The sequence below is a fragment of the Plutella xylostella genome, chromosome 27 (assembly GCF_932276165.1).
Source record: "Plutella xylostella chromosome 27, ilPluXylo3.1, whole genome shotgun sequence".
In the NCBI taxonomy this organism is placed as follows: domain Eukaryota; kingdom Metazoa; phylum Arthropoda; class Insecta; order Lepidoptera; family Plutellidae; genus Plutella; species Plutella xylostella.
Window position 1 is genome coordinate 5,206,315 of NC_064007.1, and position 72,089 is coordinate 5,278,403.

The 72,089-nt window shown below is 37.0% G+C and overlaps 1 protein-coding gene and 2 long non-coding RNA genes across 3 annotated transcripts; all 3 read left to right on the plus strand.

Annotated features, from left to right (window-relative positions):
- The first annotated feature begins 36,262 nt into the window (after positions 1-36,262).
- On the plus strand, positions 36,263-48,299 carry LOC105382651. The gene is made up of 3 exons (XR_007267862.1): positions 36,263-36,912; positions 37,222-37,749; positions 48,090-48,299. It is a non-coding gene; the product is annotated as an uncharacterized LOC105382651 (long non-coding RNA).
- Positions 37,749-46,384, plus strand: LOC125490719. The gene is made up of 2 exons (XM_048630891.1): positions 37,749-39,594; positions 46,148-46,384. The coding sequence occupies exons 1-2, from the start codon at positions 38,382-38,384 to the stop codon at positions 46,165-46,167; spliced, it is 1,233 nt and encodes a 410-aa protein (XP_048486848.1). The 5' UTR covers positions 37,749-38,381; the 3' UTR covers positions 46,168-46,384.
- Positions 40,591-41,846, plus strand: LOC125490720. Its single transcript, XR_007267861.1, has 3 exons — positions 40,591-40,925; positions 41,106-41,226; positions 41,682-41,846. It is a non-coding gene; the product is annotated as an uncharacterized LOC125490720 (long non-coding RNA).
- Positions 48,300-72,089: the final 23,790 nt, after the last annotated feature.

Consider the following 72,089-nt stretch of genomic DNA (forward strand, 5'->3'; position numbering starts at 1 on the left):
CAATTTCAAAAGTTGAAGAAAAAATGTTGGTCACATAGACCCCATGAGAATTAAATTTTTCACTCCAACCAAGCAAATTCGTCAGCCGTCTTTATTCTATGTTCCCCTTGTATCAAGTAACTACAGGCAGAACTCTTTCTTCTGGCGTGTACCTAATCTTTTAAATAATATATTGCGTGACCACAGTGACATGGACATTTTTATTAATAGCATAGCATCTACATATTTCCAATGAGCTGGTTTCTGACTACTTTGGTTCTCATAAACCTGGTTAGTTTAATTTAGCATGATTTCTTTGTTTTTTGTTTTATAATTTAACTCCCTCTATTTGTTATAAAGTTATGTGTATTTGCGATTAGATTAAGTCTAAGCTTTAGTTAACCCTCCCTATACTACCTAACTAATCTACCTAGAGGTGGAAACTTGTGCAACATAAGCTACCCTGTCATTGTTATCTACAAAATAAATTAGTTAAGTTTTCCTAATACAGTAAAATAAAAAAAAATAAAAAAAATGAGTCACATTTGCCACATCCTGTATCGTTATCCTAATCCTAACTAATATTATAAATTCGAAAGTAACTGTGTTTGTCTGTCTGTCTGTTACTCTTTCACACCAAAACTACTGAACGGATTTAAATGAAATTTGGTATACATATGGTCTAGACCCTGAGAAAGAACATAGGCTACTATTTATCCCGGAATTCCCACGGGAAAACTTTTTAAGGCGAAGCGAAGCTCGCGGGAACAGCTAGTATTTAATAAATCAATGGCTACTCTGGGTCAAGCTGAATACAACTCTGGGTCTTCTTATTTATAAAACTGGAAGCACTTGAAAGTCATAAAAAACTTTGAAACTTTCAGGAAAGCCGCTTGGAATATTCCAGGACATTTTCTTACAATTTTTTCAATAAAAAAGCAAAGTTTCAGTTTAATTCTGCTCTTACTGAAACTGTTGTTTTCATATTCTAGTGAAGGGCTTTTAAGGATTGTTGATTAGGGACCATGCCATGAATTCCATAGATTATACTTTATATGTATAAGTACCTAGCATAAGAATTTGTCAATCAAATGTTATAGGGCCCATGCTATATGCTATGCTCGCCGCGCCAGGGCCGACATTTGAAAACCTAACTTTCTGTCTAACTTGATAAAGACACACACACACACTCACGCCTTGTACTAATATACTCCCTTGCGGGGTAGGCAGAGGTGCATTGCTGCACCCACTTTTCGCCAGAGCGTTATGTTAGTCCCAATGTAATAGGGGGCGGGCCTATTGCCATTTTACGGGCACATCCAAGACCCGAGAACAAATATGTGTGTTTAAACAAATATCTGCCCCAGCCGGGAATCGAACCCGGGACCATCGGCTCAGTAGTCAGGGTCACTAACCACTACGCCATTCGGCCGTCTTACGAGTAATAAAGAGTCAAACTTTAAGTATTACGATGATGCTTGCAAGTCTCTTGTAGACTGACAGTTTTATGGGCAGGTACCTACTTAAGTATATTTCAATCCACTGTGGTCAAGTCTGGTCATATCTGACGAAGAACCGATAACCGTTGGGGTAGACGAGTTCTCGAGTGGACACCACAAACAGGCAAACGCAGCGTGGGTCGCCCTCCTGCCCGCTGGACTGACGATCTTAGGCGGGTAGCCGGTAGTGGTTGGATGAAGAAGGCCGAAGACTGATTGTTGTGGCGCTCCTTGGGAGAGCCCTATGTCCAGCAGTAGATGATTATTGGCTGATGATGATGTGGTCAAGTAGTTACAGGACAGAACTTATATTAAATATTTACATTAAAATAATTAATATGTCGATATTGTGTAACTGATACCTTATCTGTTATTGGCAAACACTTTGTGTTACAGTTCTAAAGTGTGTTATTCACTGTATGAATAGTTTATAATTAGTTTATGTACTTTGGGAATGTGCTTCAGTGATAAGAGAACAATGTTTATAATTCGCTTACATTTACTTCTCTGACAGATTATAGATTTTTCTCGATATATTTGAAGTACACTTTTATAATTATTATTTAATTACATTCACGTGCAATGAAAAAGTTCCACCTGCCATTGACGTTCCATATATGTCACCGGAACTTGTTCATTGCCCGTAAGTGTATTATTGCATATGTAGACGCATTTTCTACCAGTCAACCTACAGGGAAAACTTATATGAGTTTTAAATAAAGGGAATTACCTGCCAGAAATGTCACATCACTACAGTTTCGTATTTAGGGTCACGTTTCAGGACGACAACGTGAGATTAAAACAATAAAACACTGAAAATTATGTCGTTGAGGTTGAGTCTAGTATGGAAACCATTTGCAAAATATTTCATCATATGCTTCATGTTTTTTTTACTTATAGCGTTATTTATTATTTATGCAGGTACCTACATTCCATATCTAATGATAGCATTTTTATCAATGATATATTATATAATTATAAGGTATATTGCATAGATCATAGACAACAAAATCTATGATAGTAGGTACTTATTGAAATAATTGTTTTGTTTTTACAAAATTTAATACCTAAATATTATATTTATCGATGAAAGCAGGCACAGTAAAACATATCATAAAACACGTAAGACAGACGTAATATGATAAGTAGGTATCATAAATGGAATCACGTGTATGGTCTACTTACAATGCCTTATAAGATACTTAAAACGTATAAACTTAAAACGTATAAAGTTATGTTTGTGTATGTAAACATATGTATACCATATAATTATCTATGTAGGTATTTCTTAAGAAAATATTTATTTATATATTTATTTATATATTTATTTATTTGTGTATCTATCTTATCTTATTATTTATTCCAGAAATTAGGATAAACTTGATAAATTTCAGTTCATAATCTACAGTATGTAATTAGTATTAATTTAACTTTAATTGAGTACTTTTGTGTGCACCATTGTTTCGTAGTATATGAAGGAAAATTTGTAATTTGCCTTACTATTTAAGCATGTTAGTATATAAGCTGTTGTTGTTTACGCTGTAAATTTTCTTAATAAATAAAGTAAAATAAAAAATAAAATATAAGTATTTACTTATACCTACTACGGGGTTTACGAAGTAAGCAATTATTGTTGAACATGTGTTCAACCTTACTTTGCGAGATAGAAGGAACTTAAAAATACTATTCTATTCTAATCCTAATCCTGACTAATGTTATAAATGCGAAAGTAACAGTGTCTGTCTGTCTGCTACTCTTTCACGCCAAGACTACTGAACGGATTTGAATGAAATTTGGTATACTTACATATGGTTTAGACCCTGAGAATGTAGCCTATGTACTTTTTATCCCGGAATTCCCACGGGAAAACTTTTTATGGTCTATATGGTTCAAAGCTCGAGGGAACAGCTAGTTATATATATATATATTATTGATATCGAAACAACAAATTCTTATTAGAGTTATTATATGCTTAAAATTACCCCCGTACCTCTGGATTGGAAATTATGTGCCCATCTGCAGTAGCCATGGCCTTGTCACCGCCACACTCACGTGGCCACATTTATTCAGCCATCACTGACATGTCCAATAATCTATTTTCCAACAACATAACGTATATTCGAAATTAATACAATGTTTAAACTTACAGGATGTTGCTATAGTTATGTATTAAGCCTAAATTCGTAATTCATTCCAATTTTAAATGCCATAGACATTTTGGATACGTTAACCTAACCTAACTATTTACATCGTCTGATCCTATTGTTGTCTTAGACAAGGAAATTATAAAACTATATTTAATATTCATTACCTCGTTATACTATATGTTTAAATTTGTATTATTGTCAGTCATGATCGTAAATCTTAATCACTTCAACTAAGTATACTTAGGTATTTCGTTCTTTGTTTTTGTTATTATTGATGATTTGAAACTATGTTTTTCTCAAAATTCACTCTCGGTGTAATGTGTCTGATTGTTATTACATGACTGTATGTAACCATTATCCAGTTTACAAAGGTCTGCAGATACTAAGTATCCAAGGTCGTGGATCGCAGATATTGGAGGGTCTCCGTTGGCTGGTTCACAGTAAACGTGACATGTTACGTAGTTACGTAATGTTTGTGTCTCGCTAAACGTGATGAGCGGTATCGATTTTCACCGCATAACAAAATAGAAAATTTCAATGGAAAATAATGTCTTTAAAAGGCTAAAAAATAGATACACTAATATTACAAAGTGTATTGAAACATTTTGATGTCCTACTTGTTAGTACAAAACTAGTGTAAGCTTTTTATTTGTATCTTTTTTTAAAGATAATTTTTAATGATACATATTTGTGTTTGTATAATAATAAAAATAAACTTTCTTTCAACACGTGGGTATTTGATTATTAAGATTAAGTAAACATTATTGAATGAGGAAGACGTAGAAAGATCAGATTTGAAACTAAATTCGGTCACATGTTCCTTTGTTACAATAACTATGTTGTTTACATGACTGCTTACCACAAGGTCATATTTTCGGACCCATTTTATTTACAATAACTTTCACAGTAAAGAGTACTTACACTTGTCCAAAATTAATAATGCACATGCAGATCTTCACACCCGTATCATTAAATCGTAAGAGCCTTAAAAAAACACTGGCATTTTGCACCTTGTTCGAAAGAAATAGCAGTCAATATCATGTGTCACATAACCGAAAACAACCGATCTGTCAAAGATTTCTATGCGCATTATCAATTTTGGAGCACTGTACTACGTTTAATAAAGTACTTTAACATTATACAGGCGGGTATAAAAAAGGGTTGTAACCCAAAGTGGGAGACTACGTGGGTCATTCGAAACTATTTTTGTTTTCGTAATTGTAACCTCAAGAAATTGTTATCAGCTTTTCTTTTTTTCAATAGAAATGTTATCACGTGACTTTTTAACTATGGGGAGTACTTTTTTGTCGAATTTTGCGAAGGTCTTAAAACAAACAAACATTTCAGCTTAGTTTGTCCTTCTTTAACACCTTTTTGCTAGGTAGGTGTACATGAAAATAGCACTCTCTAATCAGAATGTTTACAATCTGTGCATGACACTAATGTAATAGGGCTGGAGCCACATTTTAATCAGTTATCATGCTCAGTTTATCGCCATAAATATCACTAGGTCATCATAACTTGTAATCTTTATACTCGTAATAGATAATTATATTATAACTTTGATCACGTAATGAATGTCAAAGTATGCGAGATCGACATCAGTGATAATAATGGCGTCTGAATGTATCATAATTTATAAGATAAGTAGCGTTTATAACTTTAAATTGTAGAAAAAAGTATGTAATAATGTATATGTATTTAGGTACTCAAGAGTTTTAAGCCTTATTATTTATTTAAAGGTAAATAATTACAATAATAATAATAATTTATTTATTGTCAAGACTATGAGTCTGCCACTACAATGGTATTGATTCTACTATAAAAAGAGGAAGATACTGCGTAGCCTCACCCTCCCAAACTGAATAGAATAGAATAGAATACCTTATACCTATATGGACTCTAACCTAGTAGTCTATATCAGACTGTAATATTATGAGTACTCAATTTTGTCATTTCATTTAGAAAAATGCAACGTTTGTTTTATGATCTGTGTATATACCTATCGCAAACTTGTTTTGATAACCATATACGGAATCCAACTGTATTGAATTTGATTGAAGTACATATTTCGTTTTGACTTTACGATAGGCCCCCTGAGAGATTGGCCATAGCAATCTAGATAGAGTTATAGGAATTATTAAACCAAACCATGACTGTTTCCTCATGATGTAATCTCCACCCTAACACACGTGTTTATTTACAAACATTCATTACATTATTTAAATCAGGTGTATTATTTGGATATGAAAGTATGTTGCTTCAAATAAACACTTAACATTGCATTATTTAAGCGCCAGCCATAAGAGTGGTGTAGAAATGACACTCATTAAGGAGATAGGACAATAACACTCAAATTACGTGAGCTATCTCACTCACAAGTGTGCTTGTGGGCTATTCAACACGAGACATTGTTGACAATGTCGTAACTGCACCATTGATTATGATTGATACATTGTTACTAAGTTTAAGCATGGGACGCCGTCCAGCCACAGACGATATAGTAATAGAGTTAGGTGGTGATTAGAAGTAAGTTTGCTAGCAGGATGTTGATAAACAGGGAGAAAAGTAAAGGAGAAAGAACGCCGCCTTGAGGGACGCCAGCCAGAACTGGACACCAAGAAGAACTCTCGGCATCAGTACGTACATACTGCTGACGCCCTTTAAGATAAGACTCGAACCCTGTATATGTATAGTCAGCAAATATATAACAATTATGTAGTCCACCTCAGTGCAAACAGTTACAGTAAGGGTGCTTTTCCACCAGAGATGTGCTATGCAGCTATGCTGCGAAGATGTGATATCTACGCTACGAAAATATGTGACCGTTTCCACCAATACTACGCTAGGTAGCTGTGCGAGGAAGATGCGCTACGAAGATGCGCCGCCGCAAAGTAGCTGTGCGAGAAAGATGCGCATCTCGAGCTATGCTATGTATCGATAGTAGGGAAACGACGGGGGCGGCGGCATACATAGCTACACCACTCGCGATGGTCCATAGCACATATCCATAGCACGCATCCATAGCACACATCCATAGCACGCATCATTCCATACAAAAAACATATCTTAGTTGAATCCGTTTCCACCAGTGCTAAGCTATGTGCACCAATAAATATGATTGGTGGATATCAAACGCATCCATAGCATCGTAGCATAGCACATCTCTGGTGGAAAAGCACCCTAAAACTATAAAGTCCTGAAAACGGAAGTGGATCTTCACTAATTGTTACAGACCGTATTTAATCGATGTATTTTATTTATTAAAGGACAAATTAAAAAGCCATTGCCAAAAGGTATTTCATTTTTTAAATTGTATACGTAAATGTAAGTAAAAAACTGATAATGATAAAAAGTCTTTGCAAAATCGCACTCTTTAATGTCAGGATTTTATAGTTGGACTGTAGATCCTATGTTAAACTCATGGATGGAAGTTATCAAATATTTTTTTATCTGCCCTGACTGGTCAACGCTTGAGTTTATAATTGAAAGGATTATAGGTTTATGCAAGGAGCATAACACGACTCTCGGGCGCACGTGACTGGTGTTGTATCTGTGTGTCTGTTTGTCTGCTCATGATACAACACGTCCCGCATGCCGACTTATATGACAAAGAAAAGAGGAGTGTCGTACGTTTTTCTTTTAGGTTTGTCGAAAGCGCATGAATGCCCTCATTTGGCGTAATAATGTCAATCGTTTATATTTCAATTATAACCTATTATACATATTATGGTACCACACCATACCTTACACATACACATTAAAAAATTTTTACAAAGAAGATTAAGGTGGAATTTCACCAAACGCTAAACGTATTTAGTGGCCTGTCAAACGTTTGTCAGTTAGTACAAAATGTATTTAAAATTTGACTTAAATACAATTTTAAATACGTTTAGCGTTTGGTAAAATTGACCCTAAGTAGAGTAGAAGTTTAAAAAGCCAAACTGGACAAAAAGCTATTTTCCTCAGCCAATCTTTGTAGGTTTTATACCTATCCCCAATCATATATAACAATACCTAAATGATTGGTTTAAAAAAACTTTGACGTAAAAAAACAGAAAATATTTAATTTCATTATTTTCTACTGCCACGCTAATCACCCTTCGAACGTCATAAGGACTTTTGCAATACAAAAACACTTCGGCATTGTATGACTGTTAATTTACGCAGTATAAAAGCTTAGTTAGATACATATCCAGATAAAAATTGTAAAAACACTCGATGATAATATAAGCCAATGACTAACATGTATGACTGACACACTTATTAGTGTTCCCAATTAGTACCTAGTTATTTTTGGATTTATCAGTAAGTATGTAATTATGTATCATTCTGTTGCGCAATATTTACTATGGTTTCACAAATTCACACTATAGTTATCAGTTATAAATAGTACACATGCTCACGACTGTAATCCCTGGAGAGGTAGTCAGAGGTGACTTGCAAGCCAGATACCCTCTATTTGGAGTACATAATATATTAATTGTACTCGCATGATGGCAAGCCGTATCGCCGTTTTGTAGTGAGTACAATGCACTTAGGGTACACATCTAGAATCTATAGATGTGTTCCTTTGAGCTGCAGAGCACAGCGGTCTTCTTGCACTAAAAATGTGTAAAAATGTGTGTATGTATATCATCATCATCATCATCATCATCAGCCTATAGCAGTCCACAGCTGGACGTAGGCCTCTCCTAAAGCACGCCACTGGATGCGATCTTTAGCTTTCCGTCACCCATCTAGCCGGAGGGCGTCCCACACTACGTTTGCCTAGTCGCGGCCTCCACTCTAGAACACGTATGTATATGATATGTGTTTATTTACATTAGGTATACAACATGCTTCCGAGTGCACACGTGTGGTGTGATAGGGACAGGTGCCAAGTATCGCGGTATTGCGCCACCTAATCATGGTATTTCATAACTCTTAATTACGCTTATAAATTAATTATATTTTAGGCAGGTAGGTAGGTAGTAATGCTGTACTTTATTTATTTAATCATTTGTTCCACAAATATAACATTATAAGTGTACAACAGTTGGACTTAATTCTAAAAGCATTTTCTACCAGCCAACCTAAAAAAGTTACTTTATCTATTTGTAAAAATCTATGAAATCAATGTTTTTATAGAATAAATACCCTAATCTCAGGAGTCACAATAGATCTTTTAGGTCGCAGTTGCGAATGGGCACTGGTTGCCCTCCCCTTTTCTATAACCCTAATCTCATCATAATTTAAAGTTAGGTACATACTTTTATTTATGCAGAAGTGGTATAGAAAGGGGTACTTAAACAAATCCACTCGTCATTCGAAACATTTTTTTGTATATATTGAAAATTCGTAAAATGAAAAAAGTCACGTGAATAAAAGTGCTTTATGATTCTATTAAGTAACAGGATTCGCCAAGTCACGCTAAGCCATGGCTTACAGTGATACCACGTGTTTGTCTAATCTTTTATCAAACAAATCTTGTTTACTGTTTGTATTTTTTGTTTAGTCATAGTGCCCTTTGGACACGTAATAATTTGGGTGTAGAGTATACGCGAATATACATTGACAATAATAAATTTACATATCAATATCATTCTATTTATAGATATAAGAAGTACAAATTTAGCAATTTTCGCTGTAAATTTGTACTTACGAGATAGGTTGCAAGCCGTATCGCCGATTCGGAATGCATACAATGAGAGGAAGATCAAGAAAGGCGTTTGTTTCGTTTCGTTACGTGGCTTGATTGCGTGAAAGAAAATATTAGAGAGTGTGGAGTGAATGAGGATATGACAGAGGATAGGGTAAAATGGCTTGACATGACGAAAAAAGCCGACCCTAAATAAGGATAAGGCAAGGAAGAAGAAGAAAACAGTCATTTATTTGTCAGACGTCGTTCAGAAGGACTCTCGGAGTCACCCCTTTCGGCTTACCCTATACCGTTCTTGTAACATCCTGTATACAGGTATGTTGATAGATTTCATTCATTTATACATAATAACAATTACGAGACTGTACAAGGATTAACAGATTGATAGTAGGAATAATCTATGACATAGGTGTTTTCCTCCATTTGATAAGTTATCTATAACAAAATAAGGAAATCCACATTTAGACCTACCTTCGGCCGATATCAACTTGGTATGACAAGGTTATAATTATGTACTTAGGTAGTAAATATTATTATAATATGATTCTCACTTGCGCAACCTTAGGTATAAGTTGAGTAACAATAACTTGACAGGAATTAGTGTATTATTCCATAGATTGTGCATATTATTATTATCATCTATTTTCGCTTTTTACAATGCACTAATAACTTTGATAATATCAGCAAAGAAAAAGAAATAAATTAAAACTTTAAAGAAACAGGACAAAAAGGTGGCTTTATTGTTAATAGCAATCTCTACCGGCCAACCCTAGGAGGGAAATGAGAGTATCAAAACTCTCTTATACCAACACCATCCCAGATGAACGCAATATTATGAACACAGTCCCATTTATCAAAACGTACACATAAAGTTTATTGCAGCTTACGTAACACGTACACAGATAGCGACCTTACATACTGTATAATACATAGCTGAGTACATAATGTACTGGTTCACGGGCGTTTCCTCTCTGACCTCCGCCGCTATGTAGCCTCGTGGTCATTGCCAATGCCAGCCTGCATCGTGGATTGAGCTATTTAAATATAATTATCGCTAAGGATTTTTATGGCACGTTTAAGCTAGTGTGAAAGATGATATGGCTATCGTATTTGGTCATCTTTTATTCTTTATTGTATTATTATTTTTTAAAAATATGTAATTGTATTCTAATATCGTTTCTATAGATATCTATACATTTTTGTGCTTGTCAAAATATCATTTATGGTGATTTTAAAAGAAAAAAAAAAAAAAACACGCACTCATGCCTTGTACTAATGTACTCCCTTGCGGGGTAGGCAGAGGTGCATTGCTGCACCCACTTTTCGCCAGAGTGTATGTTAGTCCCAATGTAATAGGGGGCGGGCCTATTGCCATTTTACGGGCACATCCAAGACCCGAGAACAAATATCTGTGTTTAAACAAATATCTGCCCCGGCCGGGAATCGAACCCGGGACCATCGGCTCAGTAGTCAGGGTCACTAACCACTACGCCATTCGGTCGCCATTTTAAAAGATTGTAAAAGATTGTCGATTTTAAAAGATTGTCGGTTTAAAAGGGAAACTCTACTGACAGTATTTTTTGGTGCGTTAGATTTCGTTTTTATTTCCCGGTTTTCCAAACGTGTGTTTCAAAAGTGGTATTGTATATTATTATTATTATTAAACATTTATTTTTAGATATAACATATTGGTGACCAATAAAGTTATATTATATTCTATATTGTAAGTCAGGGCATCATCACCTTTTGTTCTACGACTTTTGAAATTCAGTAAACAGACTTTTCCTGATTGGAAAAGCCACTATACAGGATGCGCCCGGCAGTGCGCGCGCGGTGCTGTGCGCGTGCGCACGGGACGCGCAACGTGACAGCTCGCGCACATCCCCGTGTGCACAGAGCATGTGCAGTGTGCAAGGAGCAGAGTATGGGAGGGTTACTCTATACTGACGAAAATGAACGAGAGCTGTCCTGCAATTGGAACGTTTAATACAGCAAGATAGAGTCGGGGCTCGGGCAGCTGAGCTCCGAATCTTAGTTTTTCGTCACTCCCTGTAGTAACCACGTATCCTTACCAAAATGACGGCCATTACGTATGCGTATACCAAAGTATAATGATATATACTAGCTGCTGTAGATGAATAGCGGCCAAGCGGCATAGCGAGCAGGTGAAAACAGCTGTGGCCTTATTGTCTACAGTAGATGCTGAGCTGGTGCCTTTTTGAAGATGTGGAGAGCAACTTGTTGTGTTATTGTGTGGTTCTATTGTATTATTTTCTCTATTTTTTGTTGTTATTGCCAGTGTCTCAAATATATGTTTCTTTATCTTTATCAATGGCGACATATTCCACTAGTGCCTCACCCCGCACGAAACGTTACCTATATTGTGCAAAACGGAATGAGAGAATAACATGGTTAAACATCGATAACAGTCGTTTATACGCATTCAATGATTTATTGCACCCGAAAAACAATTTGTAAACAATGAACAAACTTGCATAAAGTACTGCCAAGAACAATATTTTGTGAAGTCAGAGGGTGCTCACTCCGATTCTTCATTGAGTCCTAGTCTTATAAAGGAGTCTGTCTATTCAGGGTGTAAAAGTGATACTCCGAACCACATATTCAACTCATCAAACTGAACAACTTTTCCAAAAAAACGTATATAAATACTTATTGGTAAGTACCTCGTGATGAATCATAATTAAAATTTAAAGGAAAACATGATTAATTTATTTAAATTAAAAGTTTTGGTGTAATTCATAGTAAGTGCTCAACATCTTCCGCCAACTACGTCAAAATTCACAGAAACCATCGTAGTCTTGGTCTGAGACTATTAAGATAGAGTTCTCATGGATTTTCCAGAAATAGTTGGCAGAAGTTTGGAGATTTCTTTGAATTTTCGGTAGGAAAAATGCAGTATTTTCATGTGAAATAGAATATTTTAATGTAAAAACAATTTGTTGAACAAGTTTGTTACATTTTTTGTAAAAAAATAATTTTGTTTTCTTTTACAAACCACTTAACAAAACCCTTGATACGCGGCTAAACTGAAGTTTAAGCCACTAGGTTTAACCGTTATTTATCTTCACACTTCACATTAACCGTAAAAAATCAATATAAAGTCTTATGATCTGACGCCTCAACTTTTACTATCAATAAACAATAATATTATCTCGTCACATAATACTATATGTATTGTGTTCTTTGACATTGAACTTCACAAATGGGTCAGCGGCGGCCTTGCCAATTAAATATAAGTACTTATATAAAAGCAAGATCATCCAATAACTATAGACAAGACTTTTGCGGTCTTACCATAGAAATCGGAAACACGAAAATCAGAGGTTCTAGTACAGGTTTGATAGTTTGTTGAAAACTATAAAAGTTTACTTTTGTCGCATACAAAGTGGCAGTTTTAGCGGAAATTATCATGAAACTTTTGACAGATAATGCATGCAGATGACAGAAGAAAACCTTAACTTGTTCCGTTCCAGAGGCTCGGAATTAATAGACATGCCAATAAAAATCCAATAATCATCATATCAGAATCATTGTTCTCTGTAAGCAAACCTGTAGCGAAAAGCTAGTGAACACAATCGAGATCGTGTTGAAATGATTACGTTATTAATTTGGCACAACGCGCGTTATCACATACGCAGTCGACCCTCCTCGTGCATTGAAACGGAACTGTGGGGTCACTCTACACGGACGAAAAACGAACGAACGAGAACTGTCGTGCAATTGGCACGTTCAATACAACGAGATAAAGTCGTGGCTCGCGCAGCAGCGCTCGGAAACTTAGTTTTTCGTTATATGGAGTGACCCGCCTGTTGCATAGTACGTGTAATTCATTATTTGTTTACTTATTAAAAATAGATCTGAATCTATTTGTTGATGGAATATTTACAGCTTTGGACTTTATTCTTTTTGGTCTGGCTGAAAGAGTAACAGAGTCCCAAAACACAATTCTCCGGAGCTCAGTGCCATTTTCTCCATAGTCGGTTATCTAACCGACAGGGATCGACAGCGTCATCTCCATATAAAATTTATGACAGATTTGTCAAAAGTCAACCACTACTCTCTGGTTATGCTCTAACCGACTATGGAGAAATTGGATAACAAAACTGCAGCCATAAAACCACGAATCTATTTCGTTGTATTCAGCGTGCCGATTGCATGTTAATTTTCGGTCTTTCGTCGATTTAGAGACCTCCCAGCAAGAGCGCTCCGAAACTCAATTTTTCAGTGTGACCCTCCAGATGTTCTAATCCTAAGGTCTCCCTACACGCGTCTGTTCGGCAATGATCGGGTCACCTTCGGCCACTTCCGCTTCTGCGCACGCGCCGCCGCCGCCTTGCCGCGGGTCACCGCTTGATCCTATTGTGTCTGACGTGATGTGAATGATAGTGACGATCGAATGGTGTAGTGGTTAGTGACCCTGACTGCTATGCCGAAGGTCCTGGGTTCGATTCCCGGTTAGGGTTTTTTTTTAAAGACAGATGTAGGTACTCGGGTCTTGGGTGTTGATGTAGTAAAAAGTCTCGTACCAACAATTCAAGTTTCATTTAAGTTTCCTATTGAAAAGGATATTTTTTTCGCGAATTTCCAAAACTCGTAAAACAAAAGTTGTTCAGAACCCTTTTTGCAACACCCTGTATATTATGTATTTGTGCAGATAAATGTCAACAGTCCGATACCCAAATTACAGGATTCTGCCTAGTTTGGCAACGGATGGCCGTGTGTGCGATGGCCCACATATTATTATTACTAACCGTTACCGAAAAATTTAGGGTGGTATCGGTTTGTCGTGTTTATCTGTGAAGTGTCACGCACTATTTTATACAGTACAACATATTTATAGGTAATACATTGCAATTACATCACATAAACTTTTACCTGTTAGTCCAACACCTTGAGAGCCAGGAAACGTGGAGCCTGACCCTGCCAGGTCCTTCCGAGGTCTCAGTGCATGTGCTTAGAATACCTGAGTCTAGATGTCTGTTTAAACGACTATTATACAGCTTTTATAGCTCAATTAGCTACGTGCTGTTCGGGAATTCGTCTGTCATTCAGAATATAGACAGGATGAATAATGTTTGCGCTGATTTTTGTCATAATTACGCGAGTTATGTTCCTACTAGCTGTTCCCGCGAGCTTCGCTTCCTCATAAAAAGTTTTCCCGTATGTATACCGCAATAAAAAGTAGCCTATGTTCTTTCTCAGGGTCTAGACTATCTGTATGCCAAATTTCATTCAAATCCGTTCAGTAGTTTTGGCGTGAAAGAGTAACAGAAAGACAGACACACAGTTACTTTCGCATTTATAATATTAGTTAGGACATAGACTAATAGTCTATGGTTAGGATAGTATTTTCAAGTCCCATGCTGAGTGTTACACTTACAATGAATTTGAAAGTAGAACTTTGATTTATAAGTTAATAATCTTCGACAAGTAAACAATTAATTCATCACAATGGTCGATTATTTATCTGCATGTCACATAAATAGTTTATGTATTTGACTTCAGGAGCAAGGTTCCTTAACCAGTTACGTAAGAAGGAGGATAATGCGATTGTCATTTAGGGTCAGAGTGTGTGTGTGTGTGTGTGTGTCTGTGCGAGGGCAAAAGTATTCGTTTTCCGATGATTGTAGCGGGAAATGATTGAGGTCGACTTATGGTGCCTAGGTACAAAAACAAAAAAAACAAACAAACACTCACACCTTCTACTAATGTACTCCCTTGCGGGGTAGGCAGAGGTGCATTGCTGCACCCACTTTTCGCCAGTGTTATATTAGTCCCAATGTAATAGGGGGCGGGCCTATTGCCATTTTACGGGCACATCCAAGATTCGAGAACAAAATATATCTGTGTTTAAACAAATATCTGCCACAGTTGGGATTCGAACCCGAGACCTTCGGCTCAGTAGTCAGGGTCACTAACCACTACGCCATTCGTCGTACCTACTACTGGACATATATTGGTAGATTGCGCTAGTGAGCCCTAGTAACAACCTAAAATCTTAACAAAAAAGGGTGGTCCTTGACGCGGTTGGTCATTAAATAAAAATTTAAAATATCTGTGACCGGAACAAAAGGGATAAACTAGCACATACTTAATAATAATAACATATCCCAGATAACAGAGATTACTTTTAGTAATAAGGCCGCCGATTGTACTATTTCTTTTCTTTTTTATGTTTGTAAACTGTTTCTGTTTGTATGCAATTAAGAGTATTTTATTTTTATTTTTATCTTTATCCCTTTCCCTATTTTGCTTTAAATTATACCTACTTAATTTTCATTTCCACATAACACCACATTGTTTAATAATTATGACCTACTTACAGAGCACCTACAAAGTCATCAAAATATTAAAGCCTCACAAATAACTATAGTTTTGCTCAAAGCACGTGGTACACATAATGGGGATTGTGAGAAATGTTCCATTGTAATTATAATTGTAATTTTCTTCCTACACTCTGGAAGTAATTAATTTAATAAGTCCTTGAAAACTATTATTTACTTCAAGGACTACCACTAAGTATTAGTTATTCATACCAAAGGAAGGTTGGTTCATCATCATCATCATCATCATCAGCCAATAATCATCCACTGCTGGACATAATCCTCTCCCAAGGAGCGCCACAACACTCGGTCCTCGGCCTTCCTCATCCAACCACTACCGGCTAACAAGTACCGGGAAGGTTGGTTAGAGGAGGTTATTTTAGTTGAACTGAAATAAAAAGTGCATTATTAAATTTAAGAGTTAAAAATAGAACAAAATACAGTGATGTCGATTGTGAAAGCGTAAAATTTAATTTTAGCAATGACATAGGTAGGTACTATAAGCAGTAAAAACGCCTTTTTTAACCGTTTCAGGATTTGCCATTGTTCAATTTAAATTTCAGAATTAAAATAATAGTTTTCCTTTTTTTACTATTACTTACACAGGTAATTCTGTTGCGAATGCATAAAGTCCCGAAACTTGTATTCCTTATTCTACGCATCTACCACACGCACCATAGACAAGAAGGTTACTCAACAAAGAGGCGAAATAGCTGAGCTAATTGCGCCCGGCAACATCTGAGGTTCGGTTACGTAAATAAGTATAATTATCAACGCTTTTGGTAAAAACGTGACTCTAGACTGTGCCTACCGCAACCACGTGAGCGAAAAATATCCTCAATAAGCCTTATTACTAAAGACGGAAAGCCTATTTCAGACTGGAGAGTCTCTGAAAAATGTCAACGTGAAAAATTATTGCTCTTTATAAAGTTACAGTTCACGTGACGCTTTTCGTACTTATTTCTGTAAAAAGGCTATTCTTATAATACTCGTATTTCAGTTGTTCACAGTATTCCTTTTTAGAAGGTTTTTTTAAGATGTCCTACAGAAATGAACTGGATAAAAGGGTATACTGTAACATTAGAAAATATGCCATCGTGTGTTTAAAATTGGGTTCATAGTTGATTGTAAATTGTTGCTGCTGCCATTTCTATAGAAGTACGTTCCAGTCTGGAAGTTATTTTTGTAACATTTCTGTAGAATATTACTTTGAATCTCCGAAGTACTTAGGTACTTGTACTTCGTCCAAAGTTAAGCATATTCTACATATTATTATATGAATAAAACGAATTTTACGGTGGTTTGTTTCTTTTAGAGTGATAATTATAGTGGAATAACTCCGAAAAAAAATTAAACAAATAAAAATATTCAAACATCCTTGGATATTGGTGTTATTATGAAAATTATTCCGTAATAAGTAGGTAGTTACGTAAGGTTGTAGTTTTTATGCAAATAAACCTATTATGATGTATTGTAGTGACACATTCGTATGGTATAACTGGTATCAAGTTAAAAGAAAATATAACATAAACACTCAAAGTAAATTTTATTTAAAATATGTTTATTTTAAATAAAATAGGTATTTTTTTTAATAACCAAAATTACATTGATATTGTCGAAATTATTTACAAAAACAAAACACCTTCTTACCTATAACTTATTACCAATGAGTCCAATGACCGATTCTTTGAATTTTGTTGCTCGGTACCTTGTTACCTTAATATTCCTGATTATGCACGTAATATCTGTGATTCAATCATAATTATTAATTAATCAGGCCTATTAGTAGTTTCTGGCTTTGCAAACAATTTCTTACAACATTAACTTGTAAAATCTTTTACTAAGTTGCGAACATTTCTTTCTAAGCCTGTTATAACCCGTTCCTGAAATAAATCTGTAGAAGTTACCAGCACCCCACGTTTCAGCGATCACGTTTACCTAATCTTTTGAAAGTATTTCTGAAACTTACCGCATGGATCACGCGTAATGGAAAGAAGTAAAGAGGGGCTATACTATACTACACTCACGGGCAATGAAAAGGTTCCACTGGGAAAATTACTTCTAAACCGAAAAGGCTAGCTTAATGCCGTCTTCTGCGACATTGAAGTACATTTAACAGAGCATCAGCAGGATATTACCAACTAAAATCGGTAATATTTTGTTCCAATTTTTAACCGACTTCAAAAAAAGGAGGAGGTTCTCAATTCGTCGGGATCTTTTTTTTTTTTTATTTTTTTTTTATGTATGTTCACCGATTACTCCGCCGTTTATGAACCGATTTTGAAAATTCTTTTTTTGTTGTATTGGGTTGAGCTCCCAGGTGGTCCCATTTTTTTTTCAGAATTTTATCTCACCCCCAAGGGTGGGTAAAGGGGTAAAAACAGGGTATGAATTTCCATTTTGGGCACATATTAACCAATTCTAATGAAATTAAGAACGTAAATATAGTTCTTATAACAAAAAAATATGATGGTGACCTTGAGCTGATCTGATGATGGAAACGGAAGGCAGTCAGGGGAACTCCTCAACGGTATATAGCAACTACTTCGTGTTTAGGCTTGAATGATTCGTATTGATTAGTAGGACTTTTTGGTATCCTTTGCACCTAACTTTTGATTGAAAATTATTACAAATAAACTAAAAACTATTAAATAAAATAATAATTAAAAAAATTAAAAAACGATGAAATCTTTGTTAAAATTGGGGTTGTTTGTTGTTGGCATTTTGTGAGTGGAACTTTTTCATTGCCCGGCAGTGTATAAGGTAAGCGTCTACCTATCGGTATTGTAAGTGAGTCTCACACCTGTCAGATCCATACAAGTTACGTCGAATTGATTGTGATCGAAACAAATGAATTTTCTTTCTTTCAAATTTGACAGCCAAGCAACGCTGCGTCGATTGCTAATGTCCGGCGGTGGTAATCCTACTGGGCACGCAGATTCAGACTATGTAACACGACGCGTTTCATTTATGTAACGCGCGGTGTCACGCGTGGCGGGGCGCGCAACATCACGTGCAACGTGCGTCACGCGGTCACGCGTTCACTGTGCGATCTACTGCTAAATTAAATCCTTTTTTTACTAAACAAGGACTAATCGTGTATGTATACAAGTAGGGTCGTAAAAAGGGGTGGTTAATTGTGTTTGACGTGTGTTTGTTAGTGACAACTAGCCTTTCCTGTTCGTAGTGTGGCGATGAGCAACACGAGGACATAATAAAACGTGCTATTTGATACGTCACTCGACGATGCTCTTTTTTAACCATCGACAAAAAAGAGGAATGTTATAAGTTTAACGTGTCTGTGTGTATCTGTCTGTGGCGACTTACCTCCCAAACGGCTGAAACGAGGTTCGATATTATTTTTGGGTCATAGGTCGGTAATTTTACCTCCGAGTTATCAAAATCAGCGTAGCCGTTCAAAAGTTTTGCGACTTGTTATGTGTCGATTGTTGGGGTTTTTTTTACGTTGGTAAGGTTATTTATTACCCAAGAGAGTTCACTAATGAAATTGCACCCTGTAGGTATTTCCCATGGCATGTGTCCGTGAGACCTGCCTATTGTCAAGGTCAAGGTCATCGGCGAGGCTGGCGTGTGACACTGCCATTGGAATGTATGGCTTCAGGTATCTAGGAATGATATAAAGTTGGTTCGCGTAATTGGCTTATCTGTAATAGCTGGTGTTTTGATATTAATACAAATTATAGTAATTAAAATAAACTTTACTGTCGTAATTAATATTATTGTAGTGCAGCTACCGTTCCACCACTGAAAATTAGCAATTGACAGTACATAAGCTGCGTCGCTTGTCTGTCAGATCCATACAAGTTACACCAGATTTGACAAGCGAGCGTCGCTGCTCAAGGATTGTCAATTGCTACCATAGTAGAGACACGATCCTCCTCCATATCTGTAGAGCGATCCGGAAAAAACGCAGCACATTCTATTCGATAGTCTATTCGAAAGTGCTGTCAACCTGTCAACAACAAAATGGCGGTGTACTTATAGATTTGCGAATGTTTGACAGCTATCATTCCATAGATCATTGTCAGAATAATATTATGTACTCTGTGGTCATTCTTTTCGAAACTCATTCGAAAGGTAAAAAGTGTTCGAAAGTGCTGTCAAGTTGACAATAGTCGCACTCGCATTCGATTCTATTCGTTAGCTCGAATTTTCGTGATACGGGTACTGAGCGGTATCTCCAACCCGTATGCAAAGCAAGCGATTATGACTATCCCTCCAACCTTGGAGAAGGTCCAAGTTCTAAGGGGTCACTTTCTAAATCGACGAACGAACGCATATCATCAACAATCGGTACGCACGCATCATGGGATATATAGAGACTCTGAAACTTCCGAACAACAAATATGCAGCGTTCGTCGATTTAGGGCCAGTTTTTTGATCCCTAGTTAACTCGACCATTGGTCAAAAATGGCAACCATTAGTTATAAACCATCAAAATTCGTATGCAGCTGTCATGCTTGACACGTCTTTTAACTATAATGCTGCAAGTTACTTGGCGACCCTCCTTGCGGGGTGAAAGAAGTGGCGGGGGCGAGGTAGCACGACATGCTACACACGTAGAAAAGTGTGCCCGGATTAATCTCGCGATAGCTTGTAACTATTTCTGACGTAAGTAAAATTTTATTCTATTACTGTTCCCGTAAATGTCATATTTAGCTTAAAATTTATAGTTTGACAGCATTAAAATTTGGATGTTTACCTTCAGAATATCTACCAATTTGAATTTATTTATGTAAAAGTGTTTTATTTTATAACTCAATTTCCATGTCACTTTCATGTTCACTCTCTGTTTGAACTTGTTCATCGTCGTCGTCATCCTCATCTTCATCATCGTTTTCATTAACTTCAATTATAAATCTAAGACAAAAACCAATTTATGTTTAATTTACAATAAATTATAAATAAACAATAACATACCTGTCCAATACATCGTCAAATACTCTATCAGATTTATAATATTCGTCTTAATTTTTTATGACATGGTCGTCACAATTTCTCCACTTTTTAGGCGAATAATTAGAGAAAAGCAACTCTAAGTCTTTTATCTCTTTATCTAAGTTAGAGTCAATCGACGTTCTTGCGAGCTCGCCTTTCACGTACCGCCACACAAGTTCAATAGGATTTAATTCCGGGTGGTATGGGGGTAGGCGAAGCACGATATGACCATTTTCTTTCAAAATTTCATCAATTTTGTAATTTTTCTCTGTGTTTTGCTCATTAATTACTTTCATTAAATCACATAAATTTTGGTTGCTTTCCTAGTTACAAGAACTGACAACTGACGCACTGTCATATGGACTCTTCGTCTTTGTTGTTTACTTTTTCGTATCTGACTGCGCAGTACCAACCTTTAGCCGCGTAGCATGACTGATCCGGTACGCTGTTCTACAAGAAGCCCCTATATTGAGACATTATACGATTTGTTGTTTTTAACGTTATTTTGATGACGAATTATAGATACCTAATAATAATATAATGATAATATTAAAAAGGCCTCAACACTCATCCTAAGACTAATGGTCTCAGGATCAATGATATCATGTGGGTCGCACTCAAATTATGACAGACTATACAGGGTGTTGCAAAAAGGGTATACTAAGCCGCAACCCACATGTGCAGCATGTTATATGTAAGCCCAAAACTGAAATCAGAATTTGAAAATTCGCGAAAAAAAAAATTCATTTTCCATAGAAACTTTGTTGGTCACGTGACTTTTACTATGAAAGAAAAATTTTTTTTTCGCGAATTTCCAAATTCCGATTTCAGTTTCGGGCTTAGATATAACATGCTGCACATGTAGGTTTCGGCTTAGTATACCAATTTTGCAACACCCTGTATAAGACATGTGGCCGCCTCGGCTGCGCGGCCGAGACTGCCGTAACAATGACATGCAGTGCAGTGCACGCGTTGCCCTTCCCCGCTACCCTCCCGCTACCCTCCCGCTACCCGCTGTCGTCTTGGGTACCTCGTCCCCTCCGCGTCTTTCACCCCGCAAGGAGGGTCGCCAAGCAACTTGCCAATCTATAATGGTTAAAGTTGACCACGGATCAAAAAACTGGCCCTTAGAGAGTTAGTGAGAGGTACGGCGCATTCTGACAAGGAACACTCACTACGATGGTAAACCCCTAGTCTTACTCTAGTAATGGTCACCAACATGCGAAGAAAGGATGACATAGGAAGAATATTTTACTCTATGTTTTAAAAGTTTCCTCCTACCCTTTCTAAGTCATTCCACTATTCACACCACCCTTTCCCCACATAACACTATCGCGTAAACCACAGAATTTTCCAGCTAAACCGTCTCTGGAGGTCTCCAGTGAGGGACGCTGCGTATTGCGCAAATAGTCACGCGGCACACGTCACGGGGCGGGTGGGTCACGTGCCCCCCCGCCGTGCCCCGCCGCCCCCAGGGTCACGTGGCGGGGGGCGGCAAACCACCGGACCTGAATTGGACCCTTTTTTGGACAGATGTTGGGAGGATACCTACTTTAACTAAATGATACGTTAGATATTATAATACAGGAAGCAAAGCTGGAGTTCTGTAATAGTTTTGTTTTGTTATCAAATATGATGAATAAATGAAAGAAAAAATATGTGGGAGGATTGAACTTGTAACAAAAAGGGGCTTGTCAAGAAAATCACGCTTTGAAAAGCACATGATAGCGTCGGCAAAACAAAAGATTTTGTTATGCACGAGTTGCAGAAAGTTGGCGGTAAGTTCGCTTAAGTATTTAAGGATCAAACCCTGAGTCCAAATCTGTAACTGATTGTAAAAAGTTTAGTGCGGTAACGTTTTCTTGCAAAATTTGTTTAGCGGAACAAAAGTTAACATTTTAAATAAACTAGTAGAGGTCACGTGTCCCCCCTTAACCCTCCCCCTGAAAAAAGAAAAAAGTTACGGGAGTTTTAAAGGTATCCAAGTAAAGTCTGGTTTTCTCTAAGAATTCCGTTAAGTAAAGTTCTTAAACACGTATTCTTAGATTCCTATTCTTCAGCTGATTGGTAGGTAATAGAAAGAAAGCTGGAACTATTATTGGACTTTTTTGTGCAAAATAGGATTTAACACTAATTATAATACGACTAAACTTTTAGGGCCTAACCACAAAAACATATTTAAGAGCGCTCAAAAGACGTTTACCGCTGCCAAAAGCCTAATGAATCTGTCAATTTTGACTTCACATGTATCGTATAAGTATACTATAAACGTCGTTGACTAAAGCTAAGTATATTGTATTGAAGAAACAACCGTGATCGTAACACCATTATAACCGTGTTGTAAGATGATTTTGTGAAATATATAAAGATTGTTACATTATGCAAAATTGCCCGTGCAAAAGAGACGGAATGTTATTCCGTTCTCACTCACTCTTGTCCTTGTGAACTTAAGTCATACTGAACACTTTTACTATGCTAACCAGTGCTAAGTATATAGGTTTTGTTACCCATGACGCAAATATGTACTGGATTTGGCCAGTGTTATATTATGTATTTTACTTAAATTGTAAATACGAAGGTAACTATATGTATCGTAATATGTATCTTTTACTTTACCATGCCAAAACAACATAATAATATATTATTTTTATAATGATATATGAATAACAAATAGTATGCTACTTTTATATATTTTAATTGAAACCAAGCTAAGAAGCGGTGTCTTGGGACTCCTGGGTATCATCCCCTCAATAGGGGATTTGCAGAGGGCTTTATAGTGCAGAATTCCAGGAGGGTCTCTATACTGACTAAAAGCAAAACGAACAAGAGCTTTGGTGCAATCGGCACGTTCAATACAACGAGATAGAGTCGTAGCTAAAGTCTAGTTTTTTGTCATATAGAGTGACCCCGCAGTTACCAAGAAGCTACCGTGAAAATCACTCATAAATAAGTAGACATTTAAAAACAATACCTAGTTTAAAAGAGTTTACTGCTGTAGAAATTTACACTAAAATGATAAACCTTAACCTCTTTGACTGGTTTAATAGTGTTTTCCCGTTAGAGGCGGCACTTAGCGGCTAATTGGGGTAGGTCAGTGGAGTGGATTGTCTGATCTTGTCAATTAATCTAGATTCTCTTTAGTACCTACTTATAAAAAAAAAAACTACAAAGTGGGCTAGAAGCTAACCTGTTCCGTACCCTTTAAAGAGTTGCAAGTTCTAGCTTTTAGGCTGTTGCAAAAGCCAGCAAGGAATGATTCTGGAAATCATTCTGAACCATATTTTTAACACCTTCTAGCAGACTCATATGGGCAACATTTTAACCCATAATTATTAGGGTAAATCTAAGAATAAGAATATTTTTATATTATAAAGACATCTTGCAATATTGCCGTATGAAACCAAAATATAAAACATCACTAAGCAAGGGCAAATAACAATTTCGGCAACAAAACAGTATAACGATGTCACAATTGCTCAACAGCGTGGCAACACCGACATCAAACTGAAAGATTAATAGCTATTATTACACTATTTTGAGGTTCGTCTCAAATCAATTAATGAGATAACCTTGGTCTATGAAATTTAAACCTTTCGCCATTGCACGAGAGTATTGTACAAACCATTTAAAATGTTTGGAAAGATTTTAGCAACGCTTTCAACGCGTTTATAATAATAGTTTTATAAGTTTAAAATGTGTACAGGGTGTTGCAATTGTGGTATAGTAAGCCGAAATGTGGTGACGCGGGAAGTCATTCCGACCTACTTCTGTTCTACGGCTTTTGGAAATTCGTGAAAAAAAATTTCTAGGTTGGGTGTGTTGGATGGTTGTGTTGTCTAATATCTCTAACTCGCCTACCAAACGTGTAGATTATGGCCATAACGCTCGATTCTTGGAGGAAGATGCCCTATTTCCCGAAGACTTACTTCACTTGGGCTGCATTGTGTCATTGCCACTAAAATTGCCATGGCATTTTACTCAAGTAACACTAAATATAATGCTATGCCAGTTAGAGCCTGATTCGCGAATGGCACAACTGCAGTAATAGTAAATGACGAAACCCTAGTTCCGACAGAATACTGGCAATATCGGGGTACTAACATTAGGCAATGCCAACTAAACATACATGCAGGTTGTGCTCTCTATACGCTAGTTATATGTGCGTTTTGTTCAAGCGAGAAAAAAACTGATTTTTGTTGAGACACGAAGCATTGCGAGCATACTCTTGCTAGGATATGTAGTAAGTATTTTGTTTTAAGTTTTCTATGTAGTATTGGTTAGTTCAATGAAGGATAGGTAACCTATACGAGTATATATATATTTCCATGGAAATATGGAAGTAATAAGTATACCTACCTACTGTACGTCGTTTAAGCTTTAACTCAATTTTCCAAATTTCGCTATTGCGAAATCTGCGTCCATTGATTACATTTGATTGAATACGACTCATACAATAAGTCGATAGATACAATCATAGAAATTAGAATATCACTTTGTGGTATGTGTATCTCTTAAACCGTAAAACGTCACAGGAATCATCATGATCTTAGCTGAAAGCTGAAGGTTTAGGTATACCTTTTTATTAGGATAAAAATCTGCCTATAAATTGTTTTAACAGTTTGGCAGAAGATTATTATATTTATACTGCTTCCATTTTATTATGTATTAGTTTTACGTTCGAAATTCCATACATATTTGATGACTGCAAAATAAAAGCAACTTTACTTACCAGACGTAAGAAAACATTAAAAAAAATATAGTGGAAGCTCTATAAGTGTGTTATATTACTCGTGAAATAAACTTTTTAAAAACCAAAACCACATGATAATTTATCGAATGTAGCAAAGACCTTCCGGCGTGTATTTCGTCACCAGGTTGGTTGACCTATTGCAGTTGGATTGATACAAGAAATTACTTCACAACCATTTAGATTAGCCTATTCTGCCACCAAATTATATTCTAAAGAGTGTTTAATATTGTTTTATTACCAGATTTATTTTATTGTATTCAAAATCTTACGAACCATAAGGTATCAAAAATATAAATTTACAACGTTGAGGACAAACATCAATGATTTTGCTTACTTAAATAGGAAAAACATAATTAGGTATATCATAAAAAACTCGTACAATACGTTTTGTAGCTATGATCCAATGAAACCACAGTAATAATACTGAAAATTTATATATACCTATAAAAAAACATAAAGGTGCCTTTCTATTTCAAACAAATTGCTTCTAGTTTTACTTCTGAAACGTTATGTGTGTTGGAATCGGGATACGGTTTAACTGGTGACTTTAACAATATTACGTTCTGTTATCGAGTGACATTTATAATTTGTATGATTGATGATCGAATTATGATGATAATTACACACGTGCCCTTTTCATTACATCAGATCTAGGAACGTAGGCAGGTAGGCATAGGTATTAATACACGGAAAATATAGTCCATTTGAATGAATACGATACATGTAAAAAAACACGGATCATCTTTTTTCGTATGAAATCACGATCCAAAAGCACGATAACTTTAACACCTTCTACAGGGTGTTTCAAATCTAGTCACGTGACCAACAAAGTTTATATCGAAAATGAATTTTTTTTTTCCCGAATTTTTTAATTCTGATTTCAGTTTCGGGCTTAGATATAACATGCTGCACATGTAGGTTTCGGCTTAGTATACCCTTTTTGCAACACCCTGTATATATTAAAAAAAAATATTATGCTTATCAACTCCTCTAAACTGTAGTTAAGTAATAATTATCTTAATCGGTTATGTTAAAGTTATTATAAAATATCTGGTGGCGGGTCTCACAAATATTTAATCCATGCGGTGTAGCAACATTAGCAGCCAGTTATCGGGTTTATTGCAACATCTCACTATCAAAGTTTATTCATAGTTTAAACATAGTTCGATTTGCTATCTAATGAGAATACACACCGCGCCAACGAACGAACGTGATCGTTTGCTGGCGTTCGGGTGCTTACATAGAGAATCGGGTTCCCTGTATCTACTTGTACCTACCGGTAACCTGATTATGCGAAAGCGCTCATGACATAAAAAATCCGGGAAATGCTCCGTGAGTGAGCGCTTTCGCGTAATCAGGTTACCGGTACAGGTAGATACAGGGAACCCGATTCTCTATGTAAGCACCCTTCGTTCGCAATCCGGAGCAACACATGTCTCTAACGTCTCACACACGGCCATCCGACCCCTAGCTAGGCAAAGCCTGTAATATGGGTAATGGGTATCGGACAGCTGATATATCTATATTCTGTACAGACAAATACCCAAGACCCGAGTACTAATACTGTCCTTAAACAAATATCTGCCCGGCCGGGAATCGAACCCGGGACCTTCGGCATGCAGTCACTAACCACTAAACCGTTCGGAAGGAACGGTCGTTGGTATTCGGCTAACCGTCTATGAGGGTTAGTATTTATTGCTTGACGAATTATACATATATTAAGTTTCAGTACCTAGTTGTATACATGACAGCTTTCGTTCGTTCGTTCGTTCTTATTTTAAAGAGCTAGATTCGTTGGTGCGGTGTGCACCGAGCATAAACGGGGGCTATGTTTCTGCATTTTATCACTTGTATGCAGTTTTTCTTGACCTAATTAAACTTCATAGCAAACCGTGAAGTATCGGGTTCTAATAATTATATATTTTTTTCATTCAATAAAATTGTAGTAATTACTTAAAGCTTTATGGAAGCTTCAATTTATTCAAGCTTCGATAAAACTTTACTTATTAATTTATATTAAGCTTCCTGAAAAAAATAACGGGCCAAAGTAAAACATGAAACCTTTAACTAATCCCCCACTGTATGTGAACTAGTGATGTAACGAATATTCGCATTAATGTCGTTATCAGATATTCGCATTCGCGAATGTTCAAAAACAAACATTCGTTACATCACTAATGTGAACCCCCATTCTATTCTATTTTGAGGGGGGGTGAAAATCCTATCCATGGCTCTCTCGAGTGGAACCTTTATATCCCCCTAATTTCAACTCAGCCAGACTAGGTCCCGTGTAGATTGGAGCAGCAAGCCTGGATGTTGTGAAAGCTAAGATGATCGCCTATCTTAGCTTTTACAACATCCAGGCTATACGACGATACGATACATACCTGAACCACTATAAAGAAAAGAACACAATCCATTCTAAATTAAAACAATAAGTCACTTTTCACGGTGCCGTGAGTAAAAAGCCGCGAGATAGCAACGTGTATAATTAATCGACCCAGTTCTCGGCTCGATCGTGTACCGTACTTACTCTTGAACCAGTTGCATCGAGATCGAGTAATTGTACCAGTGTTGCCAGCTGTACTAGGAATGGTAGAAATGGGGAATTTATTGCTGTGTAAGGTTGCGCGGTAGTGCTGTTGGTGCTACTGAAATCTGGATTCTGAAGGGCCCACCATGGGTTATCTGCCAACAAAGCGACGAAAGTTGAGGTAGACGACTTACCGTGTGGAGTAAAACAGACCAATCTACCGACGATATTATAATAGTAACTACCTACATATAAGTAGCGGGAGGCGAGGGGACACTAAGGTTGGTTGATAGTTTTCCAGTTAGATAGCATAGCTAAACCCAGCAGCAAAGGGTAATATGGTGTGTAAGAATCCAGTCTTTAGGGTGGAAAATTTTCAGTAAACTTCCATTTAAAAATCGCCACAGGCCGACGATAAATCCGGTAATTTCGGCAGCTGGCAACCGGCCGTCTTGCGAACCTCGTGTTATGTACTTGTTACATAACAACACTAGTTACTCTTCACCTTGAGTCGTGCAGCAGTGATGTAACCTGTGTCAAGGTCTGCCTTTGATTCCCGCCACGGTACAATCGGAGACAGTACGAAAGACTTTCGTTTTATAACAATTGTTTTAGAGACATTTCTGGGATCAGATTGCCTAGAAACGATAAATCCGCCTGTTTTATGTTTTCCAGACTTACATAGTCATGTTGACATAGTCTCATGATAACCACACATCAATTTTCAGCTGGAATGATCTTATACATACCTACTCGTATAATCCTATATGGATGAATAATTGTACCTTGTTAACGTCCAAATAAAAGTGCCAAAGTTTATGGGATTTTGTCAAACCATGGCCGAGTAGATATTATAGGTATCAGCATCAATTGAATTTTCTACAATAACTGTGATGTATCCGTGATTGTACTATGGTGACGCAATCGAAATGGGCTGCGATTTGAGATGCATTGTGTCACTACTCAGTCTGTAAGCGCTTTGGCTTTTGAAATCGCTTGTGAAAATTTCAAGTTTACTGAATATATTTTTTTGGTAAGTAGCTAAGTAGTCTATTTCCGAAGCAGGTCCTTTTCAGCAGTCAAATAAATTATAAAAAAGAACCAGAATGTCTAGGGAATTCAGCAAGAATGCTAGAAGTTTAAAATTAAATCAGACCATTGTATTTTACCTAAGCCCAAATAAGCTCTATACTTAGACTGAATTCACTAAAAACTAAAGTAAGTACCTACTGTAGCAATGATATTTTCTGATAGGTAAGTATCTCAAGACTTGCGAAACATGTACTGAACCTAAGTATTGTTAACTTGCCAAAAATAACCGTTGGTATGATGTAACTGGTATATCTTGTAAGCCCAAATTACCATGTCAAGGTCCCACTATTTATATCACGATCAAAAGATCGATGTGAAATGTGCTGCACGCCATTCAAGAACTTATTGAAGTTATGAAAGATAGTTCACTGAATTTTAGGAAATAACTAGGCTTTTCATGCCTTGTTCTAAAAGGTTTTCGGGTATTTCTGGATGGTTTTAGTAACCTATATGTGTTATTATTATTATGGCTTTATTAGTCAAGTTTTGTTACCGTGAAGTTGATTTTGCATGAACAAAAACTTGCAAACATACACAAACATAGTCATTAGTCACATATTATTATAGATTGCATTTGTCATTTTCAAAGTTAAAAAAAAACATACGACTGTTTCTGTCGTAACTGTACTTTTATTTCCTGAGCAGCACTCTTCTGCCTACCCCGTAAAGGATTACGTAAGTCTTTAAGTATTATTTTAGGGTGGTATTGAACTGTTTTCACAAACAATTTTTGTTACATCTGCCCAAAAACACATAAAATATGTATGTTTTGGCTCCTACTATGATGCTTAAAATTTTTATGAAGAACGGAAAAATTTACTTCATGATACCTTCATTATAGTAAAGCAAATACTTAATTCTAAACATTCTTCCCACGTGGATATAGTTGCTTAATTTTTAAATTGAATGGGCCTTGTAAATTGTGTCATACAACTCATACAAGATAAAGTAATACGGTCTCGATTCGTTGACCTCTTTTTATTTATCAATACTGTAATCTGTTGGCAATGTATTTTTATTATGTAATTTAAAGCCATGCGTATTGTGTACTATAGGTATTTATCAGTAAAAGTTACAGCTATCAGAATTTATAGGTACACAATAATATAAAATTGCTATTATGCTATCGGGAGCAGGAAAGAAGCCTCTTTGAGGGCATTAATATCACTTGCTCCTGGATTACCCACCCCTTCACCATACATCATACAACATGCATGGATCATGACAAACTCTTGTCTAACTCTAAATCAGAGACAAAAGATATTAAATTAAATCGTTAAAAATATTTTTATTTCTTGTACTTACTTATAGCGTTTAAGTAAAGTGTTGTAATCGATCTTGTAACTTGGTTGTTAACTTGTTACCTCATAATTTGTAATGATACGCCTTCGTCTTAAATATAGTCCAAAATTCATGGCCACCGTCGCTGTTGCAATAATTACTGGTTATGACAAAACACATAAACAAAAATATGTAAGCATTTCTCACCACAAGGTATACCTACAGCTATTTTAAATAATGTAAGTACTTATAGATGTAAGTAACAGTACCTATACTTTTTTAAAGTAAAACATCCATCCACCCTTTATTTATACATAGTATGAAAGCTTGAAAGCGTCATAGAGATACTCCCAAATATACTTCAAGTAAAATACTTCGACTTAGGGTCTCATCACATATAAGCGTAACGTAAAAGGATCGCCTTTTTTTCTTCTGTCATGCCTACAAGCTTTCGCGAGCTCGCGTTCTACTGGTTGTCAGAAGAAAATAAGGATGATCGACGGAGGACGATCCCTATTCTATTCTATTCTATTCTCTGTGGGGGTGTTAGTACCTGCACCTGGGTCTCTCGAGTGGAACCTTTGTGCATATCCCCAAGGTCTAAACTGCCTTCCTAAGCTTGGACCATTTCCCACCACGCTGGGCTGCAGGTTTCCTCACGATGTTTTCCTTCACCGTAAGAGCGATGGTATACATTGTACTTAAGTTAAAAGAACTCATTGGTACATGTCAGCGCCGGGATTCGAACCCGCATCTCTTGCGTGAGAAGCGGACGCTTACCCGACTGAGCTACCACCGCTCGAGGACGATCCCTTTACGTTACGCTTATATATTTGCTGAGAACCTAAGTCGAACCTTAAGTATGTTTGAGTATCACTATGACGATTCAAATTCTAAAAATAGACGTGCCTTAGACAAAAAATAAAGTATCACGATGACGATTGCAAGCCTTTGGTAAACTGACAGTTCGTTCTATAAATTCAGGGGCTATCTTTTTACTTCCCAATTGAAAAGATGCTCGAGGTATTTATTTTGCCAATTCTTCTCCTCAGTGACTGACCCTTTGTGAAATGGTGCTAGATTCATAATCTAGACAATCAACAAAAAAAATATATATATATATTTTTTTTAATGTTGAATAATATGATATTCTATTCTATGTATTCCCGGAATTCAAACGGGAACCTTTCAAGGTGAAACAGAACTCGTGTTTTAAAGCACCAGACCGATCATAAAAAGCAGACATCTTTTTGATTGCATAATGCCAAACAAAGGAGCTAGCCCAGACTTGCATAAACAGTCTAGACTAGACCTTGACAGTAAAAAAACCAGACAGATACAAGACCGTTGTTGTACCTAGGCAATCTAGACATAGCTTCTCCTTAGTCCCTCACCACAGTCTGCTATCTTAGGTAGGGTATATACTTATAATAGTTTTTGTCTATAAATAAACTTACGAGCAATGAAAAAGTTTTAATGACAATAGCACTTCATTACTTCTATATCTATATGGAACCGAGTTTTACTCCAAGCTACGAATAGAGTATTGTTATTCGTAGACTCCAAGGAAGTGTACATATATATTCGTATGGAATTGAAAAAAGCTCCGTTGTTGTACCAAAAAGCTCTGAAGCATTCTTTCAAATACTCAGACAGACAAACTACATACTTTTTTTTCAGATACACTCGGTGAACACATATTTCTCTTGTTGATTAGGTTCAAATAGTAGATGGTATAAGTATCGGACGACTGGATGGCGCATGGGTTAGTAACTCGGGCGGCTGTGCCGACGGTCCTATGTCCGATCCCCGGTCGGGGCAGATAAGCATGAAGATTATGGCAATAGTCCTGCAGTGTTGGAAGAAGTCCAAGTGGATTATTATTAAATTCTTTATTGCACAAAGTAAATTGGTACAAAGGCAAACTTAATGCTAGCAGAATTTTCTACCAGTTAACCTTTGTGTGTGTTTGTGTCGGTGTGTGTGGCTTAAAAGTATGCAACAAATAAGCCTAATGCAGTTAACAATGACATTTAGACTGCAACAGGCTCTCGTAATAGGTTCTCATCGTGAGATGAGGATAGCGCCGGATTGCGTAGTTTAGTTAGTAAATGTCACGGGTTTACTCTAGTTTGGCAATAACCTTATCAACGTTAAAACCCACCGACATTCAACACTAAGTGCCAATTTCTCCATAGTCGGTTAGATCGTAACCAGGGAAAGGTTGATCAATTATACGTATAATCTCCATATTAAATTCTTGAAAGATGTGTCAAAAGTCAAGCAATAATCCTTAGTTATGCTCTAATCCACTATGGAGAAATTGGCACTAAATGTGGCATCACTTTAGAGTGTCTAGAATATTCGGGATAACATTACCTATGACTCAAAAAGAGAGAGACTCAGAGACCGATACACAGATACACAAACACGTTTAACTTATAACACCCCTCTTTTTCGCCAGGGGTAAAAATGTAACGAGTTAAGCAGTGGATTCGTTTAGTACAACTTGATGGAGTCAGAGTTTAGCACAGCGTTGCTACGTTTTCTCATAAGCAAAAGTGACCTGCCAGGGTGGTTAGTTGTATGTGTATGGCTAAATAGCTCGCTTCGTTCTGAATACATAATAAATTTAATAATGTTCAGATGGGTAATTTAGCCATCAAAATACTATATCTTGGGGTTTGGGAACTTAACTGCCGAACTAAAAATACCTAACACTATGGCAAAAATAATAATAATATAGTAGTGAACATTTTCCAGTTTACTTTGAAAATTTAAGCCCAATATAATACAAATATAACGGATATAGAAGCGTCCGTAGTCGAGCTAGCTTCAGTGATATTAACTTATAACTGAGGTTAAGCAACAACTGGCACAGTCAGCCATTGGATGGGTGACCGATTTTAAGTGGTTCTTTTCTAGACGCTTTCGTGCTTCTAACGGCAGCTTAAGCCGTGGGTCCCGGTTGCTACTTCGGTCGGTTTGAAAACATCTGACAGTCGGGTTGCCCACTTACCCGACAACTCTCAGACTCAACACAAGCTTACTTGTGTTGGGGTCAACCAACCCGCACTAGGCCAGCGTGGTGGACTAGGCCTAAACCCTTTCTTCATTGGAAGGAGACCCGTGCCCAGCAGTGGGGACGTAATGGGTCGTGATGATAACGGATAAAATCCTTGTCTAATGAAGCAAGTAATTTCGAATGCCTATCTTCATTGGAACACTTCTAAGTAAAAAAAAACTTCACATTAAGCTTGCTGTTCGAAATACGTCCATCAAATACCAGAATTGGCACATCACTGTTTCAGTTGAATAACCCAATTCCACTATCTCACTCTGCTCACACAACTTACAACCTTTATAGACTGTGATAACGCTCAAAATAGCACGACCTAGGTCTGATCTCATTGTTACGTAATTCACTATAAGGTCGATTATTGCATAACACCCACGTGAATAACAACCAAGGGGTTATTCTTGCTTGGTGAAATACGAGGTTTTAAAGAGCTGTCATGCAATCCGATTTGTGCAACAAGATAGAGTCGTGGTTAGGGTAAAGCTCTCTGAAAGTTCGTATTTCGTCAAATAAGAATAGCTCTCCCAATGCCAATATCAACTGTACAGGCAGTGCGGATTCGATACTATTTTCGAATTTACACAAACATTTATGGAAAAAACAAATGTCAGTTTTGAAACTGACAAATTTGCCTTACATTTTGACAGTAACAGTTGACGATACTGTTCTTTTTCCATACGTTTGTATAGATTCGAAAATAGTATCGAATCCTGTGATCGCTGCACAGTAGTGACTCTATTCTGACTTACTAAAGTCTGTGGTTTAATCTCAGGTACTAAAATGACAGATTCTGAACGGTTCATCAACAGTCGATTGTCCCACGATTAACTGCCAGTTTCTATATCTCTATCTATCCATAACTGGTAGTTACTTTCATACGATTTTGACATAATCAAAAGTAACAATCTGTCAAAATCGTATGAAAGTAACTACCAGAATCGCGAGCACAAGTTTCGAACCTCCGTTAACGTTGCGTATCGTCAACTGTCACTGTCAAAATGTAAGGCAAAGTTAGTTCCAAAAGTGACATTTTGATAGTTTTCGCCTAGCTTTCAAACCTGTACTAGACCCCTGATAAGTTTGTCACACTATAATAGGTATGTCACCGACTGTAATGTTCACAGAAAAACCTGCAACATTTCTTCCCACCCACTAGCGCTGAAGCTGCTAAACTATTCGGCACATCAACAGGCAGTAGCGACGGTAACTGTTCACCTCGGTGACACGATCCGCTTACCCACTGCCAGCCGGATGCTGTGCCAGGGCTGCCACAACAGGCTTTTTAAAAAACTAGCCTTTTCTTCGAGCTTTTTTTAGCTTAAACTTTTGCGACCCGTAGTTGTGATATCGCGGCGGAAAACTATAGTTGTGTTATCGTTTCTTATTTCACGATATTCAACCGGTTAAACAGTTTTTTGTGGAAATTCCTGAATAACACCACAGTCTTTGTATTATTCAGGTCGTCAGCTCATTACATACCAATTTTCATAAAAATTCAGCGCAGTTTTTGCAGCAAACAGAATCACAACTTTAACCGTTATAATAATGTATGAGTGAGTCATATATTTCTTTATAGACATCAACAGTTAAGTAGATATAAATATGTTTATTATGTATTTCTATATATTTTTTGTGTCCTCTTCTTAGTACGAGTTTACCCAAACGGTCTTTTGGCAGATATGACCGGTCCACTGAACCGAATTGTCCGGGCTAAGATTTAAATCCGCAGCCGATTTCCCTAAATTTAGTCATGCACTTAACTTCATTTTCTCATTCTGTTATTATTAACCTGTTATATAATTATATAATTAAGTATGTTGTTCTTCCACCGTGTCGACAGCCCTAGACAACAAGTACTTGTACATGAGATGTGCGCGGCGGATGGTAACCTAGAGCCACGTAACGGGAATCTGTCGCGAGGCGCCATAGCATGGATACTCCCGATACAAAATAAAAAGCACTTGTTTGTATATAATATGATATGTACTAGCTTTCCTACCTAAGTGCATTGTACTCATTCAAAATCAGTGATACGGCTCGCAATCTTTCATGTGAGTACAAATGTACAGAGAAAAGTGGGTGGCTCGCTTGTGAGTCACCTCCGACTACCTTTTCGGTGATTACAGTCGTGAGCATAATGTACATTCATCTTTTGATGGTGGTAGACGCATTAATGACTTGATAAATAATCGACACATCATTTTATTGTTTAAAATTTATTGCACACTTTACAACAGTAATAATTTACTATCAGGTGGACTTAATGCTAAAAGCTTTTTCTGCCAGTCAACCTGCAAGAGTTTCATAGAATAGTAAGTAAGAGTGTGCAACAACATTTAAAATAAGAATTCACCTGTAGTATAAAGGCGCATCCACACTAGTCACACAGCACGTCTCATGCTGTCGGCTCGACACACTGCTCCGTATTCTAGCGTTATTGATTACGTGCAGGTAACACTGTTACCCGCTTCAGATCTGTAACCTTACGTGTTTAGCGGTTACAGTTACGGATTTGAGAAACAAAAAATACTTCATCGTCACAACCCATCACGTCCTTACTTCTCCTAGATTGGCAAATTAGGGTGCATACTCGGTCGATGATATTCACTTTCCTGACCTATGCTTGAGCGTGTGTTCCTCCTCCCTTAAAAACTCAGCGCCCCCCAGTAGGCTCGGCGTATTCCGTGATACAGGATAACTCCTGGCGGGTGGGGTGTATTCATTCATTACAAGCCATCAGGTCTTTACTGCTGGGGCACGGGTCTTCTCCCAATGAAGAAAGAAGGAAGGGGCTAGGCCCAGTCCATAACGCTGGCCTAATGGTTGGTGAATCAAAAATAATAATAATAATTTACTTGCAATTGTTTTATAAACTAACCCCCAAATTCATAGAGCATTTTGACACTTTACAATAGGCTAATTGACGTTATGATAGACTACTATATACGAATTACAGAAGATCCATGACACCAAGCAATAACCTCAGTTCTTTGATTACGCGAATAATGCGCTGTTTCCAGTAAGTTTTATGCGTAGTTAAGTAGCAGTAAAACTACAAATTTAGCGAATCCATTACCACAGCCTCTATAAAATATACTTAATAAAAACATATAAGATAATTGACAGGACAGTGGACATCGAGTAAAATATGTCAAACAGGTCTTGTTTAAAGGCATTTTAATGAATAATGAAGTTGTTTTTTGGTCTTCTTAACTTAGTATCATTATAACCTTCGCTGTGCCACAATGTACCCGAGTGTTTTTTGTCGATGAAGAAATGTGATGCAAATATTTCGTTCAATATAGTGCCAAGATCAAATAAATTATTACTTAACTTTTCGGTTTTTATTATGTAAATGTTTTACTTAATAAAAATGGGTATCCATCTGATTTACCAATAAATCACATTTTGGCATGTTATTGAAGAATGGCACGTGCAAATTTTTGAAACAAGTATGTAGAGATAATTTTTGAAAATATAAAATGATAAATTAATATTCAAAAAGTATCAGTTTGACCGTGAACTTTGTCGAGGAAGTAGTTTAGTGCAAAGTTAATATGGCGGCCAGAACGAAAACTGTGATCCTTATCATTACTAGTTTATTACAAGTAAGTTATTTATACAACTCATTTAAAAGATGTAAAGAGAACTTCAGTAGGTTTGCTTTCAACTTTTATCTTTATCTTTATCTCGGGTTAGTTGTCTTAGTTCTCACTACATTTTATGCGAGAAAACCAAAACAGTCCGACTGTAAGTAACAGGTTATGTTAGTAACTCATTTGTAATTTGTGCTTCTCAGGTAAGTCAATAGTCAATCATTTTTTTACTTTATCTTATACTTACTGAACTTTTGTTTTTTGTGGCATTTTGCAGTTATGTGTAGCAGGTTATCGAAAACTTTTTAACTTAATTTTCAGATTTCAACCTCTCAATCGTGCTTCCAACCTCTCCCTCACTGCTGCCAAGAGCAAACCATCTACTCGAAGCCATGCACCAACTCCATAGCCAACTGCATCCCGATCAACGTGGCTTCTCAGCAATCCTGCGAGCCTGGTACCTCGCGCTACGCAAACCCCACCCCCGGCGCTGTCTGCGAGCCGATCCCCATACATCCCACGCGTCCTTGCACTTTATGGGCTCCTAGTACCGCCGTCAGCTATGACTGTTCTAATGCTAATAAGATTTCTCATATCCATCAAGGTATTTCGACCTACCATGATGTAGCGTATTCTCCAGTGAGGGAGGCTGATTATGTGTCACTGACCTACGCCGTACCGCACCCTCCATGCCCTAACTGCGGTCATTGACGTTCCTATCAATCGATTTATTTGACTAACCGCACAATAAAATCGGATTTTTATTACAGCGATATGCAATGATAAGTTTATAGATACGTGAATAAAAATGTTAACTGAAATGCTTTGTTTTCTTACAAAACCTGCAAGGTAGTTATGAACCCTCAACCCCTTAGAGTAATCCAAGTACGTGCCTAGGCTTGCATGCCTTGCACTTTCCAGGTGGTCTGTTAGCAGTAAGTTAGAGTAAGCAAATTGTTATCTTGTTTAGCTCGTAAGTCATTTTGGTCGTTGAATACATTAGATCGATTTAGCATGCGCTTCTGCTAAGACGTGTCTCGTTTTAATTAAATAATTAGTTTTTAAAAACCTTCCGATCGCTCCCGCAATCTTGACTGGCGCAGCCGATTCGGTAGGATAACTGAATTATCCCGTGAAAATTCGGTTATAGAACTCTTACCGGTTTTCCGCGCGTTCCGGGAAACGCGCCGCGGATAGTGTTAACAGTGTCCTACTGCGAACCAAACAAATGTGTCAAGGCGGAAGGATTATACCGACCGGCTGGTGAGTACAACTTTTCACCTCCTGTCCAAATTCCCTCTACAAGTAAAATTTCTTGGGTTATCTTGAGATAAGAACTCTCTCATTATAACGTTATCTATAGTTAGAAATATTAGTACTTACTAAAATTTGTAATATATATATACCTATAAATACTTGTGTTATAAATAATATTAAAATTTAAACTTAGACTAAGTGAATTGTGTAATTAAATATTCAAAATGCCTGATCAGGTAGGCATGGAGAGTATAACGCTCATTCCGGGCGAAGTACTAAAGATCATACCCATCTTTAATGGGGATAAACGCATATTAAATTTGTTTTTGGCTAAAAGCGAATATATTATAGAAAGATTTAGAGGTAATGAGGCCCAAGACACATATATCATGCATGCTATAACCAGTAGACTAGCAGGTGATGCTGCTGCCCTTGTAAGTGAGAGGCAGGATATTATGCACTGGGATAATTTTAAGGAATTACTCGTGCAACATTTTGGAGACCCGCGAAACGAAGAGTGTATTGCCATAGAATTAGAAACTCTCAAAATTAATCCTAACGAAAGCTATCTTGATTTTTGCAACAGGATCCAGTCAGTGCGTTCTATTTTAATTTCAAAGGTAAATAGAATCGAAGACGCGAACATAAAAAATAGTAAAATTGCTATTTACACCAATACGTCACTCAACGTATTTTTGTATAATCTCCCCGAAAATATGGTGCGCATTGTTCGCCTTAAAGCCCCCGCTACTTTGGAAAAAGCATTGGAAATTGTATTGGAGGAGGTCAATTTCCACGATCAGTATGTTATGCGTAATAGAATGACTCTTCCTAGCTCTATGGTAAAGTCTCAGAACACACTAGTAACAACGCCCACACAAAAACTCGACGCAAAGCTTATCAGTTATGGCCAACTCCAGCCAACCGGCCTTAGACCGATATTACCCACCGGTTACACCCCTCGATTTAATAATAGTATGGCAGTCCAATCATTTAATAATCAACCCTATGGCTACAGGCCGCAGTTAGGGAACAGCAATCCACAAATTGGGTATAGGCCACCACAGCCACAATTTGGCTACAAGCCTCCGCAATTCGGATACAAACCCCCGCAGTTCGGATACAAACCCCCGCAGTTCGGCTATAGACCACAGTTTGGTATGACAACTGCACAAAAATTCGGAAATAATAATCCTCAACAAATTGGGTACAAACCCACAGTCCCTAATTGGAACAAGCCCGCGGCCGCACCACAGCATGTTTATTCAAACGATGTGTCGATGAGAACCGCACCTCAGAGACCTAACCAGGGTTTTAAATTAAATGAACTGTGCCTCTACGAAGAGGACCAATACCAACCAAATTATTACAACCCGGAGCAGTACGTCTACCTAGACGATGTACCTGCAGAACAAGTACATCATCCAGATATCGAAGGTAACTTTTCTGACTGTCAATTACAGGAATCATCCGAGGAACTGACACAGGAAAATGCAACCCCTGAACAAATAGAAAATTTTCACATAACAGCCTCAAACATCCCCCGGAAAAATTAGAATTAAATTGTGACCCGAACTTAAAATTACCGCATATTTATCTTCCCGAAATCAACGGTAAATTCATGATAGATTCAGGAAGTATGAAATCTTTTATAAGCCCACGTTTAGCATATCAGTATTTTCATGACCAAATAGTTCACGAACCATTCGAAGTGATTAGTACACACTCATCAAGTAAACATAACGAAGTCATAAATATTCCGCTATTTCCCAGCTTAAATAATTCGGGTCAGCACAAATTCTATATCTACAATGTAGATGCGCGGTACGATGGACTTATCGGCTCTGACTTGTTAGAGCAGTTACAAGCCATTGTTGATTATAAACATCACGTGTTACGAACGAACACGACATCTATACCTATTATACATAATCGCGAGGACCACGTCATAGAACTGGCCCCCCGCTCTGAACAACGAGTGAAATTGCCGACTGATTTATATTCAGGCGAAGCTATTTTAAATTATACGGAATTTTGTGAAGGAGTAAGGATGCCTAGCGCGCTAGTTAGGTGTACAAATGGATATGCTACCACGGTTATTCAAAATACTCGTGATGAACAGATGACATTAACTATAACACACCCGTTTAAAACAGAACAGTATGAAAGTAGTACGGAATGTCAGGTTAATAGTATGATGGATGAAAGAAATATTGAAATAGATGAGATATTGGTATCGATTCTGAAGGGCACACTTCCTAATTTTAAAATGAGCTAAAATTTCTAAATTTAACTGACAGCGCTAATTTTTGCTATTCTGAAGGCAACGATTTTAACGGCCAACTAAATTTAATAGGTTGATTTGACGTCTTTAAAATGAGTGTTCCCATACTTAGGACAAATACCAAATGATGGCAGCGAAATATAGATATCATGGAAATATAGTCGTTATTTTATTTTTTTAATCTTAATTTACTTTAAATACATAAAAACATGTTAAAAATATATTTAAAAATATACTAAATGCATTTACAGCCTATTATTATCGTGAAAAGCATAACTATTAGTGTTTCCAATGTGACTCATTATAGGTAATTTAGAAATAAATTACTGGCAACCCCAAAAAAATACATTGACTTTTTCATTGTTTTCTTTCTCCGATTGCCGGGAAAAAATTCGATGGTGATAAATACGATACGAAAGATCTTAAATTATCCGTGATAGCTACTTGCTTACAAAGGTTTTCATTACACAAGTTTTCCTATAAGGTAAGCCATAAACATAGTGAAATGTTTAAGTACATGTAACTTGACGGATTCGTCTTTGGAATTCGTGTTGATTGTTACGAAGATTTTGTGCAAATCCATTATATAAAATGAGAAATTCGCACCTTATTCATATTCTGCTTATTCGTGTATATTTGCTTACAAAATATTTTATAATTTCAGATGCAAACATAACCTTAAAACATCAGCCAGCAAGTTATATGAAACACAACACCTGCATCAACAAGTATGAAAGGATCCAGTCGCATTCCCGTTCAGACTATCTAAGTTACCTAAACAGAAGGTTAGTATTTATACTTACTATGTAATAGAGTGAAAAAAAAAGAAAAACCCATGTAAGTACTTACTTACAAAATTTACAAAATTAAATGATTGAGTGTTAAAGATACTTAAGTACTTCAATCTCTCTTAGCGGTGAAACGATTCATCATCAGCCCATAATCATCCACTGCTGGACATAGGCCTCTCCCAAGGAGCGCCACAACACTCTGTCCTCGGCCTTCCTCATCCAGCCACTACCGGCTACCCGCCTAAGGTTGTCGGTCCAGTGGGCAGGAGACGATTAGCCAGTCTCATTAATTGTCTACCGCTGATTGCATCAAAGTCTATCTTGGTACCAACCTACCTATACATACAGTTTGTTTTATGCAGTGCACTATGTGATGTAGTGAAAAATATTATAAATTATTCAATTTAGTTAATGTTATTCATATACTTATCATATTATTATTGTTACAGAACTAAATTGAAACCCAGGAAGGATTATAAAATCTTGTCTTCTCGAAGCGACCTCTTCCAAGACTCGTCAGTGCATATAATAAACAAGATTATTATATTTCATACAAAAGAACTTTGATAGATACATGTGACTATGTTATAAAATGAAATAAAGCTTCTCTAAATTGTGTTACTTTCATTTTCTAGTGGTAATAAAACTTAGTTGGCAGTGAATAAACTTAGTAAAGCTAACAAACCCCCTCTATTAATTATTTCAAAGATTGACTTTTGGTTACTTTAACAATGCAAAAAGTTTTATTGCTGCCAACATCATAACCATTAATTTGTTTGGATAGAGGGGAGATGACCTGATCAGTATAGGTTCCTATTACTTTACTCTTTAGTTCCTATGTTATGATAATCATTATACTTAGGTAAGAATACTCAAATTGAGCCAAGTACATCTACCTGCTTTATTATTAGCTAGTTAGAAAGATATGTACTGATCATAATCATTACAATTATTAAGAATTAGCCCTACTGTTTATCTTATCATAGGCAACAGGATTTTGATAAGAAGTTTTGTAGTAGGTAGGTAAGTAAGTAGGTACTTTTCTTTGAGAAGATATGTAGAGTCCTATGATACTTACATAAGTAATAATAAAAAAACCTACTTACCTAGGTACTCACCTCTATTTCAGTAATCAAGATAGGTAACCTAAACTTAATGATTCCTCCTACTTACATACCTTTTTAAAGTACCTAACTACGTAGCCTGTTGATTGTAAGCAACTTCTTACCTATACATAGTTTAATCCATTTTCAGCTTTATTTTTGGTTTATAACCATATTTTAGGTTAGTAAATAGATTAAATATATTCTACCCGTACACAAGGAATAATTAAGTTTTATTGTACCTACCTAATAAGGTACTTACATAAGGAAGCATCCTATCAACAAGAGCCCTACTTTGGTTGATTTTCGTCACAATTTGTACTCTCAGGGTTGGTAAAAATAACACAAATAAGGGGTAATTTCACATATTTATTTCTCCATAAAACAGTACACTTATATCACTGAAATTTGCTTAACTTACTTAAGGAAGACCTAAACTCCAGATTAAATCCATATTTATGCACCTACAACAACGATTTCACATATATTTCACGGTTTTACTTTTAGAAATTTTAGTATAATTTTAAGAGGCACCTTTCCAGACCCCTTTTAAATTTAGGAAGAAAGTTGCTAATTTTACGTTGACATCGCTAAAAATGCGACCTTCAGAATACCAATTCGACTATCTAACCTAAGTTGAATAGTTTTAACGCTGTCAGATTCAAAATTTAAAGTGACGTCTCTAATTTTGGAGATAAACGGTGCCTTCAGAATGCCAAATAAATTTAGAGGGAATGTAAGCGTTTTTTGACAGCGTTAAAATTAGAATGTGCCCTTCAGAATCGATACCATTGACACAAAACTTAGCCAAATTACGACTTGATCATATGAATGCGGAAGAACGTCAGCAGATACATAACTTATGTATGGAATATAAGGACATATTTTATAGCGACTTACTTCCTCTCTCATTTACGAATCAAGTAAAACACTTTATAAGAACAAAGAACGAGGACCCTATATACGTAAAACCCTACAGACAGGCCCCTATACAAGCAGAAGAAATAAAAAAACAGGTGGAAAATCTTTTGAAAAATAACGTCATTCAGGAATCATTTTCCCCTTGGAGTGCACCAGTGCACCTCGTCCCTAAAAAGATGGATGCATCCGGTGAAGCTAAATATAGGATGGTTATAGATTACAGGCGCTTAAATGACATCACTATAGACGACAAATATCCTCTCCCTAACATAACCGACTTATTTGACAAATTGGGTAAATCATCTTACTTTTCTACTTTAGATTTAGCCAGTGGCTACCATCAAATCGAAATCAATGAAAGCGATAGACAAAAGACGGCATTTAGCACCCAGAACGGCCATTATGAATTTTTGAGAATGCCGTTCGGCTTAAAGACAGCCCCAGCAACATTTCAACGTGCTATCGATAATGTCCTTCGAGGTTTACAAGGAATACACTGCCTGGTATACCTAGATGATATTATTATCTATTCTGCAAGCCTAGCAGAACACATACAAAAATTAAGGGCAGTCTTTGAACGACTTAGATCCACCAACTTGAAAGTACAGCTTGATAAGTCTGAGTTTCTTAGAAAAGAGGTTTTGTACCTTGGGCACACCATTACAAAAGACGGCCTTAAGCCCAATGACGATAAGGTTAAAGCTGTATTGAACTTTCCCTTACCTAAAACAACGACAGAGATTAAAAGTTTCTTGGGTTTGATTGGATATTATCGAAGATTCATTAAGGACTTCGCTAAAATAACTTACCCTTTAACATCTTGCCTTAAAAAGAAAAACCGAATTATAATTGACCAAAAATACATTGACTCATTTCAGAAATGCAAGGAACTTTTGACTAACGCACCCCTACTACAATATCCCGATCCATCTAGACCGTATATTCTTACTACTGACGCATCCTCTGTGGCATTAGGCGCGGTCTTATCGCAAGGCACTGTTGGCAGCGACCAACCAATCGCCTACGCAAGTAGAGCACTCAGCGACACCGAGTCTCGCTATAGTACTATCGAGAGAGAGCTCCTAGCTATAATATGGGCTGTAAAACACTTCAGGCCATACTTATACGGCCACAAATTTCTGATTTACACTGACCATCGCCCATTGTCGTGGCTATATTCCATTAAAGAGCCAAATAGTAAACTTACCCGATGGCGGTTACGTCTATTAGAATATGACTTCGAAGTAATTTACAAAAATGGCAAACAGAACACCAACGCCGACGCCTTATCTCGAATCAAAGTGAATGCTTTGACGTCCGATGACGACGCAATGTCTATGCAAGTAAACATTGACGACAAAGAGAAACGGCTTCAAGACCACATAAACGACTTGACTAAAAACATAGAAGACTGTTCTAATAAACCCCAACGACATGATTCTTCGACTATCACTATTTCCGATTCCTCTGCAACGATAACAGGCTCTGAAGAACCTGATAACTATCCGGTCCGCTCATTGTCGAGTCATTCACAAACTATTCACTCTGCTGAAGACTTAGAATCATTTGGTATTCCTATATTACAAGAGGCTATAGATACGAAGCCCAATCAAATACTTGTATTCGTTTGGTTTAAGAACGACATACAAGTCACACATACAACTAGAGACAACCAAAAAGTAATAGAGGTATTTTTGCCACCAGATAATGAGGATTTAGTGAAGCGCTTTTTAAAGGAATATATTAACCTAAAAACAAAATATTTTATATATTTTGAGGACTTAAGACACCGGAAGTTATTTACGAAAGTAATAATATACTTATTTAAAAAGGGTTCCGTTGAGTTTTTAGAGTGTACCGAAAGGGTTGTATACATAGAGAATGAGAAAGAACAAAAGGCCATTGTGTTGAAAATGCACGAAGGTAAGACCTGTCATCGCGGAATAAAAGAGACGTTAGTTAGGATACGCAGACATTATTACTGGTTAAATATGAGAGATACTGTTGCTGCAATATTGAATGGATGTGATGCATGCCAGAGAATGAAGTATGACAGGAAGCCCATAAAGCCCGTTCTACAACTTACACAAACACAGGATGCTCCTTTTCAAGAGGTGTTCATAGATTTGTTTACAATTGATGGGATATATTATCTTACCCTCGTAGACGCCTTTAGTAAACTCGCACAGGCAATAGAAGTCACAAACCGATCAACTCCTGAAGTTATTCGGGCCCTGATTAAATATTTCTCATACTACGGAATACCTAAGAAAATTACCTGTGACCCCGGAAAAGAGTTTAATAACGAGCTCATGAAGGAACTAATGACGATGTATAAAATAGATTTACACATAACAACCCCCAATAATCCAAACTCCACTAGCATTGTAGAAAGATTCCACTCAACTATTATCGAAATTTATCGCCTAGCTAAATATGATCAAAAATGTACCGACGCAGCATCTGTCATGACGTACGCCATACTTGCATACAATAACACCATACACTCCACCACAGAACTGACACCGTTTGAAGTAGTTTTCGGACATACAGACTCCAGTAAAATCTTTGAGGGAAACTTTGAGAAAAACTACATGCAACAACTATTAAAAGACCATGCGAAGCGTACCAAATTTCTGTATAAACACATAGCTCAAATGACTCTGTTAGGAAAAGAAAAAGTAAAGGAAAAGAAAGGAGGTGAGACCGGACATGAATTCGCGACAGGTGAAGATATCTATGTTAAAGATATCAATATTAGGAAGAGTAAAGATAAGCCCAGATATAATAAAGCGGAAGTTGTAGGTCAGGTACAAAGAAATATTATTCCCGTAAGGATAGGACATAGAGATACCAAAGTCCCCATTAAAAATGTGAAACGTCGCCCACAGGTGGTGTCTGGTCACCCTGACCCTGATCACGTTGAGCCAGGCCCATCATCTGCTCAAAATTGAGAAAAACCCAGGCGTACTACCCGTTAAACGAGGCCATGCTTATAAGCAGGAAGATAAGTGGATTATTATTAAAGTGTTAGATTTAAGCGACTTATACAAAGATTTAGTTTTTAACATAGATAAGTATAATGAGTTTTCTAAATTAGTAGATATAAACAAACCAAATGCATATGAGTTTTTCGATTTACGCAAACAGGTAGATTTCCTTAAAGAAAAGGCTATAAGTAAATCCGGAGAGCTAACGCCCACGCGTAGATTCAAACGAGGCATTATCAACCCCTTAGGATCACTGATTAAAGTTATTACAGGAAACCTGGATAATCAAGACGCTATTCGTTACGAGTCACTCAGTTAAAAGGCAATCAGCTTATTACAGATAAGAAAATTATGGTTATCTCCAAAATGATGGACAGTTTCATAAATAGTACTGAAACCCTACATGAAAATACTTTAACATTAGACGCACGTTTCAAAAAGATGGAAAAACTTGTAAAAACTATAGCAAATAAGGAAACCAGTTATATATACTCAGTATACATTTTAAGTATGTTTAATATGTTCTTAAATAATTTTCGAACCATTCATACTACTATACAAGAAATTGAAACTGCGTTGGCCTTCAGCAAATTGTCAGTATTACACCAAAGTATTGTGAACTCTACAGAATTATTATCTTTGTTACAATCTATTTCTAAAAATGCAAATTTAATGTACCCAGCAACTCTTGAAAATTTGGTTAATCTGGAAAAGACAATAATTGTTAAAAGCTATGTAAAAGAGAGTCAGATAACGTTCATAATGGAGGTACCCTTAATAGATAATAATACCTATAGCTACTATCAAATATATTCACTACCTATATATAAAAGCAGTCGCAATATAACCCAAGTAATTATTCCCAAACACCCCTACCTATTGGTGAAAGGTTCGGAATACCTGCCGGTCCAACACCCCTGCGAGCAGCTCGCCTCCGACGACCAGTTCCTGTGTACCGAGGATAGCACTGTCTTGTACTCACCACCTACCTGTGTAGAACAGCTGATGAAATTTAGTATAAATTATAATGCCTGCATCCCATACGCTATAGATATAGAGACAATCAAAGTTCAACGGATTGACTCTACCAGCTGGATTTTATATGCACGAGAAAAATCCATGTTTTCCACTCAATGTCAGAATGATATAACACACCAACAGATACAAGGCACCTATATACTAACTATATCTAACATATTATGTGATTACCAGCTGGAGAATTTCTACCTACACCATAGACAACACTATTTTACTAGTCTACAGTACAAGGCGCTACCAATAATATGTAGATCTACCAGAGCTTCCACAAGACAACGTGACTACATCCCGCACCGTGAACGTGAAGGGTGTCAATTTAGACAACCTACGACAGATGTATAACACTCTACAAAGTGAAATTAGTGAAAACAGTGAAAATATCTCAATGCCCACAGTGCAAGTGAAAAGTGTTAGCTTAGCAACCCTTATTCTGTATTTCTTGTTAATCATATGTGCCATTGGTTTTTCTATGTATAATTATAGAGTATGGATAATGTCGAAGCTTCGAAATTCCCGGAATCAAGAATCTTCCAGTAATTTCGATCTTGGGGATGGAGGAGTTATGAACCCTCAACCCCTTAGAGTAATCCAAGTACGTGCCTAGGCTTGCATGCCTTGCACTTTCCAGGTGGTCTGTTAGCAGTAAGTTAGAGTAAGCAAATTGTTATCTTGTTTAGCTCGTAAGTCATTTTGGTCGTTGAATACATTAGATCGATTTAGCATGCGCTTCTGCTAAGACGTGTCTCGTTTTAATTAAATAATTAGTTTTTAAAAACCTTCCGATCGCTCCCGCAATCTTGACTAGGTCGTCACAACGTTATTTTACTGCTAATAATGATTAGCAAACAAAATGTAATATTTCCCAGACAAAAGCAATTTAATCTGTGTTGCAATGAAAAAGCAATTTTAAGATTCGAGTAGTATTGATCCATGATCCCATTTATATCTGTGTTTGTGTAAATCTGTCTGTAGCTACATAGCTCCAAAACAAATGAGCCAATACACCAATACAAAAAAAATTGTAGGTAGGTAGGTAGGTACAGTCAGCTACATTAGTATCTATACACTTTTGTACCTTGTCAATCTGAAACCGCCTATCCATTCAATGATACATTGACGGTTCGTCAGTTTGACAAGGTACAGAAGTGTATAGCTACTTATGCAGCTGACCGTACCTACAAAGAGATGATGCAGGCAGGGGCGGTTATTTTTGTCAAGTCAGGGAATCTTTTATTTTCATAGGTCATTGATGACGTCGTCACATAAGTTCAGACTGAAAAAATTTAGGCGCTCCTGTAACAACATAATCGGTTATGTATTAAGGTAAATATTATAAAAAATGAATCAGTTCATAATTAATGCTGGAAAATGTTAAATATGAAATAAATTAACATTATACCTATTAATATCTATCCTTTAAATAACCTGAGGTTTGAAATCAAATCTTAAGTATGTTACGAAACGCGTTAACCCCTTAAGTTTCGGCCCACCATAATTACATTAAAAGTTATGAAGTACATCGAATTCAACTCCATCTATTACTTGCAAACGCAATAGTTAAGTAATACTTACTTACGCAAACTTCCAAGGATACCGTGCTAGCGCGGCAGAACGTTTCGAAACTCAAATGTCGAGTTAGGAAGTGTTGGGCCGTCCCGACTGTGGGGTTGGGCCCTAATTAGGCGTATTAATAACTCATTCATAGAATGAAAATTAAATGTCGGATTACAAGAAGGCTTGCTGGCGTCGTCGTCAAAAAATATAAATTCGAGTATTACGATGATACTTGTAGCTCTAGTTTTTTAAATCCTGTTGTTAGCTGAAAGTTCAATAACCGATTTCAGTAGCTCTTCAATTCAATTTTTTTTTCTATTTGATCTCATCAGCTGTTGTGTAACGCGTGTAGGTTTTAGGTTAGTATAGTGTTGCCCAAATTCAGTCTTGGTCTTGCAGTCTTGGTCTTGTTCTTGCGTTTTTGCAAGACCAAGACCAAGAACAAGACCGCGTATTTTTAGCAAGACCAAGACCAAGACTGACCGTGCAAGACTTGAGCAAGAACAAGACATAGCCTGCAAGACTCTTGCGTCTTGCAGAGCGCTATTTCACTGAGTAGTTAGGTGTAACAGTTCGGTGTATAGGTAAGTACGCTTAGGAATTCTATGAGATGCAAAAAACTGTATCAAAGAAAATGAAAAACTGGACCTATGCGCATTACGACTAATACCATAAACATAGCGAATAAAAAAATATCTATTAAAATCAAAAAGTAAACTTTAATAAATAGTAATAGACTAATAGGTAATTGCAAGACTTGCAAGACTCTTGCTGCAAGACCAAGACCAAGACCAAAACTGGGAGCGCAAGACCAAGACCAAGACCAAGACCAGGTGTATTGGCGCAAGACCAAGACCAAGACCAAGACCAGGTGTATTGGCGCAAGACCAAGACCAAGACTGGCTAAGTCTCGTCTTGTTCTTGCATTTGGGCAACACTAGGTTAGTACCTCTACTCTACTTATGTATGTATCTTTTCTTTTTACATTTCAGAGTGTCTATGTTACCAAATAACAGTATATTTTTTGTAACTAAACAAATTAGATGCGCAAAAATACTTTCCGAGCTGTTCACCTATATTAAATTAGTCCCTTTAATATATGGCTATATTTTATGAACTTAAAAAGTGAAAAAAATATTAATTTTTAAATATTTTTTTATTTATTTTTAATAAACACTAACCCGAAAAGGACCAAGATGAAGGTCCAATGAGTCCGAAACCATTTAGGAAAGGAACTGAGCCATGTCAAGGCATTCTCGCCGTGGAAATGCTCCTTTCGATTTTCGGTTGAGCAACCGGGATCGACTGTCAAATGCCAGCACTTTGAGAAACGCAAATATACCGCTGGAATCACTGAATTTGTTTATTACACTCACGGGCAATGAAAAGGTTCCTCTTAGAAAATCACCAAATTACTCCTAAACGGAAAAGGCTAGCTTAATGACGCCTTCTGCAACATTGAATACATTTAACAGAGCATCGGGATATTACCAACCAAAAACGGTAATTTTTTTTTGTTCTTTTTAATGTTTGAAAAAATTGGGGTCGTTTGGTGTCGATATTTTGTGAGTGGATCCTTTTTATTGCCCGTGAGTATATTTGATTAAATTCCATTCTGTGTATGATGTATCTTGAGCACGAAGGGATTATCCGAACTGAGAGTAGTTTGTAACATAAATACTGACGAGAAATGAAAAAGTTCCGCTTACAAAATATCGACACCTAATGACCCAATTTTTAAAACATTTTATTATTGGTATTATAGTTGGTAGCATATAGTTAATACTTATAGTTGTAGACGGCTGGAATTTGGTGCTATTAATACTAGAACTTTTTCATTCAGTGTTTTTTGTAACTATAAAATATATATTTTATGTAGTTATAAAGGTGATAAAAACATTTCAGTTTATTTGAGTTTGGAAATCATCTGTTTTTTTCTTTCTGTAAGTACCTAAGTAAACACCTGTTAATGATTTTACTACAAATAAGTAGCAGATAACTTACATTTGAACATGAAATTCCTGAAATATGACGCATTGTCATACTACAGGTTTGTATGCTATCGTATAATCTTACTGATAAAACATAATTATATTTATATTTGTACGGTTAATTGTGTTAGTTAAGTACCTACATAATTAACACCTCTTATTCAATACTATGGGATGATGACCGTTTTTTTATTCGTTTTTGGGTCATAGGTCTCATAGCTAATGTCGCTCCAAGTGTTTTTGGCTAAATTTTATAAAAGTCGGCTTAGCCTTTCAAAAGTTATGCGTCTTTTTTTAACTTTTTTTTTTTGTTATTTTTTTTCCTTTTCACGGAAAAGGCTAAGGGCATTATCCCATACCGCCTGGTCTTATTTAATTTTGTCTTCTATGTGATCTTTTTTTTAACTTTGCTTATTACCCGACTGCCGAAGGAGGAGGGTAATGTTTTTGTTATTATTATAATTATAACAGTTACAAACTGGTGTTCTGCACTCGCCAGTTATAACCACTTATTATTAGTATTATTACGACGCTTTTACATAAAATATGGCGGCAATCTAGGTACTTAATCATAATACATATTGTCATAACCGAAGCCATAACTAGTAATGACTATGCTATATTGCCGTAAATTACTTCCTATTCGATGCAGTATTAATAAGTAAGTTTGGGCAAATGCTGCTGTATGTGTGAAATAAAGTATTTCATTCTTTCTATACGTTACTTAAGAAGCCACCTCTTGTACAGTAAGTCAATGTATATATAAAGTCTGTTTTTCTGAACTGTTCATCAGCGGGACAATCGACTGTTGATGAACAATCTGTCAATTTGGTATCTGAGATTAAAAAACAGACTTTAGCTCTCTTTAATAATAATATTTATATTTTTATTAAATACATTACAATAATGCACATTTTAGTTGAGCATTGTCCTCTGAACTAGAATATAATTTTTAAACCTACCTAAGGTATTTTTCTTGTGTTGTCATCTTCAAAACCAATCACATCCCTGCTGGGGCATGGGTCTCCTTCCAATGAAGGAAGGGGTTAGGCCTAGTCCACAGTTGGTGGACCCCAACACAAGCAAGCTTATTTTGAAAGAGTTGCCGGGTAAGTGGGCAACCCGACTGTCAGATGTTTCCAAGCTTGTGTTGTAAAGATCTATTTTTAAACTGCACGTATATCATTAATATTGGCATAAGTCTATCTTCATACAATATTATGCAACGGAACAGTATTCTAATAACTTGAACGTGATCACTTAAAGGACGACCGGAACTAAATTCAAGTTCATATAAATGTTATCGGAAGTCTGTACGACTGTTTGTATTTTCTTCTTCTTACCTGTAGCCTGGCCTTGTGTGTGATATGCTTGCATAATAGCCTCACTAAGGTCGAATGTTGTCATAGGCATAATGGGATACATTTTGTGCATGATGGATGCTGATATTATATTTAAACTGGTATGTAACCATTTATGCAATAAATTTACAAACTGATACGTCCAAGCTTTATACATCAAATTAATATAATAACTTAAGCCTAATAATAAATAAGACACTATGTTACAAACTAAACTGCCTATAGGTATATTATACAAACTATAAAACTATAAATAAAATATCTCTCTGACTGATCCCTGTGGGAGGGTTCCCAATATGCTGCCCCGCTGGATCGCCAGACTCAGGCGCTGGCGGAGGTACGCCCCGGCTCGTTTGTCACCTGAGACGTCTGCGAGCCGAGAAGTGATGTCTTTGACCATACTTTTGGCGTCCGGACCCCATGGCCACATCGTTTCAATGCCAAACGGGAGAAATAAGTACCTACGTGCTGTCGAGCGACCTGTATTTCTCAAGTTTCAGGTTTTGGGGAGCGGCCCTGCGGATGTGTGTGGGACGTGCGACGATTAAATTATTATGCAGGATTTAAAATTTAAAATTTAGTCTATTGACTCGCGAGCAATGTATAAAGTTCCAGTGACTACAGCACCAAATTTCTCCTAAACGTAAAAGGGTAGCTTAATGACGCCGTTTGCAATATTGAAGTACTTACATAAAAAAATGCATCAGAGTATAACTTATCTACAAAACTAAAATCGTAAATATTTTAAATAAATGTTTTAAAAAAAATTGTGTCTGTTGGCATTTTCTAAGTGGTGCTTTTTCATTGCTCGTGAGTGTCCCTTTGTAGTTGAAAATCATATCACTTAGGATTTCCAGTGAATACCAAATAAACACATTAAATTTTCAAAATAATCATGCTAAGACAATGCAAAACAAATGTTCTTATTTCCCATCTCAGAATAGTAACATCCACACGCTTTGTTTTCCATTCAAAAAACGACATCTAAAGGTAACGCACACATACAAAGCGTCCGAAAACCCCATTCAAAAACCCTTACGCACACACTAGGGCAATATACAGCACGTACAATCAGCAAAAAAGCTATACTAGCTACCTCAGCGCAAACATTTTAATTTGAGGATCCACTGGTCATACTTGATATGAAAAATACTTTAATATTATATAGAAATTGCTAGGTAGTGTATTTTATTGGCTTATCCTAACTAATATTATAAATGCGAAAGTAACTGTGTCTTGTCTGTCTGTCTGTCTGTTACTGTTTCACGCCAAAACTACTAAACGAATTTGAATGAAATTTGGTATACATATGGTCTAGACCCTGAGAAAGAACATAGGCTACTTTTTGTCCCAGAATTCCCACGGGAAAACTTTTTAAGGCGAAGCGAAGCACCGGGAACAGCTAGTTAAACTAGTAGTAAATACTATTAATTATTTACGAGAAACTAAATACCATTTAACACAAAACTTATAACTAAATAAAATTAAATATGCACTAACTAACTAAAATTATTAAACTAAGTAGGTAAATATAAACATACGCTTGTGTATATCAATAAAATACTACTTGATTCATTCTTCTCCAACCCAAGAATCGTAGGATCGAACTGTTCATGCCGGAGAGACACATAGGTACTTATTTTTCTGACTGTACATGAATAGTAACAATCACCTAAGTCGAATACAATAGGAGCTCGTAATCGAAATAGGTCGGCGGGAGTTATGCAAGGGATATCAGTGGCGCAATCGACGCAGATACTGCCACGGAACTGGGGCAGAGCGCAACCTCGCTACGACGAATATTATACTCAGTTTATAGCTATAGTTTGTTATTTAGTGCATAAATATGGTAAAAAAATATGAGTACAAAAGTTCTCTACCAATAGGAGGTTGGCTGGAATAAATTGCTTTATGGAAATTTAATTTCAGTCTGTTTGTAAACCTGTGTTGTGTAATTTATCTCTTTCAGAGTAATTTTTTTGTAGCTCACTATCCATTTTGTTTTTTTTAGAAAATGATTATGGTTTTATTTTATACATTTAAAACATTCTCCACAGTAAAAAAGTCACGTGACCAACATAGTTTCTATGGGAAATGTTTTTTTTTTACGCGAATTTTTAAATTCTGATTTAATTTTTGGGCTCAGATACATACCATACTGCACATGTAGGTTTCGGCTTAGTATCCCTTTTGTAACACCCTGTATATTAATAAATAGGCACACAAAATACCGGATAGCCACTTCATAAGCAACTTTTGATTAAAATTATATCTACTGCTTTTACAGCCTATCTAAGAACAGCTAACAAATACAATACTAAAGATTAGTTTATAAATATTGCAAAAACAATAACATAAAAAACTCATTAGATATAGTTATTTGCCGTCGTGAAATAGGTTCGGTGTTGCAGCGCCGAACCTTACATTGTTTAACAAAATAGGTTAGGACTCAGTTATGCAACCTTTATCAGGAGGATTGCGCAATAGCAACAGTCATCATACTATTTGCTATGACGAGATGCAATATGAGATCTGTGGGCTTATTCCATTCATGTTATTTGGTATTATTTCAGTTGTAAGTTGGGTTTCCTTGTTAATTGTTAGTAGTTGAACCATTTATGATATTACTAGCAGTTCCCGCGCGGTTCGCTTCGCCTTAAAAAGTTTTCCCGTGGGAATTCCGGGATAAAAAGTAGCCTATGTTCTTTCCCAGGGTCTAGACCGTATGTATACCAAATTTCATTCAAATCCGTTCAGTAGTTTTGGCGTGAAAGAGTAACAGACAGACAGACAGACAGACAGACAGACACAGTTACTTTCACATTTATAATATTAGTTAGGATTATTTTATAAAAGGGGTAAGAGGTAATGAAATAAGCTAATAAGTACCATGTATAGATATTTTAAGCAAACTGGCTAAGGCTAATTGTATCACCTAGGTATAACTTGTTAAGGTAACAATAGTTACCTATGTAGCAATGGTTTTAGAATGATTTGTTCGTACGTATACTGTTCTTATCCCATTACCAATAAATAAAGTAAATAAATAGGTAAGTAATGTGTCTACGAAATAGGTTACCTAATAATATAATGCAACCGCTCGCTCCGGTGTTGATGTTTCATAATGTCTTTGTCTTCATTGTATCAAGGTTGGAGGTAACAGTTCAAATACTTTATACAGTAGAGAATGTAATAAATATAGTGGTTTTGATGCAAAGCGTGCGTGGATTAGAACTTATCGTAGTGTATTTACTTACTTACGTTTTTCGCGAATTTTCAAATTCTGATTTCAGTTTCGGGCTTAGATATAACATGCTGCACATGTAGGTTTCGGCTTAGTATACCAATTTTGCAACACCCTGTATATCGCATTATTTTGACGGTGATACCTAATTATTGACTGGAAATGCACTATTTAAACTTCCTATATGTATTTTTTTTTTTAGTAGACACTGTGAAATATCTTCTCCATCAAGAATTTGAGTCTTCAATAGTCAGATAAATGATATCCGCGGAATAAATTTGTTGCTGTCACTGTCTGATACAAACATTCAGACGCGACAATATCAGAGTTATTCCCCAGATAATTAAACTTTTATCTGGCTATTGAAAAATCAGCCCCAAAACGAGTAAAAAAAATATCTTTCTTTGTTTTTTCTTCCCACAGAACGCCAAAATAAATCCATTGTATGGTAAGTTCCATATTAAGTGTTACACGGTTTCCCGTGACTCAGTGAAGCAGTGAAGTGAATTTAGGTCAGTGTGAGGAATAAAATAAGGCCAAATAAAGGATTCTTCAACGACAAGACTGCAAAATGAGTTACTCGATTTAGGCGGGACGTTTTCTTCGAGTGAGGCATTTATAAATGACTGATAATTTAAATAAACTGAAAGGTCGTAGTTTTTTTATTTCAACTAAGTATAGGATGTTAAAAAAATATTTTACCTAGTAAGTCGAAACGATCTTTCTGAAAACATAGTATTACTAAGATAGATAGAATTAAAAGGTAAACTATTATAACCAGTATAAATAACTAGTATAACCAGTGTACGTGTGTTTTAGTGTTTAGTGTTCTATAAGACTTTTGTTATGTATCCTTTTGTGTATCTGTGGAAACTAATATAATGTGGAAATTTATTGGCATTTTGCTGTCTTTTATTTGTGTCTTATTGTACTGATTTAGCTGTAAGTTTTCCTAATAAAGTAAAATAAAATAAAGAAAAATAAAATTAGATTATGTAGATTAGAATCTACATAATTTTACAATCATTATGTTGAGATTATGAGTCTACCGCCATTTAAGAAAATCTCAGTCACTGAGGGTGAATTCGTCCAAACATCACGTTACACGAGAATAACTATACCGGAATAAAATTTATACGCGAGTAAATATCCAGGATAAGTACATTTGCATTCTACCAAGTTATACCATGATTAAATTGAATGAACGAGGAACGAAACTGTAATGCAACTAAAATAAAAATAGCTGCGTTTCAAAGCATGCAATAGAAATGACATGCCAACTTAGTTTGAATGGATTATAAAAGTATGAAATTGTTTATGTTTTAATATTTTATTCGCTGTTGTTATTCGGAGACTTTGCCTTTAAACGTACTTTTGTTTATGTTTTGACAGATGTGTTTATATGTCATTATGACGGTTTTCTAATCAGCTGATGTGCTGCCGCCATTACAAAATTACTCTCGGATAAGCTCGTTACACAGTCAATTTTGGCGGTATAACATTTTATTCTTGGGATAAGCTACTTATCTTGGTTTCAGGTTTGGTAGAATGCAAAATCTGCTTACTCACGAGTAACTAGTACTTTACTCGTGAGTAAAAAGTTACTCGACGTTGGTCGAATCCGCCCTGAGGAGAATAAGTAGAGGTGGTTCGATTGTGGTATAGTTATTAGCTATTTCCATGTTATTACACTCTATTTTTATTTATACATAGAACATCGCCAGACACCCAAGAAGTTAACCTACTAATATTATAAATAAAAGTTTGTGAGTATGTATGTGTGTGTGTGTTTGTTACTTCTTCAGGTCAAAACGGCAAAACCGATTTTAATGAAAATTGGTACGGAGTTAGCTGAGACCCTGGATTAACACATAGGCTACTTTTTATCGCGGTATTCCCAAGGGAAAACTTTTTAAGGCGAGGCGAAACTCGCGGAAACAGCTAGTACATAAATACAAAGACGAGACTCTCGGACATAAATATGATACAAAAGGAGCAAGTTTCATGCGCAGACGCAGCGCGACTTAAAAGGGAAGGATTCAAGGGCATTTTATGAATAACATAATAAGTATAAGAAAATGTGAAGTTACTATCTAAATTTAAGAACTACATCTATCTTTAAATACAGTGGATTACCTATTTAAAAAAATATATATATACTTAATGAAATATCTCTCCACAGTAGACTGAAAAGGCATACTATTACATGTACCTACATATCTATCTATCGTATAATTCCGTATATGTGTAGAAACAATGGAGAAACTTTTCTGCTAATATTTTAACGAAGAATTGAAATCAAAGCTCGATCAAACGATCAAATTCAATTGAAAGTAACAGTGAAACATAATTTTTCGTACTAATTAATCATTTAAAGAAAGATTTGTGTGCGATACGGTTTGAAAATGTCATTGTCAGTATCAGTACGTAGTCATTGAGTAGGTCCTACTATGAAGAAGTAAACTCAATTAGTAGAATCCACCCCTGGTTAGTGTCAGGCGCGGGCGACAGAGGGGGTGGGTCCAGACAGACGCGGGGGGCGGGGGCGACGTCGTGACTCAGGGTTCAGGGAAGCGGGGGTTCGGCTGTATACAGGGTGATGTTATAGGGGGAATTGTAATATGATGTGAATGTCATGATATTCATGAAGTAAAAGCTGGGAGAAAGGGATATTGTTACTACTTACTTATTGTTTTACAGGTGAGTAAAAATTTGATCTTATAATTTTTACGAAAGAAACATTTTGGTTTTTCCATCTGTAACATCAAGTAACCAGACAAATTTTTACGTTTGCCATGACTTTTGAACATAGATATAACGCCGTTCAATAAAGAAACATACAGCCCGACATAAAACATAATAAGGTATAATAAGATAGTAATCTAAGTAAGTGGCAACACTATTATACTATTGACAACGGACAAAAATATAATGAAACCATGGAAGTAGAAAAAATCTACTTCCATGAATGAAACTTTAGATTTGTTTACATAGGAACAGAGACCCGTAGTTTGACATTCTGACCATAGACATAAGTAGATCACAAAGCGCAAGTATTTTTTGTTGCTGCCAGATTTAAATCTGTTTAGTTCTTAAAATTTTACTCTGTACTCTTTTATGTTTAGCTGTACCTCATAATTTTCTACTTCTTCCTAATTATTTATTCGGTGCTGTCGACCTGCGAAGGCCTCTGAGAGAATAATACATCCTGTATAGCTGTAGTTCGGTATTCCACGATTTCCACGTAATGCATATGTCTGAAGTCTGAAACGTTTTCCAACTAAACTAAACTAATTTATGTGTCTGAAGCACTATGTGATATGTACTTTAGGTACGTTATTTTGTAATATTAGTTCTTTTTTTATGTATACGTAGATTATTCCGGTGGTTCTCGGTTGTTTCAGCAGCAGTCGTAAAGCCTAGTCAGAGGCCTTCGGACAGCTTGAAATCATCTGTCAATCGGGTTGCTCATTTACCCGACAACTCTCTCAGCACAAGCTTGCTTGTATTGGGGTCCACCAACCAGCACTGTGGGCCAGCGCGGTGACTATAGGCCTAAACCCTTCCTTCATTGAAGTAGACCCGAGCCCCAGCAGTGGGTATATGATGGGTTGTGATATAATATTATAAGGTGAGCTTTGCATTGCTGTGGTGGCGTAACGGATAAGTCCTCGCCCTCTCATCGTCAATCGATAAGCAGAGTCTTGAAATCCAGGCAAAGTTCAAATCATGTGCCAATTAATTATTTTCAATTATTAAGGAATTTAAATTGCTCTTACGGATAAAGAAAACACCAGCATAATAATATTCTATGTCAAAATTTCCTAAGATCCTTTAAATCTAGAATAATAATATAATAAAGTAATTCGTGTTTACAAGTAGATGAAACCTTTCGAGTGACGTCATGTGGAAATTTAGTGATATCCCCAAAATGTCTGACTCACCACTCACACTCAACCCTTGTTAATATTTCTAATGCAAGGGTAACACTAGGCTCATGACTCAAGTTCTTAGAATTTACCTTATTTTGTTTATTAAGTTTAGCGTTACGTTCTTAGGCAAGGTAGCCTCGACTATAAACTGTCTATTACGTTCGCGAGCTATGAAAATGTTCCAGTGACAAATCATAAGGTAAATTACTCCAAAATATAAAAAAATTGCTCAATGACGCGTCTGCAATAATGAAGAGCTTATATTTAACTGCGGATCAGACTATATTACCAACTAAATCTCCGAAATTCCAAAATTTCCGTGTTATTGCCATAGTGAAAGTGAAAGTCGAAGGGACGTTTACCTTGGGGAGGCCACTGATAAAATTGCACCCTGTATATAGTAATTCCAGGAAGAGATTACAAATCGGCTGTGCTGGTGATTCATGATAAATAATGATACAGGATTGCATCATACATGTAATACGTTTAATGTTATTGTTGTCTGTCCTTTATATGAACCTTGATCATATCAATAAATAAAACTTGTAAGTACCTACCTACCTATAACTGTTTATCAGAAAAGATCTTAGAGATATTTATGTATTCGTATAAAATGCATCGATATTTAATAAGGTTTTGTACTACTATTAATTTCAGTATTTCATAAATTTTAAATAAGCTGGGATTGAGCAATTAATAGAGTATTTACATGCAGAAATTTTAAAAATATGTACTTACCTATGTAGGATAAGATTTGTATGAGTGTTTTTACTTCGATGGTATGCACTAAGTAATATTTTATCTTGATCTTGCACTAACCTACTGCATTATTTTTATCAATTCAAAAGCTGCTCCTAACAACGCAGTAATGACCTACATAACCCTTCCAACAATGTGCTATTCATTTCAAACGCAAAAACGACAGACATAACAAAAAAAAAACGGGCAAGAATTCGCGAACCGACGATAGAACGCCGGTAGACGGCCGCCGATTTTTTGCTGAACCAATTTCAATAGAATCTCCAACACAAAGGGTTTCCGAGAAATTATCCAGACAGAATGTTAGGGTAGGTCACCTTATAGTCACCTCAGGGGTCGATGACCGGTGGCCGCGCCAAAACGGTTCCTTTTAATGGTCGGACGTTTTGAGGCGCAGTCTTTTGTTTTTCAACATGGCGGTGGGTGGCGTAGTGTTGCGTAATGTTATTTTTTGGCTTGCATTTTAACTGCCGTTGTTACAATATACACTCGCTTGCAATGAAAAAGTTCCATCCACAAAATCCGGACACCACATTGCTAAATTTAATAAAAAAATTACGTATCAGTTCTGATGCGCTGTTAAATGTACATCAATATTGCAGACGTCGCAAGTTTATAGCAAGCACCCTATTGCTAGGGTTTACATTGAGCAATTTTCACACTTCTGTACCACCAAAAACACATCAGCCGGATATTCCAAGGCCACAAGTCTGCAATGGTAATAGAGGGAAGACTATTAATACCAGTTTAATTCTCTGGATATGGTCTGGCTACCTTGGATTAACAATATACGAACAAGATGCAGTGCAAAATAAACGTCTTTGCAAATAACACCCCACATGACCACCACCACTGAGCTCTAATTTTGAATTATTTAGGGTAGGTACAGTGCTCCAAAATTGATAATGCGCATAGAAATCTTTGACAGATCGGTTGTTTTCGATTATGTGACACATGATATTGACTCCTATTTCTTTCGAACAAGGTGCAAAATGCAAGTGTTTTTTTAAGGCTCTTACGATTTAATGATTCGGGTGTGAAGATCTGCATGTGCATTATAAATTTTGGACAAGTGTAGATGGGATGTGACCTTATTCTTTTGTACAATTGTTACAATGGTTGTCATTTGGTTGAACTTAGAACGCTTTGACAGTCATGCAGACAGCCTTTTGCTTTGTTTTTGTATGTGACACACCATCTTATTAATAATTATATTGATGTCGATTCTGAAGGCAGAAATTCTTATTTTAGACCTGTCAAAACCTTAATTTCTTTGTTTAAAATTCGACTCTATGAGTGTCCCGAAAATGTCATTTTATGCCATCAAATTTTACCTGCGTGAAGTTAGCAGCCTAAAGTTAGCAGCCTATGAATATGCGACCAAATTAAGATGGTCACTTCACTCATCCTGTTCTTATTCAATTAAAACGTATGCAAAGGCTTACGTTGTGTATAGTAGTAGTACTATATGCTAATAAAAATTTAATACAAACCAATATTGTCAAAATTACCATAATTCTAACTTATTTAAATTAAAGTCAGCAGCCTAAATGGTCCATTTGTATGGAGACACCTGGAAGTTGTCCAGATGCCAGCATCTCACCTAGTTTATTTTGTGTATATTCCCATAAACAAAGGCTGACAGAAGTTTCATCAACATTGAAAGAGGATAGCAGGGGTAGCCGGGGCATTTTATAACTGATTTTGGTGGGAAATCGTCATTTTGTATGGAGACACCTGGAAGTTGTCCAGATGCCAGCATCTCACCTAGTTTATTTTGTGTGTAGTTTCATAAGAAAAGGCTGACAGAAGTTTCATCAACATTGAAAGAGGATAACAGGGGTAACGGGACGAAATAATGAAATAAAAAGTTAGCAGCCTAAATGGTGAATTTGTATGGGGGCACCTGGAAGTCGTCCAGATGCCAGCATCTCACCTAGTTTATTTTGTGTATATTCCCATAAACAAAGGCTGACAGAAGTTTCATCAACATTGAAAGAGGATAGCAGGGGTAGCCGGGCCATTTAATAACTGATTTTGGTGGAAAATCGTCATTTTGTATGGAGACACCTGGAAGTTGTCCAGATGCCAGCATCTCACCTAGTTTATTTTGTGTGTGGTTTCATAAGAAAAGGCTGACAGAAGTTTCATCAACATTGAAAGAGGATAACAGGGGTAACGGGACGAAAGAATGAAATAAAAAGTAAGCAGCCTAAATGGTGAATTTGTATGGGGGCACCTGGAAGTCGTCCAGATGCCAGCATCTCACCTAGTTTATTTTGTGTATATTCCCATAAACAAAGGCTGACAGAAGTTTCATCAACATTGAAAAAGGATAGCAGGGGTAGCCGGGCCACTTTATAACTGATTTTGGTGGAAAAACGACATTTTGTATAGAGACACCTGGAAGTTGTCCTGATGCCAGCATCTCACCTAGTTTATTTTGTGTGTTGTTTCATAAGAAAAGACTGACAGAAGTTTCATCAACATTGAAAGAGTATAATAGGGGTAACGGGACGAAAGAATGAAATATAAAGTTAGCAGCCTAAATGGTGACTTTGTATGGGGGCACCTGGAAGTCGTCCAGATGCCAGCATCTCACCTAGTTTATTTTGTGTATATTCCCATAAACAAAGGTTGACAGAAGTTTCATCAACATTGAAAGAGGATAGCAGGGGTAGCCGGGCCATTTTATAACTGATTTTGGTGGAAAATCGTCATTTTGTATGGAGACACCTGGAAGTTGTCCAGATGCCAGCATCTCACCTAGATTATTTTGTGTGTGGTTTCATAAGAAAAGGCTGACAGAAGTTTCATCAACATTGAAAGAGGATAACAGGGGTAACTGGACGAAAGAATGAAATAAAAAGTAAGCAGCCTAAATGGTGAATTTGTATGGGGGCACCTGGAAGTCGTCCAGATGCCAGCATCTCACCTAGTTTATTTTGTGTATATTCCCATAAACAAAGGCTGACAGAAGTTTTATCAACATTGAAAAAGGATAGCAGGGGTAGCCGGGCCACTTTATAACTGATTTTGGTGGAAAAACGACATTTTGTATAGAGACACCTGGAAATTGTCCTGATGCCAGCATCTCACCTAGTTTATTTTGTGTGTTGTTTCATAAGAAAAGACTGACAGAAGTTTCATCAACATTGAAAGAGGAAAACAGGGGTAACGGGACGAAAGAATGAAATATAAAGTTAGCAGCCTAAATGGTGACTTTGTATGGGGGCACCTGGAAGTCGTCCAGATGCCAGCATCTCACCTAGTTTATTTTGTGTATATTCTCATAAACAAAGGCTGACAGAAGTTTCATCAACATTGAAAGAGGATAACAGGGGTAACGGGACGAAAGAATGAAATATAAAGTTAGCAGCCTAAATGGTGACTTTGTATGGGGGCACCTGGAAGTCGTCCAGATGCCAGCATCTCACCTAGTTTATTTTGTGTGTTGTTTCATAAAAATAGGCTGACAGAAGTTTCATCAACATTGAAAGAGGATAACAGGTAGGGCGTGCAAAACCGGAAGGTTTTCAAAACCGGTTTTGAATTTTCGGTTTTTAGCCTCAAAACCGGGTAACCGGTTTTTCACCGGTTTTGATATTACTTAAATATTTTTTGTCATACAGTACTAATTAAACAAGGAACCCATATTCTTAGATAGAGATATCCACAAAACATACGAATAAAACATTTTTTATGATATACTTACCTATTTTTAATCAACCATATGACAAATTAATAATTTAGTGAACAGGAAAAAAAGTTAAATAAGAATTATCATAGTACTTACTGTTATCACATCTAAAAAAAGTGTGTGGCACCTTAATGGTGTTTTTATATCGTTCTGTTATCATAAATGATTGTATATTTTAAACATACAGGCAGATTTTGAAAAAAAAACATTTATCGTCTGATTCTTACGACCACTCTATAGTAGCAGTAAGATGATGAATGTTTTTTTGATGTATTACAGATTTGTTCATATCAACGCAACGAAAGAAAGCCTAACTCATTGATGGACACGACTGCATTTGATTTGACGTCCTCAACACTTCATGAAAAATTCCATAACGTCGAATGCAGTCCCCGCACTTGGCCTAATTATATTTTCAACAACGGTCAATGCAGTCCTGTTTTACCTAGAGTTTGTATGAAGACCACCTTGTTGTGCTTTATTGGGCCAGATTTCAACGTTATAATTATGTGCACCCAGAGTACCTTTTTTTCACACAGCAATAAGTTTTCATACAGCAAAAAATGTGAACTCACACGCACACATCGGTCACTGACGTCGTGTTTGCTTTACTGCGCCTAGGCAGAGTGCCGGCATGTGCACCAGAAAATCGTCACTCAATTTCCATACAATATTTTAGTTCTTTTTTATGAGTTTCAGCATTAATCTAGTGTCCATCAGTGTGCCAACCGATATACAAATTCTTTTATTTTAGAGTTTATGGGTTCAACTTCTAATGTATGTAAAAAAGTATATAAAAATACGATCAAAATCGGTGAAAACCCGGTTTTCGGTTTCCGGTTTTGAACTCTCAAAACCGGTTATGAAAAACCGTGATATATTGTCCGGTTAACCGGTTAACCGGTTAACCGGTTTTGCACGCCCTAATAACAGGGGTAACGGGACGAAAGAATGAAACATAAAGTTAGCAGCCTTAATGGTGACTTTGTATGGGGGCACCTGGAAGTCGTCCAGATGCCAGCATCTCACCTAGTTTATTTTGTGTATATTCCCATAAACAAAGGTTGACAGAAGTTTCATCAACATTGAAAGAGGATAGCAGGGGTAGCCGGGCCATTTTATAACTGATTTTGGTGGAAAATCGTCATTTTGTATGGAGACACCTGGAAGTTGTCCAGATGCCAGCATCTCACCTAGATTATTTTGTGTGTTGTTTCATAAGAAAAGGCTGACAGAAGTTTCATCAACATTGAAAGAGGATAACAGGGGTAACGGGACGAAAGAATGAAATAAAAAGTTAGAAGCCTAAATGGTGTATTTGTATGGGGGCACCTGGAAGTCGTCCAGATGCCAGCATCTCACCTAAATTATTTTGTGTGTTGTTTCATAAGAAAAGGCTGACAGAAGTTTCATCAACATTGAAAGAGGATAACAGGGGTAACGGGACGAAAGAATGAAATAAAAAGTAAGCAGCCTAAATGGGGAATTTGTATGGGGGCACCTGGAAGTCGTCCAGATGCCAGCATCTCACCTAGTTTATTTTGTGTATATTCCCATAAACAAAGGCTGACAGAAGTTTTATCAACATTGAAAAAGGATAGCAGGGGTAGCCGGGCCACTTTATAACTGATTTTGGTGGAAAAACGACATTTTGTATGGAGACACCTGGAAGTTGTCCAGATGCCAGCATCTCACCTAGATTATTTTGTGTGTTGTTTCATAAGAAAAGGCTGACAGAAGTTTCATCAACATTGAAAGAGGATAACAGGGGTAACGGGACGAAAGAATGAAATAAAAAGTTAGCAGCCTAAATGGTGAATTTGTATGAGGGCACCTGGGTCACCATTTAGGCTGCTAACTTTATATTTCATTCTTACGTCCCGTTACCCCTGTTATCCTCTTTCAATGTTGATGAAACTTCTGTCAGTCTTTTCTTATGAAACAAAACACAAAATAAACTAGGTGAGATGCTGGCATCAGGTCAACTTCCAGGTGTCTCCATACAAAATGTCGTTTTTCCACCAAAATCAGTTATACAGTGGCCCGGCTACCCCTGCTATCCTCTTTCAATGTTGATGAAACTTCTGTCAGCCTTTGTTTATGGGAATATACACAAAATAAACTAGGTGAGATGCTGGCATCTGGACGACTTCCAGGTGCCCCCATACAAAGTCACCATTTAAGCTGCTAACTTTATATTTCATTCTTTCGTCCCGTTACCCCTGTTATCCTCTTTCAATGTTGATGAAACTTCTGTCAGCCTTTTCTTATGAAATCACACACAAAATAAACTAGGTGAGATGCTGGCATCTGGACAACTTCCAGGTGTCTCCATACAAAATGACGATTTTCCACCAAAATCAGTTATAAAATGGCCCGGCTACCCCTGCTATCCTCTTTCAATGTTGATGAAACTTCTGTCAGCCTTTGTTTATGGGAATATACACAAAATAAACTAGGTGTGATGCTGGCATCTGGACGACTTCCAGGTGCCCCCATACAAAGTCACCATTTAGGCTGCTAACTTTATATTTCATTCTTTCGTCCCGTTACCCCTGTTATCCTCTTTCAATGTTGATGAAACTTCTGTCAGCCTTTTCTTATGAAATCACACACAAAATAAACTAGGTGAGATGCTGGCATCTGGACAACTTCCAGGTGTCTCCATACAAAATGACGATTTTCCACCAAAATCAGTTATAAAATGGCCCGGCTACCCCTGCTATCCTCTTTCAATGTTGATGAAACTTCTGTCAGCCTTTGTTTATGGGAATATACACAAAATAAACTAGGTGAGATGCTGGCATCTGGACGACTTCCAGGTGCCCCCATACAAAGTCACCATTTAAGCTGCTAACTTTATATTTCATTCTTTCGTCCCGTTACCCCTGTTATCCTCTTTCAATGTTGATGAAACTTCTGTCAGCCTTTTCCTATGAAATCACACACAAAATAAACTAGGTGAGATGCTGGCATCTGGACAACTTCCAGGTGTCTCCATACAAAATGACGATTTTCCACCAAAATCAGTTATAAAGTGGCCCGGCTACCCCTGCTATCCTTTTTCAATGTTGATGAAACTTCTGTCAGCCTTTGTTTATGGGAATATACACAAAATAAACTAGGTGAGATGCTGGCATCTGGACCACTTCCAGGTGCCCCCATACAAATTCACCATTTAGGCTGCTTACTTTTTATTTCATTCTTTCGTCCCGTTACCCCTGTTATCCTCTTTCAATGTTGATGAAACTTCTGTCAGCCTTTTCTTATAAAACCACACACAAAATAATTTAGGTGAGATGCTGGCATCTGGACAACTTCCAGGTGTCTCCATACAAAATGACCATTTTCCACCAAAATCAGTTATAAAATGGCCCGGCTACCCCTGCTATCCTCTTTCAATGTTGATGAAACTTCTGTCAGCCTTTGTTTATGGCAATATACACAAAATAAACTAGGTGAGATGCTGGCATCTAGACGACTTCCAGGTGCCCCCATACAAAGTCACCATTTAGGCTGCTAACTTTTTATTTCATTCTTTCGTCCCGTTACTCCTGTTATCCTCTTTTAATGTTGATGAAACTTCTGTCAGCCTATTCTTATGAAATCACACACAAAATAAACCAGGTGAGATGCTGGCATCTGGACGACTTCCAGGTGCCCCCATACAAATTCACCATTTAGGCTACTAACTTTATATTTCATTCTTTCGTCCCGTTACCCCTGTTATCCTCTTTCAATGTTGATGAAACTTCTGTCAGCCTTTTCTTATAAAACCACACACAAAATAAACTAGGTGAGATGCTGGCATCTGGACAACTTCCAGGTGTCTCCATACAAAATGACGATTTTCCACCAAAATCAGTTATAAAGTGGCCCGGCTACCCCTGCTATCCTCTTTCAATGTTGATGAAACTTCTGTCAGCCTTTGTTTATGGGAATATACACAAAATAAACTAGGTGAGATGCTGGCATCTGGACGACTTCCAGGTGCCCCCATACAAAGTCACCATTTAAGCTGCTAACTTTATATTTCATTCTTTCGTCCCGTTACCCCTGTTATCCTCTTTCAATGTTGATGAAACTTCTGTCAGCCTTTTCTTATGAAATCACACACAAAATAAACTAGGTGAGATGCTGGCATATGGACAACTTCCAGGTGTCTTCATACAAAATGACGATTTTCCACCAAAATCAGTTATAAAGTGGCCCGGCTACCCCTGCTATCCTCTTTCAATGTTGATGAAACTTCTGTCAGCCTTTTCTTATGAAACAACTCACAAAATAATCTAGGTGAGATGCTGGCATCTGGACATTTTCCAGGTGTCTCCATACAAAATGACGATTTTCCACCAAAATCAGATATAAAATGGCCCGGCTACCCCTGCTATCCTCTTTCAATATTGATGAAACTTCTGTCAGCCTTTGTTTATGGGAATATACACAAAATAAACTAGGTGAGATGCTGGCATCTGGACGACTTCCAGGTGCCCCCATACAAAGTCACCATTTAAGCTGCTAACTTTATATTTCATTCTTTCGTCCCGTTACCCCTGTTATCCTCTTTCAATGTTGATGAAACTTCTGTCAGCCTTTTCTTATGAAACCACACACAAAATAAACTAGGTGAGATGCTGGCATCTGGACAACTTCCAGGTGTCTCCATACAAAATGACGATTTTCCACCAAAATCAGTTATAAAATGGCCCGGCTACCCCTGCTATCCTCTTTCAATGTTGATGAAACTTCTGTCAGCCTTTGTTTATGGGAATATACACAAAATAAACTAGGTGAGATGCTGGCATCTGGACGACTTCCAGGTGCCCCCATACAAAGTCACCATTTAAGCTGCTAACTTTATATTTCATTCTTTCGTCCCGTTACCCCTGTTATCCTCTTTCAATGTTGATGAAACTTCTGTCAGCCTTTTCTTATGAAATCACACATAAAATAAACTAGGTGAGATGCTGGCATCTGGACAACTTCCAGGTGTCTCCATACAAAATGACGATTTCCACCAAAATCAGTTATAAAATGGCCCGGCTACCCCTGCTATCCTCTTTCAACGTTGATGAAACTTCTGTCAGCCTTTGTTTATGGGAATATACACAAAATAAACTAGGTGAGATGCTGGCATCTGGACGACTTCCAGGTGCCCCCATACAAAGTCACCATTTAGGCTGCTAACTTTTTATTTCATTCTTTCGTCCCGTTACTCCTGTTATCCTCTTTCAATGTTGATGAAACTTCTGTCAGCCTTTTCTTATGAAACTACACACAAAATAAACTAGGTGAGATGCTGGCATCTGGACAACTTCCAGGTGTCTCCATACAAAATGACGATTTTCCACCAAAATCAGTTATAAAATGGCCCGGCTACCCCTGCTATCCTCTTTCAATGTTGATGAAACTTCTGTCAGCCTTTGTTTATGGGAATATACACAAAATAAACTAGGTGAGATGCTGGCATCTGGACGACTTCCAGGTGCCCCCATACAAAGTCACCATTTAAGCTGCTAACTTTATATTTCATTCTTTCGTCCCGTTACCCCTGTTATCCTCTTTCAATGTTGATGAAACTTCTGTCAGCCTTTTCTTATGAAATCACACACAAAATAAACTAGGTGAGATGCTGGCATCTGGACAACTTCCAGGTGTCTCCATACAAAATGACGATTTTCCACCAAAATCAGTTATAAAGTGGCCCGGCTACCCCTGCTATCCTTTTTCAATGTTGATGAAACTTCTGTCAGCCTTTGTTTATGGGAATATACACAAAATAAACTAGGTGAGATGCTGGCATCTGGACCACTTCCAGGTGCCCCCATACAAATTCACCATTTAGGCTGCTTACTTTTTATTTCATTCTTTCGTCCCGTTACCCCTGTTATCCTCTTTCAATGTTGATGAAACTTCTGTCAGCCTTTTCTTATAAAACCACACACAAAATAATTTAGGTGAGATGCTGGCATCTGGACAACTTCCAGGTGTCTCCATACAAAATGACCATTTTCCACCAAAATCAGTTATAAAATGGCCCGGCTACCCCTGCTATCCTCTTTCAATGTTGATGAAACTTCTGTCAGCCTTTGTTTATGGGAATATACACAAAATAAACTAGGTGAGATGCTGGCATCTAGACGACTTCCAGGTGCCCCCATACAAAGTCACCATTTAGGCTGCTAACTTTTTATTTCATTCTTTCGTCCCGTTACTCCTGTTATCCTCTTTTAATGTTGATGAAACTTCTGTCAGCCTATTCTTATGAAATCACACACAAAATAAACCAGGTGAGATGCTGGCATCTGGACGACTTCCAGGTGCCCCCATACAAAGTCACCATTTAGGCTGCTAACTTTATATTTCATTCTTTCGTCCCGTTACCCCTGTTATCCTCTTTCAATGTTGATGAAACTTCTGTCAGCCTTTGTTTATGGGAATATACACAAAATAAACTAGGGGAGATGCTGGCATCTGGACGACTTCCAGGTGCCCCCATACAAATTCACCATTTAGGCTGCTAACTTTTTATTTCATTCTTTCGTCCCGTTACCCCTGTTATCCTCTTTCAATGTTGATGAAACTTCTGTCAGCCTTTTCTTATGAAACCACACACAAAATAAACTAGGTGAGATGCTGGCATCTGGACAACTTCCAGGTGTCTCCATACAAAATGTCGTTTTTCCACCAAAATCAGTTATAAAGTGGCCCGGCTACCCCTGCTATCCTCTTTCAATGTTGATGAAACTTCTGTCAGCCTTTGTTTATGGGAATATACACAAAATAAACTAGGTGAGATGCTGGCATCTGGACGACTTCCAGGTGCCCCCATACAAATTCACCATTTAGGCTACTAACTTTATATTTCATTCTTTCGTCCCGTTACCCCTGTTATCCTCTTTCAATGTTGATGAAACTTCTGTCAGCCTTTTCTTATAAAACCACACACAAAATAAACTAGGTGAGATGCTGGCATCTGGACAACTTCCAGGTGTCTCCATACAAATTGACGATTTTCCACCAAAATCAGTTATAAAGTGGCCCGGCTACCCCTGCTATCCTCTTTCAATGTTGATGAAACTTCTGTCAGCCTTTGTTTATGGGAATATACACAAAATAAACTAGGTGAGATGCTGGCATCTGGACGACTTCCAGGTGCCCCCATACAAAGTCACCATTTAAGCTGCTAACTTTATATTTCATTCTTTCGTCCCGTTACCCCTGTTATCCTCTTTCAATGTTGATGAAACTTCTGTCAGCCTTTTCTTATGAAATCACACACAAAATAAACTAGGTGAGATGCTGGCATCTGGACAACTTCCAGGTGTCTCCATACAAAATGACGATTTTCCACCAAAATCAGTTATAAAGTGGCCCGGCTACCCCTGCTATCCTCTTTCAATGTTGATGAAACTTCTGTCAGCCTTTTTTTATAGGAATATACACAAAATAAACTAGGTGAGATGCTGGCATCTGGACGACTACCATGTGCCCCCATACAAATTCACCATTTTGGCTGCTAACTTTTTATTTCATTCTTTCGTCCCGTTACCCCTGTTATCCTCTTTCTATGTTGATGAAACTTCTGTCAGCCTTTTCTTATGAAACAACACACAAAATAATCTAGGTGAGATGCTGGCATCTGGACGACTTCCAGGTGCCCCCAGACAAATTCACCATTTAGGCTACTAACTTTATATTTCATTCTTTCGTCCCGTTACCCCTGTTATCCTCTTTCAATGTTGATGAAACTTCTGTCAGCCTTTTCTTATGAAACCACACACAAAATAAACTAGGTGAGATGCTGGCATCTGGACAACTTCCAGGTGTCTCCATACAAAATGACGATTTTCCACCAAAATCAGATATAAAATGGCCCGGCTACCCCTGCTATCCTCTTTCAATGTTGATGAAACTTCTGTCAGCCTTTGTTTATGGGAATATACACAAAATAAACTAGGTGAGATGCTGGCATCTGGACGACTTCCAGGTGCCCCCATACAAATTCACCATTTTGGCTGCTAACTTTTTATTTCATTCTTTCGTCCCGTTACCCCTGTTATCCTCTTTCAATGTTGATGAAACTTCTGTCAGCCTTTTCTTATGAAACAACACACAAAATAATCTAGGTGAGATGCTGGCATCTGGACAACTTCCAGGTGTCTCCATACAAAATGTCGTTTTTCCACCAAAATCAGTTATAAAGTGGCCCGGCTACCCCTGCTATCCTCTTTCAATGTTGATCAAACTTCTGTCAGCCTTTG

What these genes read in the sequence shown, in the direction of transcription:
- LOC125490719 (XM_048630891.1), top strand. Translation starts at nt 38,382, where the DNA reads ATGCCTGATCAGGTAGGCATGGAGAGTATAACGCTCATTCCGGGCGAA. An exon ending in ACATCATCCAGATATCGAAG is followed by an intron (nt 39,595 to 46,147) that starts GTAACTTTTCTG and finishes CGTCGCCCACAG; the next exon opens with GTGGTGTCTGGTCACCCTGA.